Source organism: Vigna unguiculata, chromosome 1 (genome assembly GCF_004118075.2).
Source record: "Vigna unguiculata cultivar IT97K-499-35 chromosome 1, ASM411807v1, whole genome shotgun sequence".
NCBI classification, from domain to species: domain Eukaryota; kingdom Viridiplantae; phylum Streptophyta; class Magnoliopsida; order Fabales; family Fabaceae; genus Vigna; species Vigna unguiculata.
Genome location: NC_040279.1, coordinates 3,480,372 through 3,552,460, shown reverse-complemented (window position 1 = coordinate 3,552,460; position 72,089 = coordinate 3,480,372). Strand labels below are relative to the sequence as shown.

The 72,089-nt window shown below is 33.5% G+C and overlaps 7 protein-coding genes across 8 annotated transcripts in view; 5 read left to right on the top strand and 2 right to left on the bottom strand.

Annotated features, from left to right (window-relative positions):
* Window positions 1–8,598, top strand: part of LOC114178083 (putative membrane-bound O-acyltransferase C24H6.01c) — a 15,924-nt gene extending 7,326 nt beyond the window's left edge. For both annotated transcript variants that reach the window (XM_028063784.1, XM_028063793.1), the window contains 15 exons: window positions 2,497–2,600; window positions 2,687–2,751; window positions 3,140–3,210; window positions 3,721–3,780; window positions 3,937–4,050; window positions 6,234–6,358; window positions 6,456–6,507; window positions 6,678–6,740; window positions 6,823–6,932; window positions 7,007–7,099; window positions 7,200–7,281; window positions 7,373–7,450; window positions 8,060–8,135; window positions 8,216–8,265; window positions 8,368–8,598. In XM_028063784.1, the coding sequence (XP_027919585.1) occupies window positions 2,497–2,600; window positions 2,687–2,751; window positions 3,140–3,210; window positions 3,721–3,780; window positions 3,937–4,050; window positions 6,234–6,358; window positions 6,456–6,507; window positions 6,678–6,740; window positions 6,823–6,932; window positions 7,007–7,099; window positions 7,200–7,281; window positions 7,373–7,450; window positions 8,060–8,135; window positions 8,216–8,265; window positions 8,368–8,409 (1,185 nt within the window). In that variant the 3' untranslated portion in view covers window positions 8,410–8,598. The remainder of the gene's footprint in view (window positions 1–2,496; window positions 2,601–2,686; window positions 2,752–3,139; window positions 3,211–3,720; window positions 3,781–3,936; window positions 4,051–6,233; window positions 6,359–6,455; window positions 6,508–6,677; window positions 6,741–6,822; window positions 6,933–7,006; window positions 7,100–7,199; window positions 7,282–7,372; window positions 7,451–8,059; window positions 8,136–8,215; window positions 8,266–8,367) is intronic.
* Window positions 8,599–13,199: 4,601 nt separating this feature from the next.
* LOC114173637 (F-box protein At3g54460) lies at window positions 13,200–26,141 on the top strand. Its single transcript, XM_028058137.1, has 9 exons — window positions 13,200–13,785; window positions 18,984–21,545; window positions 21,642–21,849; window positions 21,950–22,228; window positions 22,341–22,400; window positions 22,492–22,622; window positions 23,004–23,118; window positions 24,226–24,382; window positions 25,679–26,141. Exons 1-9 carry the CDS (start codon window positions 13,346–13,348, stop codon window positions 25,714–25,716), a joined length of 3,990 nt encoding a protein of 1,329 aa, XP_027913938.1. The 5' UTR covers window positions 13,200–13,345; the 3' UTR covers window positions 25,717–26,141.
* A 3,572-nt stretch (window positions 26,142–29,713) lies between these two features.
* Window positions 29,714–30,271, top strand: LOC114182579. The gene has a single exon (XM_028069478.1). The coding sequence runs from the start codon at window positions 29,714–29,716 to the stop codon at window positions 30,269–30,271; it is 558 nt and encodes a 185-aa protein (XP_027925279.1).
* A 12,563-nt stretch (window positions 30,272–42,834) lies between these two features.
* LOC114182564 lies at window positions 42,835–44,270 on the top strand. Its single transcript, XM_028069455.1, has 2 exons — window positions 42,835–43,211; window positions 43,289–44,270. The coding sequence occupies exons 1-2, from the start codon at window positions 42,835–42,837 to the stop codon at window positions 44,268–44,270; spliced, it is 1,359 nt and encodes a 452-aa protein (XP_027925256.1).
* A 90-nt stretch (window positions 44,271–44,360) lies between these two features.
* On the top strand, window positions 44,361–44,917 carry LOC114177996. Its single transcript, XM_028063655.1, has 2 exons — window positions 44,361–44,545; window positions 44,654–44,917. Exons 1-2 carry the CDS (start codon window positions 44,372–44,374, stop codon window positions 44,816–44,818), a joined length of 339 nt encoding a protein of 112 aa, XP_027919456.1. The 5' UTR covers window positions 44,361–44,371; the 3' UTR covers window positions 44,819–44,917.
* A 1,032-nt stretch (window positions 44,918–45,949) lies between these two features.
* LOC114174604 lies at window positions 45,950–49,891 on the bottom strand. The gene is made up of 3 exons (XM_028059463.1): window positions 47,913–49,891; window positions 46,715–47,013; window positions 45,950–46,600 (listed from the first exon to the last, which is right to left on the bottom strand). Exons 1-3 carry the CDS (start codon window positions 48,118–48,120, stop codon window positions 46,220–46,222), a joined length of 888 nt encoding a protein of 295 aa, XP_027915264.1. The 5' UTR covers window positions 48,121–49,891; the 3' UTR covers window positions 45,950–46,219.
* A 234-nt stretch (window positions 49,892–50,125) lies between these two features.
* On the bottom strand, window positions 50,126–53,628 carry LOC114174529 (putative disease resistance protein RGA3). The gene is made up of 2 exons (XM_028059386.1): window positions 53,609–53,628; window positions 50,126–53,064 (listed from the first exon to the last, which is right to left on the bottom strand). Exon 2 carries the CDS (start codon window positions 53,061–53,063, stop codon window positions 50,469–50,471), a length of 2,595 nt encoding a protein of 864 aa, XP_027915187.1. The 5' UTR covers window position 53,064; window positions 53,609–53,628; the 3' UTR covers window positions 50,126–50,468.
* Window positions 53,629–72,089: the final 18,461 nt, after the last annotated feature.

The window sequence follows — 72,089 nt, the reverse complement described above, 5'->3', positions numbered from 1 at the left end:
TCGAATAGAAACCCCAAACTGTGTTTTAATTTCATGAAAGAATGATTGAAAAATAGAGAACAACTCAGAACGATTTTTCATTAAATATAACCAAGTACATCTTGAATAATCATCAATAAAAGTAACAAAATACTGAAAACCTAAAGTAGACTTAACACGACTAGGTCCCCAAATGTCCGAATGAACTAATGCAAAAGGGGACAAAGCTCGTTGTGAGACACTACAAGGAAACGAACTACGACTATGCTTTCCTAATTGACAAGACTCACACGACAAACTAGATAACTTGGACAAGCTGGGGACAAGTTGTTGCAGTTTGGCAAGGCTGGGATGACCAAATTGTGCATGAAGAAGGGATGGTGATTCCATAGCCGCGCCAACATGTGAAGGAGGACGAAGATGATACAGACCATGAGACTCACATCCGGTGCCAATCATGTGTCTCGAACTCCGGTCCTGTAAACAAACAGAATCTTTGGTAAAGGAAATAATACAATCAAGAGAACGAGTTAGTCGACTGACAGATAATAAATTGAATGGAGACCCAGGAACATAAAGAACATGATCAATGGATATGGATGGAAAAATATTAACAGTACCAACACCATGAGATGAGACTCTAGACCCATCAGCCATTGTAACTGAGGGTAAATGATCCGGACAAGACAAAGAAGAAAACAAAGATTTGTTACCAGTAATATGGTCTGTGGCGCCTGAGTCAAGAACCCAAGGACCAAGAGAATCAGAGTGAGTCAGGCCAACGAATGATGTACCTGTGCGTGCAACAGAGGCAGATGTAGTGGAACTAGAACTTTGACGTTCCTCATACCATTTGAGAAAGTCGTTGAAAATGGCAGGGTGCCCTGCGGTATCAGATGAAGCAGGATCCACAGTCGCTGATCAGGGAGGAGGATCAGAGTGAACTACTGCAGCAGACCGAGGAGGACGTCCATGTAGAGCATAACATTTGTCAATCTTGTGGCCTAATTTGCCACAATGGTCACACTTGGGTCGTCCCTTTCCCGGCTTGCGAGAACGATTGCGATCATCCCGCTGAGAGACCAAGACTGAGGAATCATCAGCACAAGTAGATGTATCAATGATTTGTTTTCTTGGCACACGTAAAAGGGCAGAATTAGTAGCAGTGAAGTTGGGCACAACAGGAGACCCCAAAATCTGGTCGCGAACATGGGAATATTCATCAGAAAGACCATGTAATGCCAATAACATAAAGAACTTTGACTGTTGCTCAAGTTCTTCAGCTGGAGTGGAGGCCGGAGGCAATAACTCATTAAACTCATGCAGAAGGGCATGAATTTTGCCCAAATATTCAGCCATGGGTCCAGGACTCTGCGGAGCAACAACTTTGAAAAGATCCTGACAAACACCATAAAGACGTTGAGTGTCATTGGTGTATAACAACTTGGCCTGTGCCCAAACGTCTGAACATGTTTCATATGAACGAAACATTTGTTTCAGCGAAGAGTTAATGGTGGACTTAATGACGATGCATAATTGGGCATCAATTTTCGTCCAGCGGGAAACTTCATCTGCAGCAACTGTAGTTACACTCTGGGTGAGATGATCTTCATATCCTTGACTCTTGAGCCAAAGTTTGATATCGGATGCCCATGTCGCGTAATTTGTGCCATCCAACTTGTCAATGGATAAATGCACATTCACGTAGTTGGTATAAACAGAGGGTTCAGACAGCGGAGTGCTTGAAGATGACACACTCGAATTGGCAGCGGAAGAAGCCGTAGAGGGAGAAACCCTAAAAATTCAAGGTGCTCCGATTGAAACAACAACCACAGATTCAGAAAGAGCTCAAGAAGGCGATTCAGGCGAAGTTGATCGGCGCAGAAAACGACCGGCGACGCGCCGTCACACGCGGCGGAGAGGTGGCGGCTGCCGAGCTTGCGGCGGCGCGTGGAGGCGCGTGAGAGCTCCGATGGCGGCGATCTCTGCGGCGTTGGAGTCGCCTGGCCGAGACGAACAAAACCGTCTGGTCGTCGGTCGAAACTGCAGCTCCGGCGACGGCGGCGACGACGGCGGCGGCGGCGGCGGAGGCGACGGTGACGACGACAGAAGCGGCGGCAATGAGCGGCGGCGGGACGGTGGCTGTAGTAAACTAACCTAAGCTCTAGATACCATGTAAAATAAGATGAAATAGGGTTTTGGGATTAATCTCCCTTGTGTAAACCCTACACAAAGGACAGTTTATTTATATTGATAATGGGCCAAATCCCAGAAATACATAATGGGCTGAGCCCAACTATTAAACACAATATTATATCATCTAACAATAGTATTGACTTATCCTAACAACTTTGAATGCTTTGACCATATTTTCATTGATGTTTAAGAAACCAATTACTATAATCCATTTGTTCCTGATCATATAATGTTTTGGTCAATCATTGTGTTGTTGCACTCAATACCATATTTATAACTTTTCTGCAGTTATCATGTGTAAGACTAATTCTGTTTGAGCAGATATTTGCACAGAAGGAGTACTTCCCACTTATACTTTGGAGTTACAACATATTGTTTCTTCTCAGTAATCGGATTTATGAAGGATATTCATTCTCTATATTTGGGTAAGAGGCATAATATTTGTTGCATTGTTACATTGTTTTATGGGATTAATTCCATTTCGACTTAAGATTATGAATTTACGTTGAAGGCAACAATGGGCATTTTTGGACAATTACCGGGGCAGCTTTAGGTGGCACATATGCTTCAACTTTGGTATTTTTTCGTTATTTAATTGAGTTCCTATGGTAAACCAATAAAGTTAAAATAGTTCATTGATATGATATGTGATTCTTACAATTATTGGTCCCATGATTCATGCGTATCGAGTTGTTCCTCATCCATCACTGAATTCATATAAAGTTATGCCAATTCAATCATTCCTAACTTTTTAAATGTTGTCATGTTATGCAGATTTGTTATTTATAACACTTATGGATCAGAATATTAAAATTTGGTGGCCTAAATTCTATTTTTTGTTTTGCATTTTATGAATTATATATGCACGTCTCTGTGTTCTCATTTTGCATACCATTATGTCATGTAACAATACCAGTAACTTAATATATGGTTCTTTATATTTAAGCTTAGATGTTTGTGGCAGTTGTTTTGCGCATGATAAGCTTTGGATTCGATTATCACTGGACTAATCGAGATTCTCATTTTGATCAGGAGGTATTTCTTTCTTTCTGAAAATAGTGCTTAGATTCCGCTGTGCAGCCTCACTCGTAATTTAATATGTTTTCAGGAATGACAATATATTATAAGTGCCGGTGACAAATTATTATGAAAATTTGATTACTAAAGAGTTATTCTTGATGTTACTTCAAAAGACATAAATGTACAAGATTATTATTCAAATAATTTTGTTCTTGAATGCTTAACTTCACTAGTGCATAAGACCAGTCTACTTTGATTAGGTTGTAGTTTTGGTATATTTCTACAGATGAGAATATAGACTGGGAATAGCCTTGTTCAGTCCTTTAGGTAAAACCTTTTATGTTACCATCTTCATGTTTCTTGGTTGGTCGATTTTGACATTTTCTGAACCATTGCTTGAAACATTCCAACTTGCAATACTGATGTCTAGCGTACATTGTTAATTAATTATGTAGCTTTATGATTTTTGGTATCAATATGATTAATAAATATTTTTTCCATTGTTTAATTCTTTGATTATTGCAGAAGCATTATCAACGTTGTCATATTTGTAAATCCGGAAAATCTTGCTATCAAGTTTTACAGGTTAGGATAGCTGCTAGTTAAAAGCACAAGGTGAAATTTATCATAGTTGCTGAGTTATGTTTTTTGCGTTTTCTTTCCTTATGTTTTTATGTAGTTATAATTTCAATTGGCCCTATGAACTCATGTTTTTAGTTCTAATTTTAATAACATTTTCAGGAGAGAAGTCTGCCAAATGACAGGTTTGGATATATCACGTACCTTTGTTATTTGGTATATGCACCACTTTATATCGCTGGTCCAATACTGAGCTTCAACGCTTTTACCTCACAGGTTTGTGATTGCAAGTTATTTTGATGGTTTAAGCTTCATTATTGATTTTCATTACGTTGTGTATAGTTGTGGTCTTTGTGAAACCTATATTTACAAAATGAACCATCATGTTGTTATTTTCAAAAGGAGATGTATATGCAAGATGTAATTTGTTTGAATTGGAAGAGAAACCATATTTGTAGTCATTGCTTAGAAATTAGATGGTATAGCGCAAAAGGATTCAAGTAGGGTGGATGCTTGTAGCGAAAGGCACTCAAATTTTGGGGAAACTTTTACCATACATCTAAATACCTATTGCGTTACAGGGAATGAAGCATGGTTAAAAGGCAGCACTGAAATAAATTCAATACAGTTAGGATTAAACGTATTAGACAACTTTTATAAAGTGCCTGTTTGAATAAGTTTCTTCATTACCTGTTGTAGGAAAATAAAATAAAAAAATGAAATTATTTTCTCTTATAAGCTAAAATTAGCCTATGTGTAAGTTCAAATCTGGTTATAATTGCTATAATTACTTATGGAGAAGCTTATACAAATAGGACTACGCTAAAAAGAATAAATGCATTAGAGGAAAGTATGGGCAGCTCTTATTATAGATATTATAAAGTAGACTGTAAGCCTAACTTAACTTTAGAAAATTGTTTCGCAAGGTGAGGTTTGTTTCCATTTGTATACTACAATATGGTCACATCTCTAGTTAATGTGGGATCTCTCACACACTTCCTTATACACATCTTGAGCGTGTGACTAGATATTTGTAGATAGTCCGATAACAACTCAATAGTAGGAGACATGATAAGCCCAACAAACTTGTACAGGATAGGCTCAAATACTATCTTTAAAATTGGGTGCAAATCATACCTTATTATCTTAAATACTATAATTTAATTATATCTCTAGTTGATGTTGGTTCTTCAATACACCCGTTCACATTAGGACTAAATATGTGGGACTATATATGGAGGGGGTCTGATAGTGGGTGATAGTGGGTGACATACTAGGCCTAACAAACTTTGTTAGGGTAGACTCTCATACCATCTTAGATATTGGACTTTAAACTTAACTTAAACTGGTTGTAAGGTGAGATTGACACTCATATATGTCATATAATTGATCATATCTTTAGTCGATATGAGATTTCCAACATTAGAAAATAATAGTTTTTCATCTTAGGTGATTTGGGCATGTGTTGAGAACAACTGTGGAGCACCTGATGAGAAGAGTTAATCAGTTGGAGGCCATCCCTGTCCATAGAGGCTTTAGGTGGGATCTGATTATTATTTTCAATTCAAGTAGTAGGAAATAACAGTCTCTGGTTGTGTGTTTCCAGGAGCAATAGCCATTAAAAGATTAGTTCTCATTCAACAAATGCTACAACCGATTCTTTCATAATGATCCTCCTCCTCACGCTCCATGGGTCCCACCTGCATACATAACCAACTCTGAATTGATAGTGTACCTTGCAACTTATCATTCTCTTCCAGAACTTATATCATTAGCTTTGGGACTTGTGTGAACCTTCCTCACCTATGACAATTGAGAGTGGTTTTTCCATTGTACTAATACTAACCACCGTTGTTTCCCCATCAAGTCTCATGTCATGTAAAAAAATCTGCTCTCAATCAACCATAGGCAGCTTGTTTCACTTCTGTTTCACCTGGAATACATTGTATACTGTTGGTAATTTCCTGTCATAAGCCACCTCTGAAGGTGTCGTGCTAGTGTAAACTTGGTACGAAGTATTGTACCAATTCTCTGGTTTGTAGAAAAAGCAAAAGGGAACAAATAAGCTTCAAGGCTAAGAGGTATTGCTTTGTCAATTTAAATGATCAACTTGCAAATGTCTTTTGACTGATTCATTAAGATTACTTGAATTAGTTATATATGTAACAAGCTTATGCATATTACTTATATGCTCTAAAGGGCGACTAATGTAAATAAGGTGATTATGGGTTGATTTAGTGTTATATCTTAAAGCATAATTATTCAAGCATTGTAACTGTAAATCATTGTCTTTATGACTCAGTACATATAATATTATCTGTTGTTTAATTGAAACCTACAAAGTCCATCTGCCCCAACAATTCCTGAATGTTTCTCGTATCGCTGACTATTGTCAAGTGCTTTTGAATGGTTGCTTGAGTTTCTGTTTTTGTTGATGATACTGTTCTAATTTTTTGTAGCTAGATGTTCCTCAAAACACCATTTCGGTTAGAAACGTGACACTCAATGGTTTTCGCTGGATATTGAGTATTATCCTCATGGAATTAATGACTCATCTATTCTACTACAATGCCTTCGCTAATAGGTAAGAACTTCAGTATTCAGGATAAAACCTCAGGTTATATTTAATTGTTAATCCAATTTTATTGTTTGGTTTCTAAAATAATTTCTTAATTAATTAGTGATTTGTGGAAGCACTTATCTCCTATGGACGTGTTCATCATTGGATATGGTGTAAGAGAATACACATTCATCAATTAAGTGTTTTACCAAGCCTAATGACGTCACCATATTACATGGCCAACCTCAATTAGTGGGATAAGGCTTAGTGGTTGTTGTTGTATCATAACAATTAAATTAGATCAGCATGTTTCCTTCTAAATCTTACTATTTATTTGTTCCAGGTATTAAACTTCATGTGGCTAAAATTTTTATTGATCTGGCGCTTTTTCCGATTTTGGTCACTGGTATGTTAGTTGCTTGATAAGCATTTGGCCTAAATGTCCAAATACATATTTGAAGAAAGTCATTTTGAGTTATTCATTGTAGATAAATGGAATTGAGGCTCCGGAGAACATGCCAAAATGCATTAATAATTGCCACAACTTGGAAGGCTTCTGGAAAAATTGGCATGCTTCCTTCAACAAGTGGCTTGTGAGGTGCAATCAATTATTTTCGATTTGGCTCTTCTGTTTTCCCAGATAGCTTAAATTTTGATTGGCAAGAACTTCAGGTATATTTACATTCCTCTTGGGGGATCGAAGAAAAAGCTACTAAATGTGTGGGTTGTATTCACATTTGTTGCAATCTGGCATGATTTAGAGTGGTAAGTTCCCTTTATTGTTGAAGTTCAATATTTTCTACCTGTAGAAGTTGCACAGTTTTTTGTCAGATGTTTTATGCTTGATTATTCTTATGGACCTTAGGAAGCTTCTTTCATGGGCATGGTTGACCTGTATATTCTTCATCCCTGAGTTGGTTTTTAAATCTGCAGCAAAAGCTTTCCAGGCATGCACATACACAATTTTCTGCTATTAACATTTTCGTTGACCTGTAGTTATAATCTGCTGTCTAACATGGAAGTATATCTGATTATCAGGCTCAAAGTTCTTTTGGAGTATGCATATTTCGTGAACTCAGTGCTGTTGCTGGGGCAGTCACAATTACTTGCCTCATGGTTTGTCCTTGACTAGCCCAAGAGATTTATGAATATCGTAATCTTTAGTTATTATACTTTTATGTAACATCCTCATTAATGTTATGGCATCTGACTGGCTACCTGAGAAAGCATAAGAAGGATTTTCAAAGGGCCACTTAATGATGCAACTAGTAATCTGATTGAACCAAATGACCCAGGGCAAGGCCTTTTATACAACAAATGTGACGTTCAATTTCCCACATAATATAGACTGGAACCAATTACACTCAAGTTTAACTTTTTTTCATACCAAAATTGAGCCACTACTGCTACAGTTATTTATCTATCTATCTATATATATATATATATATATATATATATATATATATATATATATATATATATATATATATATATATCAGAGTGAGGCTAAAATTTATGTCCCAAGTCCTGCTTTTTGCACTGTACACTGAACCATATCAAGAGAGTATTTTCCATTTGGATGGTTAATGAAAAATGACTAGAAATTATTGCCTTTTTTCTTTTCTGACTGTTTATTATTTCTGTTATGTAGAAACTCTTGTATTTTGTTTATAAAACAAAAATATAGTCCATATATGGTTTAAATGCCATGACATTTCTTGACAGGTGGCTAATCTGGTTGGGTTTGTGGTTGGACCGGGAGGCATTAACTGGCTGCTTTCTTCTTTCCTTCACAAGGAAGGTATACCAACTATCCTGAGCCTTTTAACTTAATTGCAGTAAAACACAATCAAAAATTGATTGGGAAATTCCATGACTCAGGTTTGCCCGTCCTTGGCGGCATGCTTGTGACATTTTACGTTGGAACAAAGGTTTGCGATGTCCAGTATTTATTTTTATGTATACAATCCTTTGAAAAAATTTCTTCTCCCTTCCAATTTTTATTTAATAATCTTCTGCCTGGATATTTGCAGATTATGTTCCACATTGAGGAGGCAAAGCAAAGATTGCCCTGAACTGGGACAATTACTTTTGACCATGTGAAAATATTCAGACTCATTTTTTAGTCCATATATGGTTTAAACTTGAATGTTATATTTTTTAATTAAATTATATTAAATTAGAGTTGAATTAATAAAATTAAGAAAGAAAATGTATTTTCATGGAAATGTTAAAATCCAAGAAAGATAACGACCAAAGAGACAGAATAAGTGTCATACATGCTCTTAATTGTACGCATATATTTTTTAGTGCAAAGTTGCTAAAGTCCTGACAGAATAATCGATGTAACTAATAGAGAAAAATTTTATTTTTGAAACCTTACATGTCACAATAGGTGTTTCCTCTACAATAATTATATCAAGACTATATTTATAACTCGGTATAAACTGTTAAGGTGCTTTCGTTTGAGTTTAGCTGTCAAAATGAACTAATCTTTTTTGGGTTGAGAGTTAAGAGCCAAGTGCATACCGAATCGAATTAGGAAAACTATAAGATGCATAGAGTACAATTATTGCTGCAACACAAGGAGAAAGAGGAAAGTAAGTGATGAGACATGATGCATGTATGTATACATACACCACCACACTTGTAGAGAGAATGAAAGTAACACAGAGTGAAGTGATCGGTGACCTGAGCGTGAATGTGTGGTGTTTGGAAGCAGAAGCGTGAATCAAAGTATGACCAATAACTGGATTTTGTAGCACTTCATCTTTCTCCTTCACAAAACTATGCAAATCCTGAACCAGCTCTATCTACACTTATTTATAAGCCACCACCCTGATTTCGTCATTTTCTATGTGAAGTGCGTGAACATTGTTTGCGTTACGTCAACTTGGAGTGTGATTTAAGGGTTCAAATCAAATGAAAAGCAAGGTGTAACTTTGGAGTTATTGTCAGGGTTTCCTCTATACTAAACTAACAAAATATGAATTTAATTTTTTTTATTTTATTTTGCACACGAATAAAGCGCATAAGATATATAACTTGTATAGTTTATATTTACATAATTCTTGTCTGTTCAGAAAATTGCCTCATGACCAAAGTGACTTTAAGAAGGTTTATCTTAACCATATTTTTTGTGTAAGGAGGTATGTGGTACAAAGCAAGAATATAGAAATAATCTCATAAATTTTGATTTGGATTTAAACAATATCTACGAGAATGATTTAATCAAACCAATTAATTTTTTTAATTATTGCATTAATGATCTTCTAATTAGAAGTATCAATTTGATTTGTGATCTATAGATCAACTTTAACTCACTCCTAAGTCTCCTTTTATGGGACAGCAAATAAGTGAACCAAGAAAAAATCTCAGTTTTCAAAGTCTCTTCTTATTGTGGGTTAGGCTTAGGACCAAAGTGAGTTTTGTCTTACTATAAGTCTTTAATTAACTTTTAAATTCAACACCTTCGACCTGAGTCAAAGATTGAGCTGAGTTATCTCAGCTTGAAGGACGACCTAAGTCTGCTTTGATCAAAGTTCAAGCCAAGTTGACCCGAACCAAAGGTTAAATCAAGTCAGCTTGAGCTAAAGTTATAGCCAAAATTGGTCTGGGACAAAGGTTAAGACAAGTCAGCCAAACTAAAGGTTGAGATGGCCGACCTTGGGCGATGGCCCGACCCGTGGAGAAGTCAAAACTGGTTAAGCTGGGCCCAAAGGTCAAACAACTTGACCTTAATCGAACGGGATGAGTTGACACAAGTGGAAGGTCAAGGAGATAGGCCGATACAGGTCGAAGGTAAAGATGGGCTAGCTCAAATTGAAGTTGGAGACGGGTTGATTTGTTGAGACGAGGTAGCCTAGTCCAAAGTTTGAGAGGACAAACACTAGTTGAAAGTGATACAAGCCTGCATGTGCAGAAGGTCAATATGGGTTGACTAGAGCCGAAGACAAGCCAAAGGTGGAGGTGGGTTGGCCCCGGTAGAAGGTCGTGAATGATTGGATCGGGTTGAGCTGAAGATTGAAATGAGTAGTGTTGGACAAAAGGTTAAGCAGGTTGAAGGTGGAAACATGTTGCCCAAAGTCAAAGGTCGAGAATGGTTAGGGGGGACCGAATCGAGATGAGTTGGGCCAGGCCAAAGGTTGAGGGATAGGTCGATTTGGGCCAAAGGTTGAAATGGGTTGACCCAAATAGAAGGTCGCTAAGGCTTGGTGCGTGTTGAACGTTAAGACAATCTAGCCAAGGACGAAGGTCGAGACCGACCGACCCGAGAAAAAAGGTCAAGTTAGGTTGGCCAAAATGAAGGTCAATACAAGTTGTCTCGAGGAGAAGGTCGAGACGAACCAACCTGAGTCGAAGGTTGAGACGGGTTGACCTAGATCGAAGGTGGAGACAAAGCGGGCAGATGGTTGAGACTGGGTGACCGAGTGCGAAGGTTGAGATAAGCCGACTTGGACTAAAGGTCAAGACGTGTCGTTTGGCCCGAAGGTTTAGATAGATCAACCTAGGCTAATCAAGGTTGAAGGTTGGGATATGCCAAACGTTGAAAGTCAAGTTAAGTTAGTCTAACCTATAGTCGAGTCGAGTCAACTCATGCTCATATTCTAGCCAAGTCATTACAGGTCTATAATTGAGTCGAGTCAGCCTGGACCGAAGGTCAAAACTATACAACTCCTATTGAAGATTGAAATGAGTTAGCCAGAGTCAAACATCGAGACAAGTCAACTTGGGCCTAAGGTCTAGACGAATTAATTCAAGCCAAAGTTTGAGGTAAGTCAGCATAGGTTGAAGATTGAGTTAAGTAGTTGAGTTGGAGTTCAGTTCAAATTGAGTTGAAGTTTTTATTTTCATACTAATTATTTCTTATATGTCAATAATATATTTAAAGAAATTAATATTTTTTTATGTTTGAAAAAAAAATGCTTAATTCCACTTTTTGTCTTGTAATTTGTTTTTTTTAAAAAAAAAATTCAAATAGTAATTCGTATTGCAATTAAGTTTTGTAATTTTTAAAAATATTCCAATTAGGTCCTTTATATTAGATTAACTTTACTACTCTGTTTGTACATGTCACGTGCAACTTGTAGTATTTTCAGCTTTTTAGTTTTTTTTTTAACATTTTTAAATTTTTTTGTCGTGTCGAGCCACATGTTAAGTTATTAACGTGCCACTTGTATTCAATTTATTAACTTATATTCAATTTATTTTGTATTTGAAATTTTGACTCAATTTAATATTATTTTTTTAATAAAGAAATTTTGTCCCTTAACAAATTGAAACTTTAGTAATTAAGTTTTATTTCAATTATATATATATATATATATATATATATATTTATTTTAAATTTATACGTCAAATAACTTTATCTAAATATTTAAACTAATTTTATTTTATACACTTTTGAAAAAATTCCTATTTTAAAATTTATACTTTTTAAAATGACACTTGTAATATTTAAATTTTAATATTAAATAATTTTAAAAAAATATATTTGAATTTGTTGATTTATATATAAATTTAATGTGACAGACATTTATATATTTTAAGTTGCTGTGTTATATATTATTGTCAATATTACGTGGTACAATAATATGACATATGACACAAAAAATATTAAAAAGAAAAATTTAAAAACATTACAAATTTAATGTAACAAAAGTGACTTAATTAAATTATTTTTAAAACTTAATCGCCAAATAAAAATTACATAGTCAACTCAAATTTTCAAACAAGTTAAATAAGCAAAAGTGAAAGGAGAGAACATGTAGTTCTTGTAATACTTTATAGAACAGTAAGAGAACCAGAAAGTGGCGTCACATTATTTTTTGCCATTAGATTCTTCTCTCAATCTATACACTGTTAAGTTACTACTCTACACATAATCATTGTATTCTTCTGATTCTGTTAGAGTTCTCACTCAAAAGTTGTCCTTTGCATCATTGTCAGCAACTAAATGTTTGTTTCGTCAGAAAATGGAGAAATAAAATTGAAATTTTAATGGATTAAAAGAGGACAAAATGTTATTTAAAACATAAAGCAATTAATGGAGTCTTTAGAAACACCCCCCATATACAACATTTACTACATGTCTCAATGTCAATTGTTTACATTATTAACTAATATAAAAATATCATAATCATATGTTCCAAAAATAAATATCAATGAATAGTTTGATATATATGATCGACTATAATTAGATAACAATACAAATACAAAGATACTTTTCTTTTTTAATGACTGAAAGAAAGTTAGAAAGTGAAATATTATCTCTTTAAAATATTTAGATTAATATTTTTTATTTTTTTACTAGTGAAAATAATATATTTGTTTTTTTTATGATAATAAAAATTAATAAAATTATTATTATAATTATAAAGTTAAGTATAATCTTTTTTTTATATTTTGATTGTAAATAATATTTATTTATTTTGCAGATAAATTTTTAATTAAAATAATAGTTAAATATAAAAGAATGGTGAAATAAAAAAACTAAATTTAAATAAATAATTATTTAAAAGATAATATTAATAAAATAATTATTTTATTTTAAAAAATTATGTAAATGAGTAAAATTGAAAAATAGATTGGTCAGAGAAAAAAAATATGAAGGCTTTTATAGGTAGATATAATTTTTCACTTTTTTCTTTCTTTTCTAAGTTTAAAAATAAAAAGAAAAAAATTTATTTTGAAATAAGGTGTATTTGCACTTGTAAAGACTAGTTTATAACGAACCAACCACTACTACCGTGTAAACACAATGACCCACTGAAACAACGTCATCACCCACCCCCACCGAAACAACGTCGTTTCATCATTTTTATTCAAAGTTATCTTCTGTTATTTATTTCCCCAGTTTCAAAAACTGTGAGTTTTAAACTACTTTCTTCGTTATTTTTTCTTTCCTCAAATTTTTCTTCTTCTCTTTTCATTTTTTTTTCTGGTATTCGGTGCAAATCTTGAATCACCGCATTCTATGCCCTAGTTTACGCTCTCCGGTTCCTTCCCACAATGTCCAGCGACACCTCCTTCGCGGACCACAAGCTCTGCGGTTTCCTCTGTGCGGTTCTCACAGCCACTGACCGCGACTCCGATCCAGCCTTCGCCGAGCGCTGCGAAATCTTCAGCGACGAGGGCGAGGTCGGGTTCCATTCCCAAACCGGCGTCGTTTTGTCTACGGTGCTGAATTCGTCTCAATGCGGCGGCGGCGGCGGAGGATCGAAAGCCAAGAGGACGCATGGCGTTGGGATGGTAAACGGGAGCATGAGCGTGGTTCACCAGCTCCACGCTCTTGTCACCCGCAAGTGCACGAAAATAGACGCACGCGTGGTGTGCGTCGAGGCGCCTAGGGTTGTGCTGCTGGTTGACGTGTACCTTCCTATTCAAGTATGGAGTGGCTGGCAGTTCCCGCGGTCGGGGGCAGTTGCCGCCGCCGTTTTTCGCCATTTGAGGTTCGCATCTTCTCGCTTTGGAATTCCGTTGTATTGTGTTCCAGAAATTGTTACTGGTTAGGTGCAAGTTGGTTGTTAATAACTTTAGATTGTGTTAGAAAGATACATGAACATTTTTGGTTAGCTATGCATAAGTAATGGTTTATCATAATGTAGTCATTTGAGGTTTTAAATTGTTGTTGGGTGGCATTTGTGAGAGTATGTTTGGATTAAAGTGTTCGATCATGATGCGGCGTGGTTTTTATGGTTTGACCAAATTTACTCAATGATAACATTGCAATTTGCTAGCGTAGAGAAATATACACTGAAAATTTTAATGAATTCGACATAAGTAATGTTTTGTCATGTAGTTAGGATTAATTACTTGGTCCAAAACTTTCCCTTTTAGTTCCGTACTTGAAAACGTCAGTTTTAGTCGCTACACCTAATTTTTTAATTCCTATTAGTTCCTATAATATGGATAAAAAGTGATATGGGTATGACTAAAAGAGATTACAAATGGTATGTATATAAGCATATATAGGAACCATGGTAGTTGAATCGTGAATTGTATTGTGTGTCGGAGAACTTAAATTTTGAATCGTGAATGTATTGTGAATCGTAAGATTCATAAACATTTTATAAACATTAAAAAATGCAGTTTATACTTAAATATATAAGATATTTAAATATGCAAAGAGACAATTAATAACAAAACAATTTTATAGTCAAATTGAATGGTTGTATCTATGTGTATCTACCACATAGTTTCACAATTTCAGCAACACGGTCTTAAAAAAAAAATTGTGGTTGCTGCATAAGATTCCTTTAACTTAGTTATATGTTACTAAACAAACTATGCATTATAGCCATCCAAAATATAAGTGTTGTTGCTCCTTGTATCCTAAACAACCTCAAAAAAACTTTCTATTCTAATCATTCCTAGTTCATCCTCATCCTCTCCAAGACCTACCACCACGTGACCACTATACTACAAATGCAGAAGCTCAAACCCACTGAACAAACAAATAGAGGCATGCACCTGATGACATGCAACCACCATTGCAACACCTCGAAACCAACACCACACCACTGCACGACCACCACCATGCAAGCACCGTAACAAATAGAGATGACGTGATAACGAGAGGCAAGAAGGAGAAAGTGTTTTCGAGCACAATAACGTTAATAAGTTTCAATGTGTGAAAAAATAAAGGGGAGGGGGAATTAGGTTTCCGATTTGGGGGTAAACCTGCTTTTCTGGAAAATTGCACAATAGAGAATTCTGTACTGGGGAAAAATGTAAGTGAAGATCAGAAAGTTTTTCCATCATTCACTATTTTTTCTTTAAAATATTATTAGGAAAATGATGACTTCATTGAGGTGAGGTGTTTGTCAAATGATTCTTTGCATTTGGGGAGGAAGATTAGGTCAAAATTTTGATCAATATTGTGTGGTGAGGAAGAAGCAATTGGTCAGTGAGGAAAAGATTGAAGAAGTTGCCCTAAAAGATGAAAAATAAGAGGGAGATTTTAGCAATGCTTCAACCTCCTTATTTATTGAACTGCAACATTTTATTCAGATTTTGCTGTAATTGAGAAAATTTCCCATATTAGTTTCTTAACATCTGCAGGAACGACTCTACATTCTCCAACATCCTTCAACGTTCTTGTCAATGATCTTCAATCAATAATTCTCCTTTTAAGCACCTTCTCATAGTATTTACACTTTATTTTATTTTTTTTGCATTCTGAATAATTGAAACACAATGCTTCCATGCCACATCAATCTTCCCTCCATTACTAGATTTGGGGGGTTCGCTTCCACCACTTGAATAAACTTTTCTGGTTTGTTGCCACTACTATTGTGTTTAAAGCCATTTCATAATGACAGGGAACATTTGCAGCACCCTTTTGGCAAGCACCAACACATAGAGAAGACAAAACAACCCAAGAGTGCCCAAAAACTCCCCAAACACCAAAGCACCTAATGGAGAGTTTTCACATCAATTGGAGACCCAAGAGGATTCTGAATTTTTATTTTCAGAAGAAATAAAAATTTTGATTATCGAAGTTGTTGCAAAAGCTAAGGGAGGTTTATTGAAGAAAAGAAGGTTGAATGTAATTAATAAATACTAGGAAGAAAGTGAGGGGTTTGAAGAAAGACAACAAATGTTCAATTTTAAAGGAAAAGAAAGAGTTAGTAGTAGTAGACGAGAGTTCAAGCAACTATAAATCGAATGATTAGAAAGTTGTAAAGAAGGAGATGATGCTTAAGGTTCTGCATTTTTTTACCCAAGTGTCATTCCATTCAATGTCACATGTGGTGCTTCGTCTCCTTTTGTCGTGGTTTACTTTGAAATTTGGGGATTTAGTCACATTAAGTCTACTTTAGGTTTTCAATACTTTGTTACTTTCATTGATGATTATTCTAGATGAACTTGATTATTTTTTATGAAAAATCGTTCTGAATTATTTTATATCTTTCAATCTTTTCTTTAATGAAATTAAAATTCAGTTCGGTGTTTTTATTAGAGTTTTGCGCAGTGATAATGATCATGAATATTTTTTTCATTCTTTTAAACAATTTATGGCTTCTCACGGTATTCTGCATCAAACTTCTTGTGCTTATACACATCAACAAAATGGTGTAGCTGAACGTGAAAATAGATATCTTATTGAAACAACTCGCTCTTTTTTAATTCATGGAGAGTTTCCTCAACATTTTTGGGGTGATGCTATTTTTATTGCATGTTATCTTATTAATCGCATGCCTTTTTCGGTTTTAGATAATAACATACCTCATTCTATTTTATTCCCTCATGAACCTCTTTATCCCTTACCTCTAAGAGTTTTTGGGTTTACATGTTTTGTTCATAATTTCAGTCTTGGTCTTGACAAGCTTTTTCCTAGATCACATAAGTGTGTTTTCTTAGGGTTTACAATATCACAAAAAGGATGCAAATGTTTTTCTCCTTCTCTTAATCGCTATGTTGTGTTTGCGAATGTCACATTTGATGAGTTTTTCCTTTATTTTAAGAGTCAATCTTCACCCCTATCTCCATCCAATCCTGTCAACACTCCTAGTACATTTAATGATCCTGTTGTTTGTGACCCTCTTACTGTGACTCCTTCAACAAGGCAACTAGAGATTTGTTGATAGAAAAATGCAACATTTGTGTTGGACCCCATGTGCTGCCTGTTGCATTGATTTGATTTTTGAAAAGAATTTGAAAGTTCATCAAGTTCATCAAGTTACTATCAAGAAGGGAAGAATGATCAACACCTACATTTATGGTAAAACAATGTTAATTAGCTTGTTGAAGTAGTTCACAAAAGGAAGAGAAGAGACTTGATAAGATCGGGTATGACTAGATTTGTGACGACTTATTTGACTCTAGCTTGTCTTCATGAATTAAAAACACCATTGTTGACCATGTTGAGCTTTGAAGAGTGGAAAACAAGCAAGTTTGGAACTTCGTAGGAGGGGAGAAAAGTTGAAAATAAAGTATTAGATAATTGGTTTTTGGAAGATTGTAACCACACACCTCAAAGTTGCTTCCCCTCTTATGGTGACCCTAATATTGGTGGATTCAAATATAAAACCCGCAATGAATTTCATATATGAGGAGATAAATTGTGCAAAAGAGATTAAGTGCTACTTTAATAATATTAGGAAAAGGTAAAGATTCTTTAGAATTTAATTACTCATTTGTGAAATTATTTCCAATACAACATAGTTGGTATTGAATGTAGTTATGAAGCTGTTTGGAAAATCATTGATGGAAGGTGGAAAGATCAACTTCACAAGCCTTTGCATGCAACTACTACTGTGAAAAGGAAGGTTAAATGTATCGGTATTTGATTTAGACAATCGTCTAATAAAGAAGATTAATAAAAGGGATACCAAAAACGGTATCAAATAGAAGATTGGTTGTATTCTAGATACTTCTGTTTCATATATGGATTCTTTTTTTGCCTATGACCTCAACAGCTACTTCAAATAGAACCTCATTATAGGCATGATGATTCTAAGGTGAAAGAGGAAGAGGATTTGTATATATGCATGAAAAGATTGGTTAAGGATGTTGCACAAAGAAACAAAGTTAGTTTGAAACTTGCTGATTTTCATTATGTTAGAGGACTTTCTTTTACGGAACATGCGAGGGATTATAGGAAAGTGTTGCTTCTTGAAAAATGGTGGGAGATGTTTGGGGATAGAACTCCAAGTTATAGAGGTTTGCTATTTCAGTTGAGTTTGACTTGTAGCTCTTTTGGGTGTTAGCATAATTGGAGCTTATTTGAAATAGTAATTGACGTTATTTGTAATTTGTGGTTTTCTTTATTTGGTATATTATATATATTTACCGAAATTTGATATTTTTTTTTACATTCATAGAAAGAGAAGTAATCATTTCTATCAAAAAATATGAATGATTTGGTTTATGTGATGTATAACTTGAAATTGAAAAATACACAAATTAGAAAAATTGACACTCTTTTGTTTAATGATATTGAGTCTTATGATGAATAGATAACTATAGAGGGAGATAATGTTGTTGAGATTGAGCAAGCTCAATGTGAATGCTAAGTTAGATGGAGCAACAAGAGATCCAATTCTAGATGCACTTGATGATAATATGACTTTTGATCCCAATTTTGATGCACAATATTCTTGTGGGAAAGAGTTTGATGGTGATGACATTCTTCTAATGAAGATTATGATGTCATTAGAGGATTGGACATTGAAATTTAACATTAGATGATGTCTCTTTCTAGTTATTTAATTGCTATAACTTTAACAATTTATGCTTTGTCATTGTATGAACTTATTTATTTGGTGTGCTTTAAACTTATATAGTAATCTTGTACTATTGAATGTAGTTATTTTACTATTGTTGAATTGTTTTTTTTAACTATTTTGCTTAATTATCATGTTGAACTATTGCATTAATATGCTATTTATGGATATTACTTTTTTCATGTAAAATAACTTACGAGTTTATGAAGCTCTTACGGAGCTTTCACTAGATTACGTAAACTCTCGAGTTTTAACCTTTGCAAACTTAATACCTTCTCTATTAAACTCAGCAGTTATATTCTCAGAAGTTTGTAATAATAATTTAAATTGACTAATCTATTGCCTTCATTTTCCTGTGTAATATACTTTACATATGTCTTTGACTTTTTTAGTTTGCTGACAGTTTGAAACGTTTGCAGCTGTGATTGGGATGAGCGTTGTTCAATGCTTTCATATCCGGACTATTGTAGGAAGACTCATGGAGCAAATGAGAGCATTTGGAACCTTTCTGATTGTCATGTACTTTGTTGCAAGCTCCATCCCCATGTTAGCAGTTCTTCAAGGAAAAGCCTATTTGAACTTCATGAACTTTTCAAGACACTACCTGGCGTAGGAAAACAGCGGATGTTTAATGGCTCCAAAATAATTCCTATGGATCACTCATGCAGATCAGGCATTTGGGAGTTATCTGATGATATTTTAACGAAAATTTTATCTTCCCTGGACCCAATGGACCTCATTAGGGTTTCTGAAACGTGTCATCATCTAAGATCATTGGCTGCTTCTGTAATGCCTTGTACAAAGTTAAATCTGTTTCCTCATCAGCAGGCAGCAGTTGAGTGGATGTTGCAACGCGAGCGAAATGCTGAGCTTTTGCCACACCCTTTATATGCAGTTCTCTCTACTGAAGATGGTTTTAGTTTCCATGTAAATACCGTTTCTGGTGAAATTGTCACTGGGGAAGCTCCCACCGTCAGGGATTTTCGGGGAGGAATGTTTTGTGATGAGCCTGGTTTGGGTAAGACTGTAACAGCTCTCTCTCTTATTATGAAGACACGAGGTACATTGGCAGATCCACCAGATGGGGCTCAAGTTGTCTGGTGTCAACATAATGGTAATCAGAAATGTGGTTACTATGAGATCAGTGGTAATAACATAACTGGTTGTTCTACATTGGGTAAAAGGAATGTGAGCCAATATGTCAGTAGAACTAATGATAACCATGATTACTCCTCCAAAAGAGCTAGAATGTCAAATCCTGACCAGCAAATGATTAAACTTCAGGGTTCATGTTCCATGGAATTAAGCAAGTCACCTGTGGAGGCACACTTTAATGAATCTATGCATTCAAATCAGTACACTAGGAGTTTGAGCCGCATAAAGAAAAATCTATGCTTCACAAATGAAGAGGAAGCTATGATATCCAAGGAAAAGGAAATTGGTGAAGGATTAATTAAAGCAAAGCATGCATCAGATGTTACACCTCATTTATCTCTAAAGAAGCTACCCAGGAAGCGTGAAGGTGATCCTTTTGAGTACAGTGATACATGGATTCAGTGTGACGCTTGTCACAAGTGGCGAAAGCTGGCAGACAATAGTATGGCTAGTTCTAGTGCAGCATGGTTTTGTAGCATGAACCCTGATCCTCTTTATCAAAGTTGTAGTGTCCCTGAACAACATTTTCATACTACGTCTAGGATAACATACTTGCCAGGGTTTCACTTAAAAGGAACTCATGGTGGTGACAAACAAAATGTTTGTTTTTTCACCAGCGTGCTTAAGGAGCACTACTCACTGATAAATTCTCAGACAAAAAAAGCCCTGGCGTGGTTGGCTAAAATTTCAACCGACAAGCTTGCAGGTATGGAAACAAATGGAATAAGAGGTCCTATTTTAAACACGTGTACTGCATCTAGTAGACATTTTAATGCGTTCCACAAAGTATTTCAAGCATTTGGCCTCCTAAAGAGAGTAGACAAAGGTGTGTGCAAGTGGTTCTATCCTCAACATCTTAACAATTTGACTTTTGATGTGGCTGCCCTTGGCATGGCACTCCGTGAGCCTTTAGATTTTGTTAGGTTATACTTGTCAAGAGCTACCCTGGTAGTTGTTCCAGCAAACTTGGTTGATCATTGGAAAACACAAATAGAAAAGCATGTGAGGCCTGGGCAATTGCGGATTTATGTTTGGACTGATCACCGGAAGCCATCTGTGCATTGTCTTGCATGGGATTATGATGTTGTCATAACCACGTTTAGCCGTCTGAGTGCAGAGTGGGGCCCTCGCAAGAGGAGTGTTTTGATGCAAGTACATTGGTTTCGGGTAATTTTAGATGAGGGGCACACTCTTGGGTCTAGCTTGAACTTAACAAACAAGTTGCAAATGGCTATTTCATTGATAGCTTCTAATCGTTGGATACTAACAGGAACTCCTACACCTAACACTCCTAACAGCCAACTTCCACATCTGCAACCATTGCTAAGGTTCCTTCATGAAGAATCTTATGGACTGAATCAAAAGTCATGGGAAGCTGGTGTGCTCAGGCCATTTGAAGCAGAAATGGAGGAGGGGAGGTCTCGTCTGTTACATCTGCTTCACAAATGCATGATTAGTGCTAGAAAGACAGACTTACAAAGCATCCCACCATGCATCAAGAAAGTTGTTTATCTGGATTTTAATGAGGAGCATGCCAGAAGTTACAATGAATTGGTAATCACTGTAAGGCGTAATATATTGATGGCTGATTGGAATGATCCCTCACATGTTGAGAGTCTGCTGAATCCAAAGCAGTGGAAGTTTCGTAGGGCAACTATAAAAAATGTCAGGCTTTCGTGCTGTGTTGCTGGACATATTAAGGTTACACATGCTGGTGAAGATATTCAAGAAACAATGGATATGTTGGTACAAAGTGGTCTGGATCCTACTTCTGGAGAGTATACCTCCATAAGATGTAATCTCTTGTATGGTGGTCACTGTGTCAGGTAGTACCTTGGTTTTGTACTTTCTTATAGCTTTTTTTTTTTTTGGACTGGTTGTTTCTGCTTATTAATCTTTTTCTTTCTAAATAAATGGTGAAGGTGCAAGGAGTGGTGCCGCCTTCCAGTCATTACACCATGTCGGCATCTGTTGTGCCTTGACTGTGTTTCTGTAGACCATACAAAGTGTACTTATCCTGGCTGCAGTAAATTGTACGAGATGCAAAGTAGACTTCCCCGACCTGAAAATCCTAATCCGAAGTGGCCTGTACCCAAAGATCTTATTGAGCTACAACCGTCATATAAGCAGGCATGGTTTATGAAGAGCTCAGTTGGCATTCACATTCATCTTTTCCTTCCATTTTTCTGTTTTACAAAGCTAATATGCAATTGTTGATTGTTGAACCCAGGATAATTGGGATCCAGATTGGCAATCTACATCTAGTACTAAAGTTTCCTATCTTGTCCAGAAGTTGAAAGCCTTGCAAGGAACCAACGAAGAGACCAGCTTCTGTACAGACAATAACAATGATGAGATGCCTACTGAGAATAGTTTCTTTCTGCATAGAAGTGATGATAAATCAGCATTTCAGAAATGTTTGAAGAGCAGCACAAAGACCAATTCTAACGTCGAGAAAGTTCTTATATTTTCTCAATTTCTTGAGCATATACATGTCATTGAACAGCAGGTGCATTTCTGTGTATGGTCTTTTGTGAAGTGTTTCTATTATACTTTTTAGCATCTGTGGATGCTTTTGCAAATGATCTAACTATCAAATTGGATTTGTTTCTCTTTGGCAGTTGGCTATTGCTGGTATCAAATATACTGGAATGTATAGCCCAATGCATTCCAGCAACAAGGTATGATGTTGGAATTCTCAGTTGTTGTTTCTGAAAATTTTAATTTAGTTTTGGTGTCTGACCTTTGGTTAATTACCTTTTCCTTTTTCAGAAGAAGTCTTTAGCCACGTTCCAGCATGATTCAAGTTGTATGGCGCTTCTAATGGATGGAAGTGCTGCATTGGGTCTGGACTTGAGTTTTGTTACGCATGTATTTCTAATGGAGCCAATTTGGGACAGAAGGTTAATACATTTGACTATTCTAATTTACAAAAACAATGATATAAAATGATTTATTTTTATTGGCTGAGGAATAAATTGATATTGAGAGATTTTAAATTTTTGCATTATTTTATTTTCTTCTAAAGTCATGAGCATGTTAAAATTTTTTGAACCTTTTTGCCATAAATGGTTTAGTCATTTAAAATTGTGGTTCAGGGTGTGGCTAATTTACATTATCTGTCCATACTGAATTTTCTGTTTTGGAATTCAACTTGCCAACTGTAGCCATGCCGTTGCATAAAGTGATTGGCAATGAATCTTTTGGTTTACCAATATGTTGGATCCTTCTACTTTGACTCAAATTGGAATGTTTATCCAATTTCATTATCTTCTGACTTTCAGTATGGAGGAGCAAGTAATTAGTCGTGCTCACCGAATGGGTGCTTCTCGCCCTATTCACGTCGAAACACTAGCAATGCGTGGTACAATTGAAGAGCAAATGCTAGGCTTTTTACAGGTAAATCTCTATAAATTGTACTTGGCACGCCATTTTATCTGAGCGTAATACCTTAACCTTAGATGATAGGTCTTTCTGAATGCGTTGTTTGTTTATGGTGTCCTTCATATGAGTGTAGTCTTGTTTAGTATATATAGTATTGACGATCAAATCATATTTCCTTATTTAATGTAATTAAATCATATCTTTAACCCTCCCCTTCAAATTGGAACATATGTTTCATACGAGACAAGTTTGTTACAAATATCGTCAACATGAGACTCCTTACTCCTTGAGAGACTTAGCAAGCAAATAAGCCAGTTTATTGCTGGAGCTGGCAAAGTCAAGCTTCATGCATCAATTTGGAGCAGTGTGAAGATCAAGTGCTAAGGAGCTGGTGGCCATTGGCAGCTGTTGGCCATGTGTCGAGGAGCATAGTGGTTGCCAGAGAAGGGTCAACTTTGATCATATGGTTGCGATAAAGGTCAGGGGAGGGGACACAACACCTGTTGAAGAGCTAAAATGCTTAGAGGGCGTGGTGGCTGTTAAAGAGCAGAAATATTTAGAGGACGTGGAGGCTGTTGGAGAGCAAAAGTTGCTTGGAGGATGTGGTGACTGCAGAAGACAAAAAATGGTCTGATCTGAGGATGTGACGGTTGCCAGAGAGCAAAAGTGCTTGGAAGGTGTGAGTAAGTACTGCTGTGGAGAAAAAATGCACAGCATGCGGCAGCTGCCAGAGAGCAAAATTTGCTCGGTGACTGCTGGAAAGTAAAATGTCGCAGCGGGTATTCTTTACCTGAAAGAGAAGGTCACAGTGACAGAGACATGGTCATTGCCTCTAGGAAAAAAGTAATGGCTTATCAAGGGATTAGTTACAAAAATGGTTATGGATGATACCATGTTGGAAAGATTACTCATGATTATGTATCTTGTACTCGTGTGAGTACCCTTATTTATAGTGAAGAAGAGATAATAAGGAACAAAATTAATAACTAATGTTGAAAAACATTTTCTCAGATATTTCCCTGTTTTATGCGATCATATCGTATCATATTTTCCTATTTAATGTAATTAAATCATATCTTCAGCAATTATTATTTATGTTTCAATTTGTTGATGTTTAACTAGGAAGCTGATAAATGTAGAAGATCTCCAATTAAGGATGTTGCCGCCGAATCTGAGGATGATGGCGGGGGACGAGGATATAAATCGTTGCATGATTTTGCGGAAAGCAGTTATCTATTGAAACTTAGATCTGTGTATACTAATTCAGAAAGTCCAGAAGGTTTGTTCATAGTGTTTTCCCCATATCTGTTAGGAAATATGGATTCAGCAGAAATATGAGTGAAATTGCATTTGGAAAATTTGAAGCAAATCATTTTGACTCCTGTTCCTTAACTGTTTGTTTGAAATTTTTACAGGAAACAAAAGGTGAAAGGGTATGTTCGGCAAAACTAACAAATATGATGGTTAAAGTTTATAAGCTCCCAGCTAAAAACTCATAACATAACTTATTAAAAATGTTTAGTAAAATTAATTATTGAAGTAATAGTAAATGTAAGGTAACATGAGACATATGATGAATTTTTCGTGTATTCTATTTTTGTTTTATAGACAAACATGTTAGGTTATTATCATTTTAGATTACCCAATGGCGTTAGATTATTCATTTAGCATGTCTTAACTATAAGGTAGGATAAAGTTATTTTTGTTGGTTTTTAAGATAAAATATTTTCTTTAAAGTTAATAGTGTAATACCCAAGAATTAGTAAAAAGTGAATATGTAATAAGTAAAATAATAACTAAAAAAGTAGTTACATGTGAACAATTAAGAGGTAAAAAGTAAGTATATTAAAATAGAAAGGATATAAGTGGAAGGAAAAAATAGCTACAGGCTTATGTAAATTATATTATGCTATTTGAAGTAGTTTAGGGTAGCTATAAGCTTGTGTAGGAAACTTGTTTACCAAATACCTTAATTTGGTCCATGAAAGTTTATAAGGTAGTCCATTAGGTTACAAGTTGACTGAGAATCACATGATACTTGCATTTCTCACTCAGGGTAGATTAGGAATTTTAGAAGAGAAAAGTATAAAGAAAAAAAAATTCTATAAATTAAAATTAGCTTATGTATTAACTAATTCGGAGAATCTCTTTCGTATAATTTATTTAAATTTTTATTTTTAACTTGCATAAGTCAATTCTTTTCTTCGTAGAAGTCATTCTGCATGAGCTTGTCCAAATATACTTAGTCAAATGAAATATCTGTCCGAGCTCTATAAGCACCATATTGAAACTTACGGCATGCCCTGACCTCTAAATAGACAGCCTCTGCTCTCTGAAGTTACCCTCACCAAATTGTATGGTTTTTGAACTGGATTTAAATGAAATCTTCTCTTCTTTTTTCTGCAAATTTTATTATTTTTGTATGAAGATTTAATTAGAATGTATTGAGTTGCTCTGTCTTCCAGTATGAATTGCCGCAAGGTTTCTAATTAGTTCCCAATGTAAAATCCTTACTGTAACAATGTATTTAAATTACGCTCTTATGATAATATATATTTTTCTGTTTTTACTGCAGGTGTTTTGATTGATCAACTTCAAGCAAGTTCTAACTAATTTACGTAGAGCAGGTTCTGTGGACATTTTCCCTTGAATGTGGTTTCTCTTTCTTGATATAGTCTTAGAAGTGCTCATCTACTGAAATATGGCTCATGCATTCAAAAGCGTGGAAACCATTCTTTTTGTAAAATATCATGGAGCTCTTCACAGCGTCACTTCTGTTTTTGCCAGGGATTAATGAGATACTGGAAGAGTGCTGCTTATTCTTTTGTAGAGGATTGAGTCCAGTTGATTTGATGTGATCTTGTTGGCAGTTTGGAGTCAATAATTTAAAATTTAAATCGATCCTTTTGGTTATTGGAAAATACAATGTTCTTCCCACCCTTGGCCTCAGCAAATGTCATTAGCAATATTGTAATATTGTAATTATTAGTGAATAGAAAATTCAAGATACATTAGCAAAAGGGTTTCTGTTCATCTTGTTTTCGTGTCACCTGGAGTTTCTAATCGTTTTTCTTTATATGTATGGTCACTTCTTCGTTTTATTTTGTGGATAATTAGGAATGTTCACCTCTATATGGATCAAGAGATAATAGTAGATAGAAGAATGAATTAAGGTAAAGAAAAAATTTAGTTATGGCTACGTATGAGCAGAAACTGCCAAATTCTATGATGGTATTAACTCAGCCACAACTTGGTCACTTTCAATCAAATTTAATTTTTCCTTCCAAATAATAACCAATCATCATATAAAGGTTTGTAGATTTGTAGATAATGATATTTTGATCGATTTTTTTTATCCAATTCTAATCTACGGTTTCAATTATTTGATTTTTTAATGGTGTAATATGATGATCTACCCTAATTCTCGACTCGAGGGGACACCAAAAGCCTTTGCCCTTCCATCCCTTTGATAGTTAGAGAGAAGGGGTAGAGTTTTGGGTTTTTTCATATTGTCAAAGAGTTAAACAATAAAAATGGATGACTAATACCCGATCGAATTGATCGGATCATGTAGAAACAAGGTTCAAGTCTAACGGTCTGTTAGGATGCCTCAGCTACATACATTAGTGCACTCCCACTTGACGACACTTATCATTAATTAGAAAATAGATTAAAAATGAGTTAAAATATCATTATTTAAATAGATTTATTTAACCGTAAAAGGTATAAAATCAAAAGCATCCGAATAATATATGCTTCTGACACCATAATTTCTTCATGCATCGTCCACTTTTTAATAACACACCTTTGCCCATTAGTTTTATATCAGCAAAGGGACTTCATTGTTGTTCTTTAATGATGGCTTACGGTGTATGGTGTGTAACAGTCGATAAGAGTTCAAGAGTAGATGTTGGAGTATTTTTTTCTGCACCCCTTTTTTCTTTCTGTACCTCCGTAAAATATTTTATCTTCATTTTACTCCTGAATAAAAATATATTAAAAATTTTAAATTTATTTTCTATTTCTTCGCAAGACATCCCTCTTGACATTCAAGTAGCTATCTCTATCATTTTTCTTATCCATCACCGATTTTATCTTCACATAATTATTTTTGGATTGGTCAATTTAAAATGCACTTCTAGATTTCGAAGTGTATACCGAATTATCCAATTCAATATATATTTTTAGATCTAATAATGCATATTGAATTGGTCAATAGTATGTAAATTTACATACCAGATTAAATAATTTGATATATGCTTCTGGATTTGGTAATGTATATCGAATTAGCTAATTTAATTTTTTTTTCTAAAAATATTTCATATGCTCTAGAAAGTTCTTTTCGGAACCCATTTTATGTAGAGGTGCTTCGAAAAATTCATTTCAGAAAGTATTATATGAACTCTGGAAATCTGTACAGAAAAATATGTTTCGGAATGTATTTCACACATTTTGAAAATTTTATTCCAAAACGCGTTCCGAAAATTTTGTTCTTGAAAATTTTATTCCGAAAATTCCCGAAATACTATTTCGAAAAGTCTGTTACGGAGTTCATAATTCGGAAGTCACTTTGATAAGGACAAAATGATTATTTTATTAAAATTGATGGGTGAAAAAAGAAATTGATTGGGAGCAGGAAGTAATTGCCTAAAAGTAGCGGTTGTTTACGTTATTTTTGTGAAGAGAAAGACTTTGAAAGAAAAATTGCGTTTTGAATAGCACACGGTATAAAATAAATATAATGGAGGTTAAAATATTCCCTTCATCCATGTTTTTGTTGAAAAATCTCAAATAGATCCTAAGATTTTTTTTAGTCTCAATTAGGTTCATATTTTTGAAAATGTATAACAATTAGGCTCATTCCGTTAGTATGATGTTAACGGTGTTAAGGATATGCCACGTGTCAGCTCCACATTTTTTTGATTTTTTTTGATTTTTTTGATTTTTTTTTAATTTTTTTTAATTTTTTTTAATTTTTTTTTAATTTTTTTTTGAAAATTATTCATGTCACGTGTCACGTCAATATTGTGCCACGTGTACGTCAGTAAGGTGACACATGTCAAATTATTGTCTCAATTTGGTTCATATATTTGTTATTTTTATTACATTTCAGTCCATTTTTTTAAATTTTTTTAAATATATTTATTTTAACCTTTTACAAAATTGTTTTAAAATTTTATATTTAAATTTATAAAATTGTTATTTTTAAACCAACTCTACCATTTGTATATAAATTATTTAAAACAATTTTGTAACAAGTTAAAATAAATATTTTAAAATTTTAAAACAAAATATAAAATAAACTTAATATTATTAAAATTGTTTAATAAAAATATCATTATAAAATTTATATAAAAGTTAAATTTGATCTCAATTTGGAGAAGATGAAATTGAAAATTAAAAAAAATGGACTAAAATATAATTAAAATAACAAATATATGGACCAAATTAAGATTCAAACAATAACTTGACACATGTCACCTTACTGATTTGACACGTGGCATGAATAATTTTCAAAAAAAAAATTAAAAAATTAAAAATTAAAAATTAAAAATAAATTAAAAATAAATTAAAAATAAAAAATAAAAAATTCAAAAAAATGAGGAGCTGACATGTCGCATGTCCTTAACACCGTTAACATCATACTAACGGAATGGGCCTAATTGTTACACATTTTCAAAAATATGGACCTAATTGAGACTAAAAGAAATCTTAGGACCTATTTGAGATTTTTCAACAAAAAATGGATGAATGGAGTATTTTAACCTATAATGGAAGAAGATTCGCATTATACCATCTAGGAAAACATTCTATTGGAATAGCTTTGAATCATCTAATTTAGAAGTTATATTTTAAATTTTAAATTCTATATAGATGACAGATTTAAGATCCTAGTAAAGTAATATGTTGAGTAAAACAAATATATAAAATTAAGAAAAATAACATAAATTTTTTTCATATACTTAATAATAATTTTAACAAAATCGGGTAATTTTTCCATTCTCGTGTATATATGTAAGTCCACTGTTGTATTTTGCATGTTATTCACATTAGGTTTGGAAGTTAATGTAGCAATTTTAAATTCACCGATTCGGAAAGGTGCAAAATAGATATAAGATGTTAGAATATATGATACATATATTCACCTACAAGACGGGCTTTATACCACTCAAAAGAACCATTAGAATTGCGTTTATATCGAAAAATCTACATTGACCTGATTATATTCACATCCGGTGACCTAGGTACCAATTTCCATGTTTTATTAGCAATAAGAGCATTAAATTCATCTAACATTGCAATTTTCCAATTCGGGTCACGAATAGCACTAGCGGGATCTTTGGGTAAAAGAGATATAGTAGTGGTAGTCATGGCAGAAAAATTAGAAAACATTTTTGAATTTGATTTGTAGATTCCATTTTTAGCTCTAGTGGTCATGGGATGAGGGGTAGGTCCTAACAACGGTGTGGGAATGAGTGTAAGTCGGTTTTATGGGGTTGAATTAGGCTTAAAGCCCACTTCTAACATGGTATCATATTAGTTTTGATCCTAAATCCTTAACAACCACCTCTACTCCACTTTTCTTTTTCCGCTGCATTTTTTTTTTCTAATGGCTGATCAACCCAAATTTCATCCTGCTTTGACTATCACCAATATTAAGTCCCTCATTCCCATAACATTGGATGCGGAGCATGGCATGTATCACTCTTGGGCGGCTTTATTCACGGTCTTTGTTAGGGCTAATGATTTACATCATCACATCATCTCTCATACGGAAGCCAACGAGGTAGCCTTCTATGCCGCATCCAAAGCCGCAGACCCTGCTTTATGGAAGTGTCTCGATGCTGCGGTGCTTCAATGGATATACGGGACTATCTCCATTGATCTCCTTCACGCTATCTTGCTCAAAGACGACACGACTCAAGGGGCATGGGCTCGTCTCGAATCTATGTTTCAGGACAACAAGGTTTCTCGGGCTACTCATCTTGAAGAGGAACTTGCGGACCTTAATTTCGAGAATTTTTCGTCGATTGATAGCTACTATAATCACATCAAGTCGTTGGCTGATCTGAAGCCTAGGGACAATGGATATCATCCAAAATCAAGAACCATTACCCTCGTTTGCGAGTTGTCGATCTCAACTCAAGCTAGCGGAGCGGACCATTAAAAACCGCTTGGCAAAAGAAGGAAACTAATTAATACAGAATCTGCACAAAAATATGCACCATATATGCATCATAAATGGCTACGTTACAAAATAGCATAACCAAATATATATATATATATATATATATATATATATATATATATATATATATATATTATGTTGTGAATGAAGTTGAAAATATAGATATTATAAAAAGGTTTTACAACTTATCGGTGTTCAAGGAGAAAATATGTTTGTCCTTTTATATTATATGGAAACTTATTGAACAACAACATAAAACGAAAATATGAATTGTCAAATTATTATGTGAATATTATAATTACAATTTGCCAGATACATTAGTTGAACATCTATATATTAGAAGATTAAAAAGTAATGAAAAATTTACGTTTATCCATAATAGTTGGGAGAGAGTTTCTAATTTTTTGATGTTTAAGAAAACTCGATTTGCAGAAAAATTGAAATTAGTTTCTAAATGAACTAATATACTAGATAGTAGAGCGTATTTTAATTATAAAGATGATCATGAGTCAAATTATCTACAAGAAAATCCGGTAAGGGAAGGACAAAGAAAATTAATATTAAATCATTCAAAGCAAAGATTTCTAAAAAGTCAATTTTAAAGATATATAAAATTCAAATTATAGAATAATTTTACTGACGAAAATCATGGATTTACTATGTGTTTTTGCTTAATTTATATATAATAGGTATCTTTTACCTATGTGTAATGTAATTTTATCATAGATTTGGTGTGGTCTCTTATATTATTATTTTTTTCTAATAAAATCTCTATGTAATAACAATGGTGTATGACATGAATTTATTTAGATAAATTTTGTTTATTAATATTACTGAGTTTTGTAACATTTATAAACTTTCTGATAACTTTGAAAAGACACAATAGAAATAATGTCAGAACTATAAAACAAATATATAGTACAAGATATACATATAATTAAAATACAACAATTAATGAAATTATTTGGACTTAATATATATATATATATATATATATATATATATATATATATATATATATTATATTTCTTCTCACACCCTCAATTTTCTGCGATGAGATGTATTAAGTTATCTTGGATGAGATATATCAAGCCTTGTATCTAAAGCTCACCAAATTATTGGATGTGATAAATCATACCTACCTTGGGTGAGATGTATCAGACCTTTCATAGGGAGAGAGGGAAGGAGTTTGGGAAACAATCCTTATAGATATAGTAAAAATTGTTAGTGAAATAATCCTCTCTAATTTTTCTCTCCATTTCTTCTATGACAAAAGTTTTATATTGTGTTCGGATGAAGGATTTCAAAAATTCAAAGAAATTAAAATACATAGTATTTGAATTACTTACAATTGAATTCCTTTTATTCCTTAAACAATTTGTTTGGATAAAATAATTGAAATATATTAGATTTCAATTTTTTTTTTTCGGATAAAGTAATTTAATTTCTATTTTAAGGCACACTCTACGCTACCTTTGAGCCTGCATTAAGTTAGCTCGATCTTCGATCTAGAACGACTCAACCTAGGCCGACTAGCCCAAATTTCGGTACAGGCTAACTTGGCTCGACCTTCAGTTTGAGAACGACTCAACTTGACCTTTAGCCTAGGTCAACTTAGCTCGATCTTCGGTTTAGGCCAACTCGACCTTTCTTCCGAGCCTACTCGGCTTGACCTTTGGTCCTGACCGACTTGGCTCAACCTTTGATCCGGGCCGACTCGGCTTAACCTTTGATCTGCACCGACTCGGCTCGACTTGCGTCTCGAGCTGACTTGGATTGCCCATTAGCTCTACTTGGTTGACTTGGCTCGACATTCAGCCCTGGTTGACTCGGTTAGGACTTTGGCTCGGGTTGACTCAGTTCAACCTTCTTGGCTCGACTTCAACTCAGGTGGACTTGGCTCGACTTCGGTCCAGGCCGACTTAGCTTACCTTCAGATTTGGCTCGACCTTCAACCAGGATGACTCAGCTCAACCTTCGGCCCAGGCCGATTCGACAATACCTTTAGCACGGGTCAATTCAACTTGATCATCTATCTATGCTGACTCGAATCGACCTTCATTTCAGGCCGACTCAACTTGACATTCGATCTAGGTTAACTCTGCTCGACCTTTCCCTCGAACTGACTCGACTCGACCTTCATCACAGACTGAGTCAGTTCAATTTCAATTTTCTTTTAATTTCCTATCCAAACAAATCATTTTACTTCAAAATATTTCTAATATTTTAAATAAATAAATTATTCTATTAAATTCTCTCGTCCAAAAATAACATAACATAGATAACAAAATTTTCGTCGGTATAAAGCGTGTGTTATCTTTATTTTATTTACCTTTTAAAATTTACGAAATGTATGAAACGAAAGAAATGAGAATGAAGAGGTACCTTTCATATCTTACTATAAATATTTTATCAAGAAATATGTGTACACATGATCAAACATTTTATGTTTTTTATTTTTTTTGTCTTTTTTGCTTTTATTTGTATGTGGTTACATCAAGCCAAATGCCCACGAATTAGATTACAAAGATAAATTTCATTATAATACTGATACTTTGACAATATATATAATTATTAACAACCTTCGTATGATAGCATCATAATATAATATTTAAAAAATATCTTCTCAATTCAAATATTTATATTATTATAACAAACTATTGAGTAGTTATATACAATGGTTGTTACAAATATTATTATTTATTTCATTATGTTTTGTCAACGTGTTAAAAGATATAAATCAGGTAACATATAAGTTAATTTTAATTTATAATTTTTTTATTTCCTACTTTTAAAATATTTGACAGGAAATTTGTCCAAACAAATCTTTAATATTTCCGTGTTCATGATAGCTATAGTTTAAAATTCTTGCATATAGATTAAAAATTATATATATATATATATATAAATTTTGTATTAGTTTTAATAAACTAACATCGTTCTCTTACTAAACACATATTACTTTTACTAAAATAAAAACATTAATTAAAAAACACAATAATGTTTGATTGAAGAGGGATAATATAGCTACATTGAAAAGGATGGAATACTTAAAAATAAAAATTGATAAATGTAGAGCGACAAAGAAGGATGATTGATGGTGGCATGTCACATAGAAGCTCGCTGTGGATGACACGTGGAGTTTGGTGGTTTGATTTGAAGATTCCATTGAGTCATCACCATTCATCACATCACATTATGGTTATAGTTATTTAATTTTAGAAAAATAAATTTTCACGACTTTCATTTATAATTTTAAGTGTTATTTTTTAAATAATTTTTTTTATTCTCAATATTTTAAAATTATTTAAAAAATATTACTTTATGATAAAAGATAAAGTTATTAAAATTTAGTAATTAAAATATCATTATCATTAATTTTAACGCTTAACACTCAAATAGTTATATGAGAGATTAAAGAAAGTTCAATGCCTTTTTGTGTATCATGATTAAATATGTAGTATTATAAGATTTACAAAATTAAAATAATAAATTTATTTAAAGAGAATATGAATCGTAATGTTCTTATGTCCCTTTAAACATACCTAATTATCTATTAAGCTAGAGACTAATCTTACTGAAATTATATTTGATAAATATCTTTAATACTTGATAAATATAAAATTATATTTATCATCTTAATTGAGGACCACACAATGGAAAATTTGTAATGATGTAATAATATATTGTGGTGGCAAGGCTTCTTCCATATTTGGAAGTAAGTGTGAGACGTAAGGCTGAGAACATAATATAAAATTTTACCAATTTTGGCTATCGGTGAAGGCAACATATCTTTGGTTCTTTGGCTCAAAATTCCACTTACTTCACTAACAAATTCTTACTAACAAATTCGTGTTTACAAATAATTTCTAGTAAAAGAATTATCATATATTTGTTGTGTAGATCATAGATATTTCTTTACACAAATAATAATATTTTTAATATTATTTTGAATAATGTTTTTTTTTGACACACCTAGTTAATTCTACGTTAAGTAATTTAGAAATTTTAAATTAAATTATAACAGGTAGAAACTTTGACATCTCATAATGTGATATAGCAGATATGAATGATCAAATTTAAAGAAGAAAATTGTAATTTATGAAAAATTTCCTTCAACCATTCCCACAACTGTATAAGACTACAATAATGAATGAACAAATGAAAAATGATTTAACATTATTCCTATAAAAAAAACATAAAATTATATCCTTTTTTGAACCTTTAAATTAATAGGCAATCGATCATATAAAAACTTTCAAATAACTAAAGTTTTAACTAGTAGCACAATATCCAACCAAGTTTATGCAAAAACACACATTTTATACTAAAAAAAATACAATTTTTTTTAACTTTTTGAAAAAACACAAATATCATCCATAATTTAGTAAGAATGTCTTCAACCTTATTAAATATCAAAATTAAAAAATCACCTAAATTGACAAGAGAAAAAAAGAAAAAATTCTAATAAGTAGTTATTCAAGTCGGACTAACAAAACATGTATAAATTTATTTTGTCAAAGATGATTACCGTAGTTCTAAATTGTGATACTTTAGACTGCTAAAGTTTTGTTTCTTATACTTTATTTATTTTTTATCAGTTATTTCTTTATTTTAAAAAAAAATAACACATAACTCACAAGTTAAATTCAATGGTAAATCACATTTTCTTGATAAAATCGTGATTGAATCCACTATATGCACAAGTATTTGAGAAATAACATTGGGAGGTTCTTAATTTAATTTTACCTTTTATTTTTCCAATAGAAACATAAATTATCTCAATATTTCACACATGTGTCTCTTTATTTTTTTTCTTGTGTAGTATTTTATAATGTATAAACGTGAATTGCATCTCAATGGCATTTGCTTCCAACTTCTATGATTTTGGTAATCAAAACGTATGAATAAAACACCAATACCAAGCACAATTTAGTACTCCATTACTATTAACTTATCATGCTTTATCCCACATATTTAGTGTAAAATTTTTTATTAATAAATGGAAAAGAGTATTTTGACACTCTTACAAAAAAATTTCTACTTTAATAATATATATATATATATATATATATATATATATTAAATTAAAAAAAGTTAAATATAATTAAAATATAATTATTTATTTTTGTGAAGTAAATTTTTTTATTTGATGGGTGTCAACGTGTTATCACCCTTAATAAACTTGAGAAGCTAAAATAATATTTTAAAACTAAATATAATTTTAATATTTAGTTTTCATACAAAGTTAATAGCATTTATTTTCTACGTATTTTAAGTTAGTATAGATAAACTTTTTTTCACTTACATATTCGTTCATGTTTTTTTAAAATGTGAGTGTAAGTCTCATATTAAATATAAATATAAATGAGAAAATTAAGCACTACGTAAATAAGAAAACATAAATTTATTATTTTAAATTTTTGGGTTGGAAGTGGTATTAATTTCTTATGAATGAATTAGTCTTATGTCTCATTAGTATTATGTCTCCTCGCTTATCCTTTATCGAAAGACTTATAAGATACTACTCTCATAATTCATGTGATACTTTTTTTAAAGGCTTAAGTAGTCTTTTAGTCCTCGTATTTGTTTAGTTGGTTCAATTTGATCCTCTTAATTTTTTAAGATTTAATTAAGTCCTCCTTTTTTTTTTTAAAATGGTCTAATTTAGTCCCTTCTGTAATGTTGAGTAAACATGCCTTTTACATAATGTTGAGCTTTCATTGTGGAAGTGAAACATGGTAGAAAAGGTTTCATTCATCCTTCTTCTTTATTCTCTCCTTTCTCACACCCAAGCACCAAACCACACTAACACAACCTCCAACATGACACCCAGTGGTCCTGAAGTGGAAGTTCAGCGAGACAGATGGGGAAGCGGAAGAGACCTTGGTGGTTGAGTCTTCAATGTCATCATGAATGAGCAACTCTTCTTCCTCTTCCATGGTGATATCTTCATGGATGCTGAAACCAAAGACTTTAAGCTTATTGGGGAAGTGGGATTTACTTTTTGTCAAACCCCATTGAATCTTGAGTATAAATAGACCCCAACACATGCAACAAACTACTCCTTGATACAAGCACATTAAACTAACCTTACCTTGTTCCACACTTTCACTACCCTTCCTCCAACCCAACTGAACTCAAATCATGCCCATGGAAATCTAACTTTACTACAAAGCCAAAAGAGCAAATCCCACCAAGGTGTTGATTCATGATGGCGTTGAAGACTCAACCACCAATGTCTCTTCCACTAAACCATCTACCTAGCTGGACTTCCACTTTAGGGTTGTCGAGTGTCATGCTGGAGGTTGTGTTAGTGTGATTTTGGTGCTTGGGTGTGAGAGGGGAGAGAATAACAAAGGGGGATGAATGAAGCCATTTTTGTCACGTTTCACTTGCATAATGATAATTCAACATTATGTAAAAGGAGTTTACTTAAACATAACGAAAGGAATTAAATTGGACCATTTTAAAAAATAGAAAGACTTAATTAAACCCCAAAATATAAGAGGATCAAATTGAACTAAATGAACAAATACGAGGATTGAAGGACTAATTAAGCCTTTTCTTAATCAATGACAACACTAATTCAATCTCTTTCCGAAGAAGAAAATGTTATAACTCGTAATGGGATTGGGACCGGTCCTATCCGTTTTTAGTAAGAACTGAAACCCTAAAAGTGTGCTTAGATGAGACAATTTAAGAGAGTAATTTATTTATTTAGAAAATTTGAAATCCTTTCAATGAAAATGATATGTTTGGATGATGAAATTAAAAGGTAATTGAAATTAAGGAATTTTAATAAGGTATTTCAAATAATTAGAAAAGTAGAATTTGAAATTTACTAAAAAAAAAAGAAAGAGATTGAAAATTTCCAAATTGTGGAATTGCTCATTGGTAATTCCCGAAGTTGTGGAATTGATCATTAGTTAGAACAAAAAAGTCTCCAGGTCCAAAATATCAAGTTGGGCTGCACAAAAGGTCGAGCTAAGCCGACATGGACCGTACGTCGAGTTGGGTTGGACCCGAGTCAAAGGTCGAAGTGGGCTGAACTGGGCCAAAGACTGAGCCTGACCTGCCTGTGATGAAGGTCAAGTCAGCCCAGCCCAGATAGAAGGTTGAGTCTAGTCGAACTGGCCGAAGGTCGAGTCGAATTGAAGGTCAAGTCGAGTCAAAGATTGAGTCGGACCAAATGTTGACTTGAACCAAAAGTCAAGACGAGTCGTACCGAATTAAAGTTCAAGCTAAGTAAGTTAAACTTAAAGGCAAAGTTGAGTTCACTATAAAATAAAAATTAAATTGTTTTATCAAACAAGAAAATTAAAATTTAAAATACTTTAATTTATTCATCCAAATTAATTATTTAAGAATTGTTGAAATCCCTAGTTCAAACACAAGGTAGTTTTTTCTTCACATACTCATATGAAATTTACATGAAAACTTTGAATACTAAGATGGTTTAAGAAATAACTCACACCCATGGATTATGAAATATAACTCCTATAGCACCTATATCATGCTTAACAATATTTGAAAAAAAAGTTGAAGTAAATAAAATCAACATTTTAAAATTACACTGTACTCTTTATATAACGTGGTCATCAACATCTTGATTGAGACAGAACACATGCTAGGATTGCACACCACACGCAACCAAATACAACTCATTTTAACTTTACCATTTATAATTGTTTCAACTTGCAAAGGCCTGTGGGGTTCTTGCATTTATTATATAAGTGTTATGAAGTTTCTCGCAAGATAAGGAGTCCCCTCAAATTGATTTTTTCTAACAAGTTTTGACTTTTTCAACTGGATTTGAGAGGAACAACACTACACTTAATCTTCCCTATAACGGATTTGAATTTAAATTAGTACTTGTATTACGTGTATACATAAATTAAATTACATTTTAAAAATATATTGAAACATTTAAACATGTTTGTACGAGTTTCTTCAAAAAAAACTTTTAAAACAAAAAATATGAAAAATGAACTTAATGATTAAACTAATTTGAAAAAACTTTGTTATCAAATTTTTTATTCTAACTTAGTATAAATTAATTTTAATTTATAATTCTTCTTTTATATTTCTTTAGAGATCTTTATGGATAAATATACAGTTTGTGTCCAGGTTCTTGGTTTGCTACAATGCCACATGGGACCAAAGGGTCTAAATCAATTTTGAATAATGACACCAAACTTTGGCAAATTCATAGTGTGAGAAAGCAAATAATTAATGACCTAGATTGAGACCTTACACCTACATTGACCCCTCAACTATACTATATATATGAACACATTACTGAGTCTGTTAGGCACACCAACCCTAAACATGGCTTCCTTTTCAACCTTTCTGGTGTTACTTCTTGCTGCCCTAATCCTCATTCCTCAAGGTTTTGCTACTTATTACAAACCAATCAAGAAACATCCCATTTACAAGCGTCCAATTTATAAGCATCCCATTTACAAGCCAAAACCTTTCCACAAGCCAATATACAAAAAGCCACCCTTCAAGAAGAAGCCACCTTATGGAAAGTACCCTCCAGTGGAGGACAACAACAACCATGCCTAGAACATGCAACATCCCCTTTTATCTTATTACTGCTTAAATAATAAGAGAATCTGCTTTGTGTTTTCTTGCATTGTCATGAATCACTCTTCTTTGCTCTTTCACTTCAATGCTTTGTGTTAATTATGATGTTGTGGTCAAGACAAAGACCATCACACATATGTCTCTGAATGTAAATCAAATCATAAATATGCTTCTTAATTCTACTGCAAATTATGAATAAAATGACTTTTGTGGTTCAGATTGTGAAGGTTATTGTTCATTGATTTACCATTTATGGTTAAGCTTTGTTCCTGTAGAGCTAAATATACAGTTAATCCCGCTAAGTAGAAAAGTCTCTTAGAGGTTTAATATTTTGCAGCAACACTTTTTGAAATCAGTTTGTGTAGTTCATTGGTGCATGGAATGAAAGTCTGACAAGAGACGAGAAACAGTGGTTATGAAACTTCTGTTCACTCTCCATGCTTTCCTAAAATGATGATAAACACTTACTGAATTAATTTGAGTATAAAATCAGGGGCGAGATACTTTCAATTACAGGTTCAACTTGAATAATTATATTTCTGGGTAAGAACTTATAAAATAAAGTACATCAAGGTAACCATAAATTAATTTTAATTTAATAGAAAAAAATGATTTATTTCAATACTTTGCTAATCAAATCCATATTCAAAATGTACAAAAGATAAGTTCCTACTTTAGGGAAAGGGACTGTGTTATATATATATATATATATATATATATATATATATATATATATATATATATATATATAATAGTCATCAGGAAGAGTGTCTCGCATTCATTCATCTTTAATGTCAATTAGAATTACTAAACTCAGTTTTGCCACTTTCTCTTTTCAAGTTTCACCAAAGCACTTCGTGTTCCTGTTCAGTGTAGACATAGTCATTGTATAAAATTAAAACCTAGATTTTAATTACCCACAGTTAAGATGCAGAAACAATCTGAAGTAATGAAGAAAAAATAAGATGGTAAGAAGAAAATGAGATTGAGGACTAAAAAAAATAAGATAAACCCATAAAGGAGAAAAAGGTACCAACCTGACACTAAGTGGATCGATTGGAGAATGCAGTGTTCATACCCACTTCAGTCAAGGCCCAACACTCGTGAGTGGGCGAAGAAGGCATTGGCCGAAGGCGCCTTCTCCATGCACCTTCAAGAAATCTCCTGTACCCCCAAAATTGACCCCCAAAATTGATGCTTATGTCCTTATTTAATATACCGTGAGAATGAGTGAAAGTGGGTAGGGACGCAGTAAATTTCATTTACTGCGTCAACGTCCCTGCACCCCCAAAACGTTACTATACATTACTATTAGTATTCTTGTACTCCCGTTTCTTCTCCATCCAGTGTCTGCTTTCATTAAAATTTTTGCTCAGTTTCATTGTGGTTCGTGGTCTTGAGAGCTGTCCTTCAATCGTTCATTCTCTCTGTAGTGGTCCCTCTTCTCTTCATTCGTTCATTATGTCTGTGGTGGTCCCTCTTCTGGTTTGTATGACTTTCATTTATTTTTTTTAAGGAATCCTGTTTTGTTTATTCTGTCAGTGAGTATGCATTATTGTGATTGAAGGTTGATTCTTTGAAGGAAGGTGTTGTGAGTAACTACCTTATCTCCTCTCCAAGTGGTACTTCCGTCAATCCAGGTTAGCCTTCATACCACCTTAAGTTCTTTGTAAACGGCATTTGTTTGAAGGGATTGTCTGTGTTTCAAAACGCAATACAAAAGTTGTTTTTCAAAATGTATGGGAAACAGATTACAGAATCCGTTTCAAAATGTTATGAAACAGTTTCTGTAATCCGTTTCTAAAAAAATTTGCAAATTTTTTTATAAAACGGAATACAGAATCCATTTCATAACATTTTGAAACGGATTCTGTATTCCGTTTCATAAAAAAATTTGCAAATTTTTGGAAATGGAATACAGAATCCGTTTCAAAATGTTATGAAACGGATTTTGTATTCCGTTTCATAAAAAAATTAATTGCAATTTTTTTATGAAACGGAATACAGAATCCGTTTCAAAACGTTGTGAAACGGATTCTGTATTCCATTTCATAAAAAAAATTGCAATTTTTTTTGAAACGGAATACAGAATCCGTTTCATAACGTTTGAAACGGCTTCTGTATTTCGTTTCCCATAAATTATGATTTTCGCATCCATTACAAAATTACATATGTGTATATATATATATATGTTCATTACTCATGTTCGTAGGTGGTTGTGGGATGCTGTAAGTCAAGAATACATTTGTTTTTGGTGTTTTTGGTGTACGTTTGTTAGATGATAAATGAGAGTTGATAAGGAATCCGTTTCACAATATTTTATGAAACGGAAAGTGTATGCCGTTTCGCATAAATTATGATTTTTTTCTTACACCCATTCATAAAAAAATAACACGATCACCCCATTATTTTTAAATCTTACTTTTAAATGTTAGTGGTAAATAAACCTTGCATAATATTCTGCTAAAAATTACACCCACACACCCACACCCCATTTCTTTCTTCTTGATTCCATTTCCAGTTCTGTGCAAAGAAAAGAACTCGTGAATAAGATTGGTGGCATGCATGTACGTGCTGTCATCGTCTTAGAAATAGAATTGAATCACTTATTTCGTTGAAATTCCCGCTCCTTATTTGCATGGATGTTTTGTCCGACAGACCAAACACTTGAACGGAAACCAAAATTTTGTTTTTCCAAACGAATTACATAATCCGTGTCTTAAATATGTGAAACAGAATAGCTATTCTGTTTCATACTTGGATTTTGTGTGTTGGTGTGTATATTGTGTTATTGGGGAATTTTTAATGTGAGTGAATGTATATTGTGTGATTGGTGAATTTTCTAACGTAAATCATGCAATCAATATCAACATGCAATTAGTTTTCAATTTTTGATACGTGTTGCATTCACTCGTTTTCTGTGATACGTGTTGCATTCTTTATGCATTTAGATGGGTTATTTACGTATTAAAATTTCTTTTTTTATTATATTATAGTTCATTATGGAAGATCATCATTTTAGTTATTTGAGTTTCTTGGATTCTCAAGCGGATTCTCAACAAAATTGTAGTCTCATGTCAGAGTTTTCTGATTTTGTTCATGATATCTGCGAACAAGATTATACATCTCATTTTACAACTGATGATATTTTCTCAACACGTGAAGATTTAATTAAATGGGTTAGAGGGGTTGCTTATAATCTTGGGTTTGTCGTTATTATTCTAAGATCGGATAAATACAATGGACAACCAGGAAGAAAGACCCATGTATTATTAGGTTGTGAAAGAGGTGGAAAATATAGAAAATACAAGTGTGATGCAGAACCCAGTTTATCTGGGACAAGAAAATGTGATTGTCCCTTTAGATTGAGAGGGAGACCCATCTCTCAAGGGGAGGGATGAGTGTTGAACGTAAAATGTGGTTACCATAATCACGATGTCTCTTCTACTCTAGTTGGTCACCCCTATGCGGGTAGGTTGAAGTCTACTGAACAGTCGTTGCTTGTTGATATGACCAAAAGTCAAGTCAAACCTGCAAATATACTTCTCACTCTAAAAGAAAAAGATGATTGTAATGTTACAACTTTGAAGCAAGTGTATAATGCAAGATATAGGTACAAACGTTCAATAAGAGGTTCAAGAACTGAGTTACAACAATTAATGTTGATGTTGGAATGTGATCACTACATCCATTTTAGTAGATGTCTTGATGAATCTGATGTGGTAAGCGATTTGTTCTGGACCCATCCTGATGCTGTGAAGTTGTTAAATTCATTCAATATTGTGTTCTTAATGGATAGTACCTATAAAACCAACAAATATCGGTTGCCATTACTTGAGATTGTTGGTGTGACCTCAACAGGATTAACTTTCTCGGCCGCTTTTGCATTTTTATCTAGTGAAAAGCAAAATAATTTCATTTGGGCTCTTGAAAGGCTAAGAGGTCTATTTATGACGTCCGAGGGTGGTCCACAAGTCATTGTAACTGATAGGGATCTTGTTCTAATGAATGTTGTTGGCATGATGTTCCCTGAGTGTTATCATCTTCTATGTCGTTTCCACATTCAAAAAAATGTACAGGCAAAGTGCAAAATGTTAGTAAATTCTATTGATGCATGGGATGTTGTATTGCAAGCCTGGGAGAATGTCATGGACTGTGAAGATGAATTAAAGTTCAACGAGTGTGTTCATCGTCTTGAGCTTGTTTGCCAGCCATGGCCTATATTCATTGAATATGTTAACGACTCGTGGATCATTCCTTATAAGAAATTCTTTGTGAAGGCATGGACGAACAAAGTTATGCATTTAGGGAATACAATATCAAACATGTATGTTTGTATTTTGCTATTAATTAAATTTTTTTTTATTAATGGTTTATATGATTTCCTTGTATAAATTATACTAGGGTTGAGTCTGCTCACTGGAGTCTGAAGAAAGTTCTTGGAAGTAGTATGGGAGACCTTTGTTCGTGTTGGGATGGAATTCACAACGTTATTATCTTGCAACACAACGAAATTAAGGCGTCTTTTGAAAGAAGTTTAAATCTGATCAGTGACTCTTACAAGGCATTGAGTTATAGAAGATTAGTGGGAAATATTTCTAGATGTGCCTTAGAACTCCTTGCTCCAGAGTTGGAAAGAGTAAAAAAGATTGGATTCGATAGTAGTCGTTGTGGCTGCATTCTCAGACAAACTTATGGTCTACCATGTGCGTGTGAATTAGCACGATATGATCCTGGGATTATTCCTCTCCAAGAAATTCATGTGATGTGGACTAGGTTGAGCTTCTCCAATGCCTCGTCTTCACAATCTGAAGGGCAATTATCTATTCAGAGGGAAGTTGATCTACTGCTTAATCTTTTCAAAGAAGTTGATATTGCAAGAAAAGTGACCATAAAACATAAATTACTCGACATAGTTTGCCCTTCCATGACATCGATGTTACCACCACCAAGTAAAGTTAAGACGAAAGGTGTAGCTAAGAGTCATAGATCAAAGAAGTCAACCAAACGTGATTCCTCCTATTTTGAACATGTGGACGCCTTCATTGAGTCCTCAAGACAAGACACATGTGTTGCAAAAACAGAAAACAAGCTGAAGAGCAAACGTGTAATTGAAGAGAAAGTAATACCCATGCTAGAACAGTTCAATCCTGTTTTTCATCCTTATATAGTCGATGTTGTCGATGTTGTTGCGGACGGTCATTGTGGATATAGATGCATTGCTGCATTGTTGGGTATGGGTGAGGAGTCGTGGCCTCTAATCAGACATGACCTATACAAAGAACTTAGTCAATGGCGAGATGAATATGCAACATTAGTTGGAGGCTATGATCGTCTGGAAGAACTGAGAAAGTCTTTGCTAGTTCACTCACCATCAGGGGTATGACTTCTACACACCAATGTTGAAATTTATGTATTAAAAGTTTTTTATGATATTGTTTTAGTATAATCTAATTAAATTATATGCAGGCTAATCGAGACAAATGGATGACTATACCAGACATGGGGTATGCGATTGCTAATCGGTATAATGTAATCCTTGTCTGCTTGTCGTCAGTTCAGGATTTGACGATATTCCCACTTCGTACATCCCCACCTATTTCGCAAAGTCAACATCGACTAATTTGTATTGGACATGTTTACAGTTCTCATTTTGTGCAGGTATATATATATATATATATATATATATATATATATATATATATATATATATATATATTATTTTGATAAAGAATTTTATATCTCTATTCACTAATTACGTATTTATAGGTTCGTCTACAAGAAGGTTGTCCATTACCAACAGTGGATATCATATCATCTAGCAATTGTTACCCAAAGGCAAAAGGTTGGGCATCATTTTATAGAGATAGGATGCAAGCATTCCTAGATTTACACGTAGTGGATCGTAGTTATGTAGATCTCATGGAAGACTGATATTTGTTGATTGTATTAAGTATTTGACTGTTGTTGTTTGTAATTATTTTACCAATATATAAAATTCTAACTCCTTTGGCCAAGGGACGGATATATTTTGGCCTCATTGCTAACATTAAATAACTTAATATAAAATACAATATATAGATGAAATATCTTAATATAAAAATTCTAACATCAAACACAAATAAATAGTAAATGGACTATCCAGACGTAGATGGTCGTCGGCCTCGAACTCTACGTCCTCCTCTACTCTCTTCCTCTTCAACGCCTTCTTGAGCCATCTGCAATAACTCACGAGTGCAATCCCAAGCAACTGTGCCCTCAGTAACGTCTCTACAGTCTATCATCCGCTGAAGACCGCCTACAATGCGTTTCACGAGACCCTGTGATAATAACAAGTTAATGTCAAATATTAAAAGTTACTAATAATACGAGCAACTAAATTTATAACATACCAATAAACCACTGGAAGATGATGACGGTGACGTCCTCTGAACTGGTATGTCATCTGGCAAATTCCGACGAAGTCGGGGCACAATGACAAGGCTAGGTCGGTCGGCCTCAGCTCCACGTAAAATGTATGGATGGGAGACTCTCCTAAACCACTGCAAATATCCATCTGCACATGAAAAAGGAGCTGGTGCTTGGACCACTTGATGTACAACAAACTACTCGTGCTTCTTCCACTGATCATCAATAGCCTCAAAGTCCATCATGGGAAGCGAACTGGGCGGCGGTGGAATAGGCTGCTTCATGTCGCAACACACGCTCCGGCATATGACGATGTACGATGGTACCAACCCTCAGGAAGCTAGAAAACATGCCATGTGTTACAAGTTGTCGAGCAGCTCTATGTGCTACATATGGGTTCCAAATCATCCCATCATATGTCAAGCCATCCAACTGGACTCTAACATCAGCTATAGCGAAAATGGCGCGTCCAGTGACATAACGTAGAGCACGGGGTTCGGTCTCCACATATGTATCCCGTACTTGCTTCCTTCCCAATGTAGGGAAGTGCTCGTATATCCAAGCCTGTATCAAATAACATTTCATTTAACCATTGTCATATAAAACTAAAAACAAGTAAAATAAAGAATAAAATGTTATATAAATGGGTACCTACAGAAGAGGTAGATATCCAGCTAATTGCTTTGTATTTGCAAAGCTGGCATCTCCTAGCTGCTCATATAAGTGGACAAGAGCAGCAACTCCCCAACCATATGTACGACATGTGGAGAGATCTCTAAATAGCTCGAGATAATGTGTACGAACATAGGTCGCGCTTTTGTTAGCAAATATCGTGCACCCTACAAGGTGCAAAAGATATGCACGTGCAGCAAACTCCCATAACTCGTTTTCACAACAGCTGTCATACAACTCTCTCAACCAGCTAAGTCAGACCTGTGCACCCCGACTTTGATTAAGCTCCACACAAGCCATGGCCCGGTCAACACCAAGAAGTGTCGTCAAAATCTCAACAGACTCTTCATATTCAAGATTTTCAGTGGAGCAAAAGTTTCCACTGATGGAAAGATGGAGAAGTGACCATACGTCATCCAAAGTGATGGTCATCTCCCCAATGGGTAGATGAAAAGTATTAGTCTCGGGATGCCATCTCTCCACAAAACCCAATACTAACCCAAGATCGATATATTCATATAAAATATCGCACAGAGACGATAATCCAGAAGCTAACACAAAAGGTGCAACAGAAGGGTGAGGACGTCCTAATTTCTTCACTTTTTTAATATGAGACACTACTTTTACAACTCGATCCTAACAAAAGAAACAAAAAATAAATAAAAGTACTTAACAAAAGAAACAAAAAATAAATAAAAGTAGTTAACAAAAATAAAATCAAACATAAATAATAACTTCTTACTTACTGACCTGACCATCCCATATCATGCGTGCAACATGATCCTCGTACCGAGTCAATAAAGATGTATCATATGGACCACCAGGAAATCCTCCACCATCGTTATCAATCCCCTCCTCATCCTCCTGAGGAACGTCGGAGACCTCATTCTCAACAATATCATGCTCAACAACATTAGCTTCATCCTGACCCGTTGTACGATTTCTACGAGCCGAGGCTGTCGGTCTCTTGCGTGCACCACCTTGTGTGGAACTCTCGGGTACATCATTTGAACCACGTCTAGATAAATTTCCTCGTGTCCGAACCATAGCTATAATAAAATAAAATACAAATTATTTAAATAAGAAATACTCGCCCTCATCTTTCATTTTTTTTTACTCGTAAAAACAAAAACAAAACAATAACTGTAAGTGCAGGTTCAATTTCACAAATCTGTAAGTGCAAGTTGAATTTCACAAATTGAAGAACAATTTAAATAAAAATTAAAGAAGTAAATCAAATGATAAAACGGATTTCACATTTCACTCGAAAAGCAAAAAACACACCCAAAACGGATTTCAGGTTCCGTTTCAGCAGTATGGGAAACGGCTTTCACAATCCGTTTCACCTAAAATAAAAGAAAGGAAAATGTTTTTGAAAAAAAAATAAAAGGAAACAGATTCCAAAAAAAAAAAAAACCAAACGGATTTCACAAAAAAAAATAAAAAACACCAAACGGATTTCACAATCCGTTTTAAAAAATAAATAAATAAAAAATAGGAAACGGATTACACAATTCGTTTCCTAAAAAAAAAGAAAAAAAACACCAAACAGATTTCACAATCCGTTTTTTAAAAAAAAATAAAAAAAAAGGAAACGGATTACACAATCCGTTTCTAAAAAAAAAAAACAAACGGATTTCACAATCCATTTTTAAAAAAAAATAAAAGGAAACGGATTACACAATCCGTTTCTAAAAAAAAAAATCCCAAACGGATTCCACAATCCGTTTTGTAAAAAAAAAAAAGGGGGAAACGGATTCCATAATTCGTTTCCTAAAACAGAAAAAAAAACTCATAAACTATGTCTCAAATACTCAGACATCAACACAACACACCTTCCAAACTATTTCCGAAGCAGGTTTAACACAAAAAAGCGAAGATGTACACATTCAAATCTACAACTAAAATCAATTAAAATCAAAATACGTGAAAAAATGGAGAAACGTACCGTGAAAAATGGAGAAACTACCGTCAAAAATGTAAAAGCGGCGGGAACAGATGAAACGCGGTTGTCTGGGGACAAGAATGGTGTGTGGAGAAGACAAAAAGATGGCGTCGGGGACAAGAGGGAGGACGTGGGTGGGTGCTGTGTTGTGTGTGTGGGAGAAGAGAGAGAACAGGGAGAAGAGGTGTGGAGGATGGAGGCCTCTGCACATTAAAAAAACCCTAGGTCAAAGATTCCAAGGGCAAGGGCAGGGGTGCAGAGCAGGGAATCTGCTTTTGGGGGTGCAGTGCGGTGACTCACGGGGTATTTAGGGGTGCAGTGCAGTAAAAAATAATAACTCATTTTTTAACCATGGACAAAGACGGAATTAAGATAAGTTTTGGGAGTATAAGAGAAATCATTGGAGGTGCAGGGAGAAGCCCCCTTGGCCGAAACAATACCAAATATGAAAGAGGAGTGAAAAAAAAAACATAGATTTACTAAAAAAAAACAATAAAGTTGAATAACATTTCAAACACTAGTCATCGGAAACACCAAACACTTTAACATTTAGATCTTACACAAAAAATACATGAACATAGATACAAAGGATTTGAAACCCTAATTATAAAAAACACAAACTTCAACGCCTTGAACAAAAACTTGGAATCGTGATTGAAGAAACCATTCACGCCTTAAACACCTTCAGAACGTCAGTGATTGAAAAAATAGTACAGATTGAGTGAATCAGGTACAAACACGTTTCAAAAAAGGCTTTGCAAGCAGTACAAATTGAATGAGTAAGATAGATGTAGGCTTTGAGAACCTAAAAAAAAGAGACAGAGTTAGAGGCGTAGGTGATGAAGGATATAGATCTTACCATCTGTGAGTTTTTAAAAACCAAAAATTTGCAAATCCTGTGCAGCGAGATGATTCATGTACAGATATTTGAAAATAGGGTTCTCATTTCATGAAAAATATATTAGCGCACCAGAGGAACCAAACCATTTAAAAGAGCATTGTATCTTGATTTGGGAAAACATTGAGGGCGGAGAAGGTGGAGGTTAAATATTTGAGGCATATTGTAGTCTATTCCCATTTTGTTCGTTTCTCTAAATTTCTGATCATTCCATAATGGCCTATTGGTTTTGTCCAGAACATCTCCAAAACTGTGAACAGCCCTCAGGAATCTGATCATTCCATAGGAGGGAATTTTGGGATTTTCTTACAACCTTTTGGAACTATGTATTAAGAAGTCAAAGAGTGGGAAAATGTAGAAGTTTTTGGTAGCCAACCTTTGGTAACCTCACTTGTTCAAGACTAGGAGTTAAGGGTACAACCAAATGAACTTGTAAGGGTGAGAAGGACAACTTAAGAGAACAAAACAGATATTTGAATGTTTATGCGAGTGTTATAACACCATAGAGAACCATTTTCCTAATTTTCTTCTTGATAAAAAATGTGAAACTGTTGGGAGGGACTCAAGGAGAATTCCATTACCCAACTGTATAGTAAAGAGAAGAAAAGGACTACAGAGACTTGAAGACACCTTCTTCATATTTTCTTTTTATTCAATTTTCTTCTTTGATTCTTTGTGCTAGCTGTTGAATCAGTGAGGAAAGAGAGGATCTCATGTTATACAGATCTTGTACTACTACTGATCATACCATATCAAAATCAGTAAGTCTTTAGGGATTTGCAGTAGTAAATCAATATAACAGTACCTTGTTTTGCAGTATCAAATCACATTCAGATGGACTTTAGTTGCATTACAGTTTTATCTTAAATTGTTCATAAAATGATGCGCTGCCATTTACCATCAAAATCTGATTTATTATGCAGGCAACAATTTGCAATTATTGTCTATCAATTGGTCGCTGCCACATTGTCGTTTTGTATTGAAAAACGGATAAAACAATACTTCAGAAGATAAGGCAACACACCGTAGATGGGTTTCTGTCCACCTTAAGTGATAACTGAAAGAAACATGGAATGTTCTGAATGCAGAATCAGGAGAATTACTATCTAAAGGGAAAGAAAAGGTTTCTTGTGTTTTTCGTAATTTTATACCAAAACTTGGATTCTCTCTTATGCCAAACATCATGAAAAAGGATTGTCAAACTAAGACAAGTACCACATAGCATACAACTCCAGTTCTTGAATCGACAAACCATCAATCCCAAGTCAGAAAATAAAGATACATAATTTAAATAAAGGGATGCAAAAAAGAGCGGAAAAACTAGAATATCATCACAGATTCAGAACTTCTTGAGAAAAAATTAGACACGTTCAGAGAAACTTGGACAAGGCAGTATGAACCATGGAGCCATATCTAGAAAATAGTGATTGGCACAAACAAGTGGTTGCTGCCTTCTTCCCCATTCATCACAAAATAAGTCATGCAGACTAAGAAAGTGAAGAATGGACATTGAATGATGGTAAGTGCAAAATAAGTCAAATGATCGGGGTGGATTTTTAAGCTTTGTGGGAATCTAAATGAATAGAGTAGGGAGGCCAGAGAACATGCAGTTAAGAATATACATGGAAATTGGATTAGTGAACCACCATCAAGTCCTTGACTCAATTAATATACCTGAGATCAGTTGGTGTAAAGGCAGAGACAAGAACTTTTGGGATATGAGCGATTTTCGACCATTCTACACCATTTCCTCTAGCACATCTTTTTTCTAGCAGTGAGCAATTATATATGCAGAGTCGTTGTAAAGACACAAGGTCCCGAATTCCATCAGGCAGTGATTTCAAACCATTGCAATTACTGATTTCAAGACTCAAGAGTGATGACAGATTCCCTATCCAGTCTGGTAAACTTTTGCCACAATATCCATCTATTACTAGTCTTTTTATTGAATGATGTGGCTGCAGGCCTTGCATTATCTTTTCATCTTTCTTCAGCAATGGCTCATCTATATAGATCTTTTCATTTTCCATCTTTAGCCTCTCCTCAATAGGATCCCTCCACAATGAATTCACACCGAGCCGCCACCGTAATTCCAATTCTTGAAGATGTTGCTTCTCCAGTAATATGTTTGCAGACTCAACCACTGCAGCATTTTCTCGCAGAGAATCCAACCATTTAATTACTAATTTCCCTCTAAGGTTGTTTAGCCCACTCAATTCACTTATATCAACGTTTTTACTTTTAGAGTCCAATAAAAAATGTGTCAGTGTTTGAAGATTGGTCAATTGTCCCAACCCACATGGCATACATGTCAATTTCCCACAATCATTCAATTCAAGATGCCTAAGACTTCTGCTGATATCTGAGGGTAATTCTTTAAGTTCGCCACATCGAGAAAGTTTTAAAGTCTGCAAGTTATGTAGGCTAGTAACATCTAGTGGAAGACTTACCAGAAACTTATTCATTGAAAGATCAAGATATCTCAATTGCTTCAACTCTCGAATACTATTTGGAATTGTTATCAAATGCAACCCAGAGAGTGTTAACACCCGTAGGCACTTCATGCTTAAGAGAAAAGGAAAATGAAGACTTGGCGGAGGACCGAAATTTTGACTTCCATAAAGTGGCTCTCCAATAAAAATAAATGTCCTTAACTTGTTGGAAAATGATGATGTTTTCTCTAAAAAATGTAATGAAGTACAAGAAGACAAATAACGTGTTCTGTTTCGAATGTCCTCTTTTTTTCCTTCAACAAAGGCGTATTCTTTTCCAACCACTAGTTGTGCGAGATCATGTACCAGGTCATGCATTTTACAAGTAAGAATGTCACCAAAATCATCTAAAGTCACATCTTGGAAAAGTGACATTGACAGCAAATTCATGAAGTACTCATGACCAACATCTTCTTCACATCTATTGTCACGTGATGATTGAATGAACCCCTCAGCCACCCATAACTGAATGAGTGTTTTCTTGTCAAACTCAAAATCTTTTGGAAACAATGAACAATACGCAAAACACTTTTTCAAAAATGAAGGAAGATGATCATAACTCAGTTTAAGGATTGCAAAGATTTTGTCCTTGTGTTGATCTATCTTTGAAAACTCAACTTCACTAAAATATAGCCAATCACTCCGGCCCAAGTTTCGAGAGTACAAGAGGCTGCCAATAGTTCTTATGGCCAGGGGAACCCCAGCACATTTTTGAACAATATCCCTTCCCATGGCTAACAACTCCAAATCATTTGGTTCTTTCCCCTCATCAAAAGCCACTCGAGAGAATAGCTTCCAAGATCTTTCTAAATCAAGACCTTTCAAGAAAAGGGGTGGATGTGTGGCCATTATTTTCGCCACGGTCCTACTACGTGTTGTTACAATTATGGCACTCCCCTTACCTCCTTCCACAACTAAGCTCTTCAATTTAAGCCACAGTTCCCTATCCTCATTCCACACGTCATCCAGCACAAGCAAAAACTTTTTTCCACGAACTTTGTTTCTGAGATCTTGCTGCAGCTGCTCAATCTCACTATTCTTATCATTCCCAATCATCTTTTCAGCTATTTTCCTCATGTCAAATTCATCTGAGACACACACCCACATTTTTTGCTCAAAATAGCACTGGACAGCATTGTCGTTAAAAACAAGTTGAGCAAGGGCAGTCTTACCTAGTCCTCCAAACCCAACTATGGCAAGTACAGACACATTGTCTATCACACTCACTTTGGTGTCTAGCAAATAACTTTTAAGAAGTTTCTTTTCCTCCTCTCTCCCAATGACATCATCTTCTCTCACAAAAGAGTAAGTTTGTCTCTGCTCCCTATATGCAATTGGAGTCTCCAAAGGACGGTCTGTCAATTGCAAAGTAATCTTGTTTTTAGCAATTGCATCTAGCCTCTTCTGGATTGCTTTCATTTGATGACCTAATTTAAAACTATAGGCAATTTGGTTTTCTTGGGAGAAGAAAATCTGTATCTTTCTCAAGACTGTGCTAGAACCTATCACTTTTCTTTTCATCGCTTCAGAGGAAATATCATTGAGCAAGTCATCTGCATCGTAAAGCACATCTTTCAGCTCCTCCAACCAATTACTGATTTGAAGGTTGTTGGTCTTTGCCTCTGCATCCAGGAGTACAGCTTTTATTGCAGATACTGTGCTCTTCATTTGCTGTACGTCATCTTTGAGATTCCAAATGATTCCAAACTCCTCTTGAGCAAAAGAGCTCAAGTTTTGTAAGACTATCTGAGCAATTACTTCCATCCTTTGCCAAATGAAGTTTGGTACAAGCATTATAAGAACAATATTAGGAATCAAACAATTTCACATCAGTAACAACAATATTAGATATCAAATAATTTCACAACCACAACAACAGCAAATGAATCCTTTAAACAATAAAGTGTGGCTGCCGGCTACATGGGTAACAGCCACCATAATGTTCAGTTATCTACAATTTGTGTTGATCTGTTATGAAAATCATATTTGTGGACAAATTGACCTTAGAAATCAAACAGTTTTTGTTGCATATAACATGAAAGGAGCATACGAAATTCCAATTATGATCTGCGATAATAAAAAAAAAAACGAGTACTACTAATGTTTTCAATCAAACCATATTTATTAGCTGAAATAAAGTAAAATTGATGGGTGTGTATATATATTGGAATTTAGTGAGAAAATTTCAGAATAATGACATTAGTTCCATGCTTTACAATGAAATTCAGTGGTGCTATCTACGATAGAACATCTTAGTGGTTCAATACCTAAGAGAGTTGGAATTAGAGAGAGAGGAAGAGAGAGCTGACCTGCTTTGGAAAAAAGAGTGTAAATGCGTGGAAGATGAAGAGATTAGATGAGCCACCTATATAAAGGAAATAAAAAGAAAAAATATTTTATTTTTTACATTTTTTTTATGGTTTTAATTTTTTACACCTTAAATTTTTTACACCTTAAATTTTTTACATTTGTAAAAGTTAAAATAATTTAAATATTTAGATATAATGATTTGATGTATAAATTCAAAACAATTATTTCAACTTGTATATATAAGTTATAATTAAACTTAGTTACTAATTTAGTCTCAGATTGGAAATAATCAAATTTGATCGTTTTAAAGAATTGTGGTACTAAATTGAACCAAAAATTTAAATAGAGGACTAAACTGAAAAATAACTATTATCACTGTCACATGACAACCCACGTGTCATGATTGTAAGTTGTCACGTGACACGACGATAAACTGACATGTGACAAGTTATAATTGTTTGAAAAAAAATTAAAAATTAAAAAAAAAATTAAAAATTTCACGGCTTGACACGTGTCCTGTACAAACATGGTGTTAACTCTAATTTAACGGAAATGACCAAATTAAATCCTTTTAGATAATTGAGGTACTAAATTAAAAAAAAATATGGAATTAAATTGAACTTAAAAAAAAAATTTGGGATATCAAATTAGTAATTATACTTTTTTTTATTATTTGAATGGACACATCTATTTCAAAATAAATTTTAATTAAGGATGGTTTAAACTAACAAGTAATCTGTGCATATGTTTAAAGGAATAAATATTTTAATAAAAATTATGTAATTAGTTAAAATTTAAATATGAATATTATCATATTGTTTTATTATATACTGTGGGGTTTTTTTTATCGATGAACTTTATAAATATTTTGTTAATTTTGAAACAATGTAATGTTTTAAAATCTAAATATCAACTAAGCATTATTAAATTTAAATACATAATATATGTTCAATATTTTACATATCATATTTCATTATACACGGTTGCACCAACCGAAGAGTATTTCATTATACACAGTTGCATCAACCGAAGAGTATTTCACTATACACAGTTGCATCAACCGAAGAGGGCATTGACAAAAAAAAAACTGCGTCTTCTTGCACCTCCCTTCTTCCTTCATACATCCCATAAAATTCATAAACTAAAGTATAACTCGTTAAAATTATAATAAATAGCTAGAAATTGTTAACTAATTAAGGATAGATTAAGGTTTATGATTCTCACATGATAAAACATAGTAAAGTACTAACCTTGATTAATGGGAGATCCTCTGAATATACGTTTTTCAATTTGTATTTTGTGTGTTTTTCAACCACCTTTCTCAATCTATCTCTCTACCTTTCTTTTCTTTTCTCATACGTTCTTGATGGGTTACTGTGAAAAGAATCTTATGACAGAACCCAATCTCTTTTATAAACCAACGTCCATCAAGTTGCTTTTTATTTTATCTTTATTTTATTTTATTATCACTTCCCATAATAATAACCAATAGGTCTTTAAATTTTATTAAATCACAATTGGGCCCATCATAATATTTCAAATGAGTCACTAATAGAAATAATTCGTCAATTAATTCTAACATTCTCCCACTTGACTTATATGATGTCATAACATTATGTGATTTAATACATAAACATAATGCGCATTAAAAAACCTTGTATAAATTGGTTCCATCATTATTCATAATTAAAGACACAGAAATAATAAGAGTCATGGTCACACATCATTCGGTCGACATGATCCCTTCCATGTACTACTATATCATCCTTTTCTCCTTAATATGACCTTAAAACGAGAAGTCCATAATGGGTTCAAACATAATGTCATTTTTATAAAGCAATAACATAACATAATTTGTTTTCTTCATCATAATTTGCATGCATAAACATAAAGAAGAAAACACAGATTTCAGAAACTTATACATTAGGGAGCTCAGAGTGTCACATAAACATTAATAACATTAATAATCAACATTTAACATTCACTAGTAGACATAATGTCCATATTTTTTACATGACCAGCATACAATTTAGGCCATAATTATTTTGTTAAAGGGTCAGCAATAATAAGATTTGTGCTAATATGTTCTATTGACACTATGTTTTTGAACCTCTTCTTTAACGGCAAAATATTTCAATTTCATATGCTTAGCACCTTTGGAATACTTGTCGTTTTTAGAAAAGAAGACTATTGCGAAATTATCACAATAAATTTTCAGCAGCTTGGAAATATTGTAGACTACTCCAAGTCCTGAAATAAAGTTTCGCAACCAATTAGCCTGAACGGTGGCCTCAAAGCATGCCACAAATTCAGCTTCCAAGGTGGATGCAGCAATGACAGACTACTTCGCACTTTTCCATGAAATCGCTCCTCCGGCCAATAGATACACATAACCAAATGTAGAATTTCTTGTATCCACAAAGCTAACAAAGTCTGAATCTGTATAACCTATCACCTCAAGGTGATCATATTTTGTATAAGTAAGCATGTGATTCTTTTTTCCTTGTAGGTATCTTAAAACTTTCTTTGCAGCTTTCCAATGCTCCAGTCCTGGATTACTTTGGTATCTACCAAGCATACCAACTACAAAGCTAATATTTGGCCTCGTACAGGTTTGAGCATACATTAAACTCCCAACAACAGATGCATAAGGGATATTTTCCATTTGTTTCCGTTCCAAATCATTCTTTGGACATTGCATGAGACTAAACTTGTCTCTTTTCTGTATTGGAACGGGAGATGCTGAACATTTATCCATTCTGAATCTCTCTAAAACTTTATTAATATATGCATTTTGAGACAAACCTAACAGTCCTTGTGATCTATCACGAAATATTTCTATTTCTATCACATAGTATGCCTCACCCATATCTTTCATTTCAAAGTTATTAGAGAGAAACCCCTTAGTCTCACTTAGTAGACCAAGATCATTAGTCGCAAGCAAGATATCATCAACATACAAAATCAGAAATATAAACTTACTCCCACTGACCTTCAGATATATACACCGATCAACATTGTTTTCCTTAAATCCAAAGGACACAATAGTATCATTGAACTTAAGATACCATTGCCGAGAAACTTGCTTAAGTCCATATATCGATCTCTTAAGTTTACACACCATGTGTTCCTTTCCTTCTTCAGCGAACCCCACTGGTTGGTCCATATAGACATCCTCTTCTAAATCCCCATTCAGAAAAGCAGTTTTAACATCCATTTGATGCAACTCAAGATCATAATGAGCTACTAATGCCATGATAATTCTAAAAGAATCTTTCTTAGAAACAGGCGAAAATGTTTCCTTATAGTCAATGCCATCTTTCTGACTAAAACTTTTGGCAACAAGTCGGGCCTTGTAACGTTCAATATTGCCGTGAGAATCACGCTTAGTCTTAAAGACCTATTTACACCCAACTCTCTTGCATCTTCCTGGCAATTCCACAAGGTCACGTACGTCATTATGTGTCATTGATTTAAGCTCATCTTTCATGGCATCTAACCACTTATCAGAATTATCACCATTAATGGCTTCTGAAAAAGAAATTGGATCATTATCAATATTTAAGTCATTTTCTGACTCTTGTAAATAAACCACATAGTCATTCGAAATAGAAAACTTTCTATCTCTGTGAGATCTTCTTAATACTATTTCTTATGGTTATTATACTATTGGTTCATTGTTAACCTCAGGATCATTAATTTGTTATTCTTCTTGATTGTTGTGAGTTTCTACAACATGTGGAACAACAACTCTTGATAAAGAAGTACTAGCTATAGGAACTTTAATCTAACTTCCTTAATCTCCACATTTCGTGAAGTTTCACTCCCACTGGTTTCACCATTCTCAATGAACCGAACATTTCTAATTTCAACGATTCTTGTACTATAGGTAGGACAGTAAAACATATACCCTTTTGACTTTTATAGATAACCAATGAAATATCCACTGATTGTTCTTTCATCCAGTTTCTTTTCTTGCAGATTATATATTCTTACTTCTGCTTGACAACCCCAAACATGCATGTGTCTCAAACTGGGTTTCCTACTCGTCCACAACTCAAAATGAGTCTTTTGAACAGCTTTACTAGGAACCTTGTTCAACAAATACATGGCAGTCTTTAAAGCATACATTCGCAATGATACAGGTAAACATGAATTACTTAACATACTCCTAACCATATCCATTAAGGTTCGATTACCCCTTTCTGATACACCATTTTGTTGTGGTGTGCCTGACATTGTGTATTGAGTACAAATACCACGTTTCTCAAGGAACTTAGCGAACGGACCAGGGTGTTGTCCACTTTCATCATATCTTCCATAATACTCACCACCTTTATCAAACCTTACGATTTTCATCTTTCTATCTAATTACTTTTCCACTTCATTTATATAAACTTCCAAGGCATTTAGTGATTGAGATTTCTCATGCAATAGATAAACATGTCCATAACGTGAAAAATCATCAATAAAGGTGATGAAGTATTTCTATTTATTGAAAGAATTTACATCAAACGGACCACATAGATCAATGTGTATGATTTCAAGAAGCTGAGTGCTTCTTGTGACTCCTTTCTTTGTGTGTTTTGTTTGTTTTCCTTTAATACAGTCCACACACACATTCAGATCAATAAAATCTAAATCTGGAAGGATTTCATTCTTTACTAATCTTGGCATTCTTTCTTTGGAAACATGTCTCAAACGTTTATGCCACAAGTAAGTAGATCGTTCATCCACTAAACTACGTTCAGTGCCAACATTGTGATGCAAAGTCAAAAGAGTTTCAGCATATAAATTATCCAAATTCAATTTATATAGACCATCATAAAGTGTACCAGATCTAATCATAAAAGTACGCTTAAACAAACTGAAACAACCATTCCCAAACTTAAAAGAGTATCCAGCAACATCAAGCTTAGACAAAGAAATTAAATTCTTACTGATACTAGGTACATAAAAAGTATCATTAAGGTCTAAGTGATATCCAGTGTCGAGGATTAGACGAGAAGTCTCGACCGCTTCCACTAAAACCTTTTCTTTATTGCCCATGAAGACGAACTTCTCACTTGGGTTTATGGTTCAGGTTGTAAGAAATCCCTGCATCACAATAGAAACATGAGTCGTACATTCAGAATCAATCCACCACGTATTATGGGGAACTTCAGTTAAATTTGATTCAAAACATACGTAAACGTTATGCTCACCTTTCTTTTCGAACCAAACTCTACGCTTTATGCAGTCCTTTTGGAAATGTCCAGACTTCCCGCAAAAATGACATTTGTCATTTTTCTTCTGGATTTTGGTTGAGGATTCATCAATCTTCAGTGATCCTTTACCCTTTCCATGTTTCTTAGCAACTTTCTTTCCAACAGCTCATTGATTCTTCACATATTGAATATAGTGGCTTCCTAAGTTCTTCAGTCAGGTCTCCTCTTGAACTAGCATACTATGTAATTCATGCACATTCCACTTGTCTTTCATGGTGCTGTAGTTCATCTGGAACAGACCATACTTAGACGGTAATTGAATTGCACGAGAAAACTTTCATTCATTGCCATTCCTAGAGACTTAAGTCTTGCTGCAATATTTGTCATCTCGATCACATGCTCATGCATAGTACATGAACCGTCAAACTTCATGGTGATCAACATACTCATCAGTGTCCCAACGAGAGATTTATCTTGCGTTATCAGTTTTGGCAAGAGCTGACTTAATATGGCTTGTTATGCTCATTCTCATAAATATTAAGCTAAGTCTGTTTGAAATTTCCCAAGCTTTATCTTCATTGCTATTGGCATCCATGATAGCAACCAGCTTTTCAACTTGAAAAGCTAGATCAAGATCCAACACACCTAAGTGAAATTGGACTTGCTCACTCTAGTTAGGGAAATTCAACCCATTAAAGACGGGAACAGACGAAGCATGCGAGTGTAAAGATACCGGAACAGAGACTGCAATTAACACATGCCTAACATTAATGCTTTGAGTCATAAAACTAAACGTAAAAACAGATTCAGACATAAACAATCATTCTATGCATACTAATGTTCTCCTTTGGGAGATCCAATAATACACAAACATAAACATAATGATGCTAATCATATTATAACATTATTGATAATTAAAATATTCATTAACTAGAATCACCTACTACTTTGGGTATATAAATAAAACTAGTGACGCATACAAAATTATCTACAATCATGCTCATTAATTATAAGAACAATTAATCAACCTTTGGGCGATTCTGAAATGCCTTATAATAATGAACTTCAATTAACCCATAAATCAACTATTCATAAATTAACATCCATACTAAGGGTAATTGAAATAAAACATTAATAATTTGAAATCACAAAACTTTAAAATTTTTGCCATTTTGGTGACTAACGAAAATTATCATAATTGATTTCAAATAAATAAATAAATACACATTTAATTACTACAAACCATACATAGCATTCTCATTAATTTTAATTTTAATTTAACAATAACAAATATACATATTATTGCAAATTAAAATAAAATTATTAATTATTTACATAAATAAAATAATTAATATTAATTTTATTGGTGACGTAAACCAATAAAAACATTACACTTTAATATTAATAAATAAAATAGCGTAAGGAGAAAAGGAATTGGAATTGGCACATTCACAGTAACGGTTTTCATACTTTCACATTAAAATAAAAAACACTTTCATACATTCACACGTAACAGTAGCGGAAAACATGAATCCAATGAATTCAATTAGGCACGTATTCCAATTAATGGCACGTATTCAATAATGGCACGTTCAATCTATTTGCAGTTAAACCACGCACACAATTCCAATTAATCCTATTCGTATGGGAGGCATCGTGGCATCGTACTCTTTCGCATTCAACATTTGTACACTTATAATAAAAAAACTTAATACAATTCAATAAACATAAAATTGTCGACGCCTTTCAATTGTAACTGAATCACGTAAAACAAAAAAAAACTTTCCAATTCCAAATTAAACCACGCATGATAGTTTTCACCAAAAACTAGTTTCATGCCACTGACGATGATTTTAACACGTGGTTTTCAAATCAAAAGAGAAGCGGTTCTCTTTTACATAAACACAGTGGAAAAAACATTAAAACCCCTAAATTCTATAATTAGGGTTCATTAAAATTAGGGAAACATCGTCATAAAATTGAAGAATCATAAATCCTATAATACCATGCTCTGATACCACATGTTAACTAATTAAGGATCGTTAAGGTTTATGATTCTCAAACGATAAAACATAATAGAGCACTAACCTTAATCCATGAGAGATCCTGTGAATATGCCTTCTTCCATTTGTATTATGTGTGCTCTTCAACCATCGTTTCCCAATCTATCTCTTTGCCTTTCTTTTCTTTTCTCACACGTTCTTGATATGTTACTGTGAAAAGAACCTTATGGCCAAAGATGGAACCCCAATCCCTTTTATAAACCAACGTCCATCAAGTTGGTTTTTATTTAATCTTTATTTTATTTTATTATCACTTCCCATAATAATAACCAATAGGTTTTTAAATTTTATTAAATCACAATTGAGCCCATCATAATATTTCAAATGAGTCACTAATAGAATTAATTCGTCAATTAATTCTAACAGAAATGACCTCTTCACTTCCATTTTTTAATACATATTTCAAAACATATTTTCAAATCCTATAATACATCCTAAAATGTGGAATTCGAAATGCATCTCACACACCTCCATTCTTTTTTCTTTCTTCTTTTCCACTCCACGAGACACACCAGGCACAACATCTTCTTTTTTCTTCTCCATCTAATATAGATAACGCTTGTAGCAAGCAATATTTTAGGAAGTGGTCACCTTTTTGAAGTGGTTATCAATCATAGATATATAGGAATTGCTTTTATGAAGAGGATACGTGTAATTGTAATCAAACATTTTTACCTCAATTCTATTATGGCAACCTATTCTAGTTCCCTTTTTCTATACGTCTTTGTGTGAGTGAACACCTCCCATTCTTTTCTTCTCTTCTTATGTGTTCTTCTCTTCTTTTCATATCAATCTTAAAGAAAATAGTAGATCCTAACAATTCACTCAACAAATCATCTACTAAAGGAATTGGACATTCATTTTTTATTGTACCCTTATTTAATTCTTGGTAATACACGCAAAGTCTCCAAGACCTATCTTTTTTTTCGACAAGACCCATTGGACTAGCATAAGAGTTACTGTTGTCTTGAATAATGAGTGCAAATAGTTGTGTCCTGAATAATACGTGAGTGCAAATATTATTGTATTGTGTGATTCTTAGTGTTGGGAATCACATTGGATAAATATTTGGTGAATCTCGTAATTTCAATTTGAACACAACATTGTCAATTTTTTCAATGATCTCAAACAAACCAAAATATCTAAGGCTCAAATTTTGATTCTTTCTTAACACCACAAAATGTTGTTGGTATGATTGTAATTTAACCAAGGCCAAGTCGTCTACCTTTAATTGTACATCTCTTTTTTTTTTAATCAGCCTACAATTTCATATAATTCTAATAGTGTTGTAATTTCTCTTTTAATCCCGCTAAGAGTGTATCTTGAGCATGCAAACTTAGCTTGCAATTCTGGTGGATCCTTTTCATTGTATTCATACCTAATTATGGAAGGTGGAGCCTTTCCATATACCACTTGATAAGGAGACATTGCCATACTATGATGAAAAGACGAGTTGTACCAATATTGAGTCCATGGAAGCATTTGCAACTAGTCTTTAGGGTGATTAAACACGAAACATCTTATATATAGTTCTAGAGTCTTGTTTAAATTCTCTATTTGGCCATCTGATTATGGATGATATGTTGAAGCCATAGCCAATGTAGTGCCCTAGGATTTGAATAACTATTCCAAAAATTACTAATAAAGACCCTATGACGGTCTTATATAATTGACTTTGGAAAGCCATATAACTTCACTATATTTTGAATGAATGCCTCTATGACAATTTTGCTATTAAACCCTGATTTCAATGGAATAAATGAGCGAATTTAACAATCTATCAATGACCACCATAATGTTAGAGTATCTTTTAGATGCTGGTAATGGTGTGATAAAGTCCATGGCAATGTCCTCCCAAATGAGGTTTGGAAAGGGAGAGGCTGCAACAATCCAACAAGCACTGATTCATTCACTTCGGCTTCTTGGCATATCATACATTCCTGCACATATCTTCTGATGTCTTCTCTTATTTTGTGCCAATAAAACTGAGCACTAATCCTAGCCATTGTTCAAGTGATTCCAGCGTGTCCTCCTAGTTCACAAGTATGAAATTCCTACAAGATCATTTTAATTAACTCCTTTTCCTTTGGCAACATAATTTTTCCTTTCCAAATCAGAACCTCATGCATCAAACTATAATCTCCACTCTTTCCACCATTGTTAATATAATCTTGATAGATTTTTATCAAGGATTGATCCCTTTTTTGTAGTAGAAGCCACTTTCTGTAGCCATGTATTGGAGGGTTCTAACCATGCCATAACAATGCTTCTGGATAAGGAATCAGCTAGAATATTTTCCTTTCCTTAAGTATATTGAATTGTGAAATCATAGTCGATAAATTTGGGCAACCACTATTTTTGTTTAAGGGTTTGCAACTTTTGTTCCGATAGTTGTTTCAAACTCTTCTTATTTGTCTTAATAATAAACTTGTGGCCCAAAAAATAATGTCAAAATTTGGATAGTGCTTATGTGATGGCATAAAACCCTCTTGCATAAGATGGTTGTTTATGCATTCTTGTCGACAGCTTCTTTGAAAAATACGCAATGGGATGCTTTTCTTAACTTAATATCACCCCAATGCCTACTCCTAAAGATTTGTTTCTAAGACAAATGAGTCATCACAATTTGAAATGGCTAAGACAGACGCGATTGTGAGAGCAATTTTTAAATCGTTAAAAGCTTTTGTTGTTGTTGGAGACCATTTAAAAGAGTCCTTATTTAAAATATTTTGGACTGGTGCCACCATTTGTGCATACCCCTTAATAAAACACCTATAATACTTTGTTAAGCCCAAAAAGTCTCTTTCTTGTTTTAGTGTTGTAGGCAGCCTCCACTAGGTAACTACTTCCAATTTTGTACGTCCATAGCCACACCATTACTCGATAATGTATGGCCTAGATAACCAATTTGTTGCACTCCAAAAGTACACTTAGATAATTTTGCAAACAAGTGATTTTATTATAAAACTTTTAACACCATCTCCATATGATGTAGATGATCCTTCCAATTCTTATTATAAACTAATATATCATTAAAAAGACTAACACAAACCTTCTCAACAAGCCCTTGAATATTTGATTCATTAAGCATTGAATGGTTACAGGTGAATTGGATAACCCAAATTGCATCACCAGTTATTCATATAACCCTTGATGGGTTCTAAAAGCGGTTTTGTGTCGATCATCAAGATTTAACAAAGTTTGATGATAACCTAACCTCAAATCCAACTTTGAAAAGAAACACGCTCCATACAATTCATCAACAATAGGAATTGGAAAGTTATCTTGAATAGTAATAGCATTGAGAGCTTTATAATCGTTGCATACGATCCATGTCCCATCTTTCTTCTTGACCAAGATAATTGGAGAAGATAATGAACTCTTACTCTACTGAATTATGCCTTCCATCAACATTCCTTGCACTAATTTTTCAATTTCTTCTTTTTAGTTGTATGGGTAGTAGTGTGGCCTTACTTTAATATGATTTGATCCTTCCAATAAGGGAATTAAATGAACCATAGATCTGGATGGGGAAATTCCATTAGAAGTGCTTAAAATTGTATTGTAAGTATGTAATAGGAGTGCTAGTTTTGGCTTTATTGTATTAGGTAATTCCAACAGTGCACATGATTGAGTGTCACTTTGCATAATTTCCATGTTATAGATTTGAGCAATAACATCAATATGCATCATTTGTTTGAGTTTATGTAATTGATTTGTGTGAAGTAACTTGTCTTTCTCCCCTTGTAATGTAGTTAAGTGTCCATCATATAAAAATTTAAGTTTTAAGGACTCATAATCCACCAGATGAATGCCAATTGTCTCAAGCCAACTTGCTTCTAATATTAAGTTTGCACCTGATATAGGCAAAAGAAAAGACAGGCATGTAAACACATTGCGTTGTGCCTGCAAAGTTAGTTGTTGAATCAAGCCCTTCGGATCCATGTAATTATCATTGCCCACCATAACTTTAAACGAGATGGCCTTTTCAATTGGGAGTTTTAAAATTTTAGCCACTCTTGGCTATAAGAAATTATCTGAGTTGCCTCTATCTATCAATACTCTTATTGGCATAGTTGTCGCATGAACCATGAGTGTAATGGTACGCACCCCTAAGCCTCCTTTAAGAGCATTAAAAGATAAATGATGATCGTCATTCACTGCCAGCTTTGGTTCTTCTTGTTTTTTAGCATTACTATCCATAGAAAAAGAATAATCCTCCTCCAATTGCAAGACAAATACTTGTTTGTTAGGGCACTTGTGATTAAATGAAAACTTCTCATAACAAAAATAACACATGCCTTTGTCTTTGTGCAGTTGCATTTTTGTTGGGCTTATCCTCTTAATATTAGAATTCTTCAATGGTGGTCTTGGAGGATTAGGTAATAATGGTGGTAATGTAGCTTTTGCATTTGTTTGTCATTTTAGGATTGTTTTTAGGTTTTGTCGTGCTGGAAGAACCGATAAAAGAAGAATTGCTAAATTTCACATGATGTGTAACTTGAACTTTTTGATTTGGCATATACTTTTCCTCATACAACTTAACTAACGCCATTGCATGTAGAAAATTGGGTGAGAAAAAGGAATTACATCATGCTTAATATCCCCATTCAAACCACTGATAAAACAATTTAGCATAACTTCATTCAATCCTTTAGTCTTATTTGCAAGATAATAATCAGATATTGATCCATCTTGTTGTAGTTTAAACAATTCAACCATCGAACATCGAAGGGAGACGATCTAAATTGAGATTTTAATGTTTTGGTGAGAGTTGTCCATGTTGTTACCGCTTTCATCTTCTGCAACATCTAAAACCAACTTGTTCTTCCAAAAACAAAAATGCGGTCGCAAGTGCAATGATGCAGCGAAAATGTGCATAGGTGGCCGACAACGGTTCATGCAAACCTTAAAGCTAAGGACAAAGTGAAGGTTTCAAAGAAGAACATGGTAAAGTTATAATTCAAGGGTATTTTGGGCTTTTCACCTAATGAAGTAGAGATAATAATTATGGGGTGTATGAAGTAAAATACGAAAATGTATCATTTAAGAACTGAAACCAAAATGATGGGTGCTTCCTCCACCCTTATAGACCAGGCTAAAAGACATTGTTGTCTTTATTTTCTATCTTCCATCCTTTTCCTCCTTCACGTGCATCCCTTCCCTTCTTCTCCTTCCACTACCCATCACCCACAGTCGATGTTGACCTTCACATGTATCTCCCAAGCCTTTGCCACCTCCGCTATCATCACCATCATTCAAAGCAAATTTGAAATTCACGATGATGGCTTGCTTGATCTGATTCATAACGTGCAGAGATAATTCTTGAAGTTCATAATGGTGACTTGTCTGATCTAGTCGTCCATGAAGGGCTATGTCTTGCCCTTATCGCGCTCTTCTTCCTTCCCATCTCCATTATCACCTCTGACCATGTTGTCATTGTGTGTGTCATTCCTGCACGTCCTCAAGTGTTCCAAATTGTACATTTTTTATTTTGTATTCCAAAATGTACATTCTAGAATACAATCTTTTTTGTATTTCAAGTTGTCTATTCTTGAATACACAATCTAAAATATAAAATTTGTATTTTGTGCTATGCATTTCAGAATACACAATAAAAAATGACTTTCAGATTGTACGATCCATAATGAAAATTTTTTGTATTCTGGATTGTTTATTCTAAAACATCTTTGAAATGTATACTCCAAAACTCAAAATAAGAAGAGAGTAAATTGAAACTTTAAAATGTATTGAAGTATAGGAACAAGTTATAAAGATACAGAAAGAAGTTCCCCAAGATGACACATGAGGTGTGTTTGGATTAAGGAGAAGATTTAAGAGAATGAGTGGATAAATTTGAGGGGATATAGATTTGATTGTAGTGATGTTTGTTTTAAGGGATAAATGAAAGAATTTGATGAAAAAATTGTGCTTTATTTCAAGAAGTTTAATAAGAAAAATACTCAATTGCATCAATTTTTAAAAAATTAAGACTAAATTGAAACAAAAAAAATTAGGGGACCAACTTAACATTTTTGAACGAAAAAAAGATTCAAAAGAGTAATTCAACCAAAATTTCACACAAACACACACACACACACACACACACACACATACACACACACACACACGTACGCACACACGCACATATGCACCCACCCACCCACCCAAATGCACGCACACACACACACCCACCCGCACCCACCCACTCGCACACACACACACACACACACACGCACATGCACCCGCACACACACATGCACCCACTTACCCACCCACACGCACGTACCCATTTACCCACACACATCCACGCACGCACGCTCACTCGTAGCACACACGCACCTACTTACCCACACCCACTTACCCATCCACACCACGCACCCAAAAACACACACACACACACACTTGCGCCCACTTACCCACACGCACCCTCACACACACCCATCCACCCACAAACCCACACACCCACCCATACCCACCCACCCACACGCACCTACACACACTCACCCACCTACACGCACGCACGCACGCGCACATAGTGATGGGCGTCCTTGATGGAGAATTGGAAGGAAATCCATGGAGGACAACAAGAAGAAGATAAAATGCATTGGAATTAATGATAAAGCCATAGAATGCTCTCGGCAATGGAGGTTTTTGGTGAAGATGAAGAGTAGAAGTGGTGTTATGGTGTGGAAGGTGGCTAGAGGAGATGAAGGAGAAGAATAGTCATGTATGCTCTCAAATTAATAGAAGTGTGGAGTGATCTCAACACCAGCATATATTAGCAATTCAAGAGTCACTTACATGTGCATAGGAAGCTATCATTTATAGTAGATTAGCTTCCTTAATGCAATTCAAATTAAGCACAAATGAAACATAGATGTAACTTGAAGAACAAGCTTAATTCTTGACCATGTGATGTAGGAGGTGATGTAAGATGACGCCAAGTGTCCTTGTCACACACTCCTTGCCACCTTCACACTCTCCTTGCTTTGGTCATGCTTAGCTTGCTTGTCTCCATGTGTAGCACATGCCAACGAATCCTGGCCAAGAAGGAAATTGGGTTTGGCCCAATTTTATGCACCATGTAATCCCAAATGTTCTAGCTTATTTATTGAAAGCAAAGTCTAAACAATGGCCCAATTTAAATCTAAACAACGACCTTCCATGCATCTAAAGAACTAAATCCACGCATTTTTAAAGATGATGGAGTAAATCGATTCAAAGTTTCAAAGATGGACTAATTTCTATTTTTACTCAAAGTTAAGGATAAAAAACATATTTAACCCTTAAAAAATATAAAATTAATAACAACTTTAAATTTATTAATTTTCTTTGAATTTTATTGATTACTAATATGGCTACACATAATTTAAATTTTTAATAAATTCATAAAAAAACCAAATATTTAGTAATATTTTAAAGATTGAAATACTCTTTTGGTCCCTATTTTCATTATGTGTGTTCAATTTGGTGTTCATTTAGTTTCAGTGTTTAATTAGATCCTAATTTTCATCAATTTTTATGAAGTTGGTCATTTTTTCTAATGGCGTTTGAATAGTTAAAGGCAGTGAGTCATGCCCCGTGTTTGTTCATGATTTGTTTTCTCTACTTTTTTTTTAAATTAAAAAAAATTAATTTTTTTGTTAATTTAAAAAAAAATTGTGTATATGTCAAACCAACATCGTGTCACGTGTCAATGTTAGTGCTATATGTCAATTCGTGATTGCGTCATTTTCTTTTGTTTAATTTAGTTTTTATATTCGTTATTTTAGTTCAATTCAGTCTTAATTTTTGTTAAAATAGAACAATTTTGTCTCTTTCAAATTGAGACTAAATTTAATTTTTATATAAATATTATATTAATTTTTTTATTAATTATTTCTTAAATTCAATTATAAATTATTATATTTACTTATAAATGGAATGTAAGTTTTAGATTCGATTATTAAATAGAATAATATTATTAGTTAAATATAAATTCAATATTTCTAAGATATTTTTAATATTTTTAACATATCTAAATATAAAGTAAAACATAAAGTTAATATTTCTAATATTTTTAAATGTCATTATTTAGAAATATTAGTATCTTCAGAATATATATTAGAAGAAAACATTCAATAATTATATTCAAATAATATTTTAACAATTATATTCTCTTTTTGATAATTGAATCTAAGAATTATATTACATTTGTAATTAAATATAAGAACTTTTAATTAAATTTTAAAAGTAATTAATAAAAATTTTAATTTTAATAAAAATATTAGTATAACATTTATATAAAAATTAAAGTTGGTTTCAATTTAAAAGAGACAAAATTGTTCCATTTTAACAAAAAATAAGACTGAATTGAACAAGAATAATGAATATATTAACTAAATTGAAAAAAACATGACAATCACGAATTAACACGTGGTATGATGCTGATTTGACACATAGACTTTTTTTTTAAATTACAAAAATTACAAAAATAAAAAAAAAATCACAAACTAACTTGTGACAGACATCGTTCATAATCATTAATTATTTAAACACAATTAGCAAAAATTATCAAATTAACGAAAAATAGAACCTAATTGAACCTTAAATCTAAACGATGACCAAATTAAACAAGCACCGAAAATAGGAAAAAAAAGATATGTTAGCTTTTTTAAATTAATTACATATGAAAACTAGTTTTTTATAATAAATTCATAATAATTTTTAGGAAAACAAACACGTATTTCATTATTTTAATCATTACTTTAATATAAATCAAAATTACACTAAAATTATAATTTTTTTATTATACTAAAATAAAATATATCAATATTTATTATATTAAACTAATTATTTATCCTTAAATATACAAACTCAATTATATATAAAACTATTAAAAGAGAAAAAATTAATTAATAAAAAAACTGTAAAGAACAGACAAAATTTAATGTGAAGACATTTTTTAATTAATCTATTTCCTGCTGATTGAAAAGCTAAGCTATCAGTATACGATGAAAGTGTCTTTTTCTGCCTTATGCCATTTCCGTTACATAATTTTGCAATAATGTCACAGTAGAAGAAGCCGACTGCAACTCATCCACCATAAATCTAACATTTCCTAATAATTATTTCAACTTTTCAACACTGGTTCATGTGCTTTCACATTTCAGCTCAATGTGTTTGGTCAGAAATATATGGTCTATATTTTTCATTCTTTTGCTAAATTTCGATAGCCTTTGAAATTTCAACCGATAGGTAGGGAATATGAAATTTGCTTCTCTCAAATCAAAGACTATAGTACCATTCTCATTGTATAGTCGTTGAAAAACTTTGGTATATGAACATTTTAAAATTTTATTAATTCGATGTTATACACTAACCTCAGTGTTAATTAGTTGTTAAGTAGTGTAAAGAGATTATGTAAATGGATTCCTATAATTTGATGTTGACTTGTTTGTCTTTCTGTTTCATAATATTTTACGATTTTACTTAATATTACCAGTTATGTATCACATAAGATTGGTAAAATAATAAAATCGCATAAATTATCGTTTCTTTTACACTACCCTTTCATATTTTTAACTGAATGTATTTTATTCAAATAAATAATTAAAAATTATTAGCAACCGCAACACTACGCATGTTATATGTACGATCAACATTGCTTAAGTCTATACTCATGCAGTCATGTTTAGATCAATAATTTTGTGATTTTATTTTCATAAAAAATCACGTAAAGTTATTTGACTTTATATTCTATTACATTTGTTATATATATATATATATATATATATATATATATATATATATATATAAAATATGAAAGAAAAATATGAATAAAATAAAATAATAAGTTTCTCTTATAACATATTTCTTATATTTATCATATATCTTTTATCTTATGTTTACAATTCCTACAAGTTTTCAACACTCCTAATATTTTATATTGTAATTATATGACACCTAATATTTTATATTGTAATATAACTCTTAAAATTCTATAAGTCTTCATCCCAATTAAGTCTGCATTAAACTCTCAAGATCAAAATGCGAACTTTAGTAAATGTTTATTATATTTGAAACCATCTCGCCCTACAATGGCGTGGATCATCTCAACCTATTGTGGCCTACATCATCTCGGCCTCATTATGTTGCAATAATAATTAAGAACTAAACCATATTAGAAGATCATTAAATATATTAATCATGGTAATTATTTGTATGGCCTACACCCAACCAGGTAAGGGCCTATAAACCTATTATAAATAGTATAGTTTACGAGGTAAATGATTGACACATTCATCACAACATTCACTATTATCTGATGTATTAAACTGATTTGAGAATCAAAGTGTCTTTTGCAGGCACTCCAACTCAATTGAGAATGAGTAAGGAGTCTTTACTGAAACAAGTTTGAAGAGTTTGTAGAGGATAATTTCGGCCATGTAAGAACATTACCCAATTAAAAATAAATAGAATTAAAGTTTACCTTTTTTATGTTAACTTAATTAAAACTTAATACAATTAAAAATTCATCTTGTTTGGTATAATCAATTAAAGTTTAAGATTGTAAGAAGTTTACAAAATGACTAATTTTGTAAAGTTTAAGTTTAATGAAGTATTGATAAAGAAATTGATTTTACTTTAATAAATTATTGTTTTTATCATATAAATTACAATCTATGATTCGTGTTAGGATTTGACAATTTACGATTTTATTAACTCTTATAATTCTCACCATAATCCCAATTTTAACATAATCCTATAGGATATATTTAATCAAAGAATGTGTAATTAAGTGTTGTTAGGTTTATAGAAGAGATTTTACTTGGGATACACAACACCAATGAGACCTGAGTCCAACCACATAAGGCATTAACACCACTCTCAATTCAATACCTTAAAACAATGTGTTTATGGCTCTTCATCCTTATATAAGGCTAATTTCTCATATCTAGACAATGTGAGACTTAGACTCATACTTGAATTCTTAACAACCTTCAGTCGCATTGGTATACCCTGTTTCTTCTAAGCAACCTAAGCTAGAAGATTACACTATATCAAATGGAGTTTAGAAGATTGTAAGTGCATCTTAACAATCCAAAACTCTAAGAGACCAAAAACTTGATAAACCTATCAATAACCATACCCTAATACAATGCTATACATAATTGCAATTAAGACTATCGCCTACACAGTAATAAAAATATAAAGAATTGAAATAA

Bases quoted from the DNA above. Each gene is read 5' to 3' on its own strand.
- LOC114173637 (XM_028058137.1), top strand. From the start codon at position 13,346: ATGTCCAGCGACACCTCCTTCGCGGACCACAAGCTCTGCGGTTTCCTC. The intron at 22,623-23,003 runs GTTAATACATTT...TCTGACTTTCAG, and splicing joins GAGCCAATTTGGGACAGAAG to TATGGAGGAGCAAGTAATTA. The intron at 24,383-25,678 runs GTTTGTTCATAG...TTTTTACTGCAG, and splicing joins TAATTCAGAAAGTCCAGAAG to GTGTTTTGATTGATCAACTT.
- LOC114182579 (XM_028069478.1), top strand. From the start codon at position 29,714: ATGGCTGATCAACCCAAATTTCATCCTGCTTTGACTATCACCAATATT.
- LOC114182564 (XM_028069455.1), top strand. From the start codon at position 42,835: ATGACGTCCGAGGGTGGTCCACAAGTCATTGTAACTGATAGGGATCTT. The intron at 43,212-43,288 runs GTATGTTTGTAT...AAATTATACTAG, and splicing joins GGGAATACAATATCAAACAT to GGTTGAGTCTGCTCACTGGA.
- LOC114177996 (XM_028063655.1), top strand. From the start codon at position 44,372: ATGACTATACCAGACATGGGGTATGCGATTGCTAATCGGTATAATGTA. The intron at 44,546-44,653 runs GTATATATATAT...ACGTATTTATAG, and splicing joins ACAGTTCTCATTTTGTGCAG to GTTCGTCTACAAGAAGGTTG.
- LOC114174604 (XM_028059463.1), bottom strand. From the start codon at position 48,120: ATGTGCAGAGGCCTCCATCCTCCACACCTCTTCTCCCTGTTCTCTCTC. The intron at 47,014-47,912 runs GTACGTTTCTCC...ATTTTATTATAG, and splicing joins TAGTTTCTCCATTTTTCACG to CTATGGTTCGGACACGAGGA. The intron at 46,601-46,714 runs GTCAGTAAGTAA...TTCTTTTGTTAG, and splicing joins GCATGATATGGGATGGTCAG to GATCGAGTTGTAAAAGTAGT.
- LOC114174529 (XM_028059386.1), bottom strand. From the start codon at position 53,063: ATGGAAGTAATTGCTCAGATAGTCTTACAAAACTTGAGCTCTTTTGCT.